This window comes from Bidens hawaiensis, unplaced genomic scaffold, assembly GCF_021521415.1.
Source record: "Bidens hawaiensis isolate Kalapana, Puna unplaced genomic scaffold, B.hawaiensis_p1.1 tig00011236_1, whole genome shotgun sequence".
Classification (NCBI taxonomy): Eukaryota; Viridiplantae; Streptophyta; class Magnoliopsida; order Asterales; family Asteraceae; genus Bidens; species Bidens hawaiensis.
In genome coordinates, this window is record NW_027491876.1 from 105,673 (window position 1) to 177,761 (window position 72,089).

A 72,089-nucleotide genomic window follows, 5' to 3' on the forward strand; every position below is an offset into this window, starting at 1 on the left:
CAAAAACCCAAACCCGACAAGAACCGAACCCGCTCTCGCGCGATCCTAATCCTAACAAGTAAAAGCGATGAGACGACCTTACTTCATATCACCTCTCGGTCTCTAAGAAGGTGCCTACCTGCTGAATCTAATCAATTAATACACCCACTTAAACCCTACGGTTGATCACCCCGCAAACAATCTCTAAAAAAAAAGTAATGAGTTCAAACAAGCTAAAATCAATCAAAATCGATTCAATCAATCAAAGCAAGAGGTATATGAGTATAATTAATAAAAAACACAGCCAATAAACACAACCTAATTCAATGTTAAACCAAACTTTTCATTAACAAATCAAGTCATGATGATCAACAATCCATATTACTCACTAAAACCTAACAATAAACATCTAATCTAGATAGAACTAACAAGTTTAGCCTAACATAATTTTTGGACAGCAGCAAATACTTAATTTAAACATCATAAACCTCAACATTAACATAATTAACCTCATTCAAGAATCAATATCAATCAAGCACATGTAAATCTTCAATTCAACTGCAAAACAATTCAAGTTTAAAGATCAAAACAAACAAGTATGAATCTTGAACAAGAACACAAAGTTTATGGATGTAATACTTAATGTTATGGCTGAGTTTCTTGATGTTGATGACCCATAGGTGCTGTACCAAGTCTTCCTTAACGATCTCCTTCCTCTCCTAGCCACCACAAAGCTTCTACAATAATTTTTTCTTTCTTTCCTTGATGTCCAAAGCTGCCGATCGGAAGGTATAAGGATATGAGAGAACCGAGCACCGGTTGTGGAAGCGTGAATAATCGGTATTAACGGTGGAGCTCGGATCTAAGGTTAGGATCGAATCTAACTCGTATTCACTCTTGAAAGATGATTGGACGGATGAGATGTATTGGGAGAGAGCCTGATTCGATTAACAATAATCAATAAAATAGGATGAACACATATATGTAATCGAAACACAAACAAGATAGAACTGGCAGTATGATTTCATTTGTCGAATGATTCTCATAAAGATGAACCTCTCATACATACATTCATACATACATACACACACAAGAAATATCAGCCGCCTCCAGGAGAGCTCATCCTGGAGGAGGAGACTCTCTCATAGGGGATAAAACCCTTGATCTCACTCAATACACAATACACTCACTCATGCTAGTCAAATGAATAAAAGCATCTATTTATACTAGTCTAGCATGACTTGGTCTTCAAGCTATCCACCCTTGGTTGAGACCAAACAATATATTTTTCACCCACAAATTAATTCGATGCGTCGGTCTAAAACATAAGTCCCAACAATTTCCCCCTTAGACCGATGCCATCGAATTTCTTCCATGATCACCTCAAAAACTCGTTGTCTTTCGTTGAAATTCTCCCCCTCATGTTAAGTTTCTCCCATTGTTCATTTTGAATCATCACTCTTATATCTCCTTTGGATATTGTTGTATGGGCATATGAACGAGGCTTTGAACTTCAAAGATCAACTTCAAGTAACAAGGTCATCACAAAAAGAAATAAACTCAATGTGATCATCAAATAATCTTCCATTCCAAATCTGTTTCTTCCCTTGTAAATCATCTTCAAACCATTCCCTGAATTAAGATAGCATTCAAGTCAACCATAACCCGTTCTTTACTGTTCAAGTGACTATTTCATAGGAGGTTAAACTCTACTGATCATCCTTTCAACATTGTTGCTCGAGATGACTCTATCTTCTCATCCGTACTAGGAAATCTGAAAACTTACAAACAATGAAACATCTTTGAAAAACTTTGGATTATTGATCTTAATCAACTTTTCCTTAACTTGAGTCTTTTAATTGATTTGAAGCTTGCCATTTGCAATGAAATTCAAAGATTTTTACTCCCCCAATTTCGTTGCAATTGTCTTTAATAAAGGTGTCTTCAAGTCAATGTTGCAAAACTCGCTAGGCGGTCCCTAGGCGGCCGACCCCCTTGGAGGGAGTACTCGGAGTACTCGGGGAGTAATCGGAGAGTACTCGGACATGGTAAATATAAAGAAAATTAATATTTGGTTATTTTATATATGTCAAATATCATAAGTTTACTAATATTTATAACAAAATAGGTGAATATCAATATAAATATAAGAAATACATTTTTTAAGTATAAAATTTTCTAAAAATTACTAATCATTAATTAAAAAAATGATATTTGTTCTTTAATATTATTGAAATAACAATTATGTTTAACTTTTTTTTGAGTTAAAATCGGTCCAAGTTCACCGATAAGATGTAATTCTGGCTAAGGTTGACCACATTTGACCGATTCTTAGTAACTAGACGGATTAACAGAAACTCACCTCGGTGACATACTTTGTAGCGAGTACTCGGAGAGTACTCGGCCTTGTAATCCTACTTTTACAACATTGCTTCAAATCAAGTGTGGGTGAAGCAATCTTGAGCATCCTTATCAAGATTGTAGAAATCTGAAAATAAACATATTCATATGTTGGTTGACACTAAAAGTGATTAAATTCTTAAGCTTGGTCAACACTTGTTCTTATAAAGCTTTTGATGAAGTCGTGAAATTTGATTAGGTTTGATTTCCATAAGCTTGTTGATGATTGGAGAAAAATTACCAAAATACCCCTGAGTATATATCTTCCGTAGAGAACAGCTTGGTCAAAAGGTCACCGGCACCAAAAATCTCAAAAGTTTTTTCAAAACCTTGAAATATTTCACAAACACAAACTTTCTGTTCCCTAGCACACAGTGTGCTTGAGAGTAAAAAGATGCAGTTTCATGAAGCTTTTCATTACTAGCACAAAGCATGCTTGGTAGCACTAGCACTAGTGATTTTTCATTTTTTCACAAGCACAGAGCATGCTTGGGAGCAAAAGTGTGCTCGGTAGCACTACAGAGCATGCTCGGGAGCAAAAGTGTGCTCGGTAGCACTAGCACTTGTGATTTTTCATTTTTTTCACTAGCACCAAGCATGCTCGATTTTCTTCACTAGCATGCTCAGGAGCACTTACTAGCACTAAGTGTGCTCGGGAGCCTTCACTAGCACTAAGTGTGCTCGGAAGCCTTCACTAGCACTAAGTGTGCTCGGGAGCCTTAAAAAGATAGTGCTCGATAAGACAAAGGATATGCTCTGAGTTTCACAAAGTGTGCTAGAATTTGATGTGCTCGATATAAGACGTGCTCGAGATAAACTGTGATTGAACCAATCAAAGATGTGCTTGGGCAACACACATCATGTTCTTGAAGCAACACTTAATCACTTATATTGCTCGAGATCAATCTTATATGTTCATGGTGTGCTTGAGACATCAAACTTCATTTCTGCATCATCAGTCATTGATTTGCCCTTGCAGAACCTGCTTGAATATTCACTTTGCATCTGCTGCACCAAACAATGATGAAATTGCCTTTAGTATCTGTGCTTTCTTCACTTGTACATTCTCCTTATCAGTTTGTACCATCAGCAATATTTTTTAACAAAACATCTACTGTTTGTGCAGCACATTCATGTGAAACAACAACGAGCAAACAAAACCCTAATTCTTTAGATCTAGAAACTAGTTTCATAATCTGAAATTGATCATTGTAGCAATATCCATGTCATCTCGAAATCAAAGAAACCTATCTTCATATCATCAATCAACCTTTTCAGATCTGGAAATCATCAAATGAACAGTGTTGCCCCAAAACGAGCCAATAACACTATTACATCAGATCTGGACCGTTCTGACCAAATAAACATGAATCAGTTCAGCGGTTAGTATGAATGATTCGGTAACCCAGCTCTGATACATAATGAGAGAACCGAGCCCCGGTTTCGGAAGAGTGAATAATCGGTATTAACGGTGGAGCTCGGATCTAGGGTTAGGATCGAATCTAACTCGTATTCACTCTTGAAAGATGTTTGGACGGATGAGATGTATTGGGAGAGAGCCTGATTCGATTAACAATAATCAATAAAATAGGATGAACACATATATGTAATCGAAACACAAACAAGATAGAACTGGCAGTATGTTTTCATCAGTCGAATGATTCTCATAAATAAGAACCACTCATACCTGCATTCATACATACATACACACGCAAGAAATATCAGCCGCCTCCAGGAGAGCTCATCCTGGAGGAGGAGACTCTCTCATAGGGGATAAAACCCTAGATCTCACTCAATACACAATACACTCACTCATGCTAGAAAAATGAAAAAAACATCTATTTATACTAGTCTAGCATGACTTTGTCTTCAAGCCATCCACCCTTGGTTGAGACCAAACAATATATTTTTCACCCACAAATTAATTCGATGCGTCGGTCTAAAACATAAGTCCCAACAGATTATAATGGGGTATTTAGTTTTTAAGTATTTGTTTTCTTTGTTTTAGCTTCCGTGGTATGAAATCACAGCCACAAAACTTATAATATGTTGTCTCCTTAAACCCAACACCCTATTAAACAAATGCTAGCCAACAACCTTTGACCAAACAAACAACAATCTCTATTTTCTTTGTTTCTCAAAACTGCCGATCGGGACCTAGAGGGCTGGTTAGGGTTTTTTTTTAAGTTATATTATATATTAAGATATGTAAGGATTAATATAAATGGGTTGGGCTGGGCTTTAACTTGGTTCTTCAAACTTGATCATACGAACCTCTTATGTCTTCCAAAACCCGATCCATTTCTCTTTTAAAACTCGTAGCCTACACAAAATATTAAACTTTGTAAGATCGAGTTAAAACGAGTTAAAAGCATTCTTTATTATATAAACTACTAATAAAAAGATGATAAAAAGGTATGAAAAATAAGTGTGTTTTACAACACATCAAACATCCCCACACTTAAGACCTTTTTCGTCCCTGACAAAGTTTGATGCAGTTGGATCAAAATCGGAAAATTACAGTCTTACAAACATATAGGTTAATTTTTAAAGCTCAGAAAAACGCAAAAACCGCGATCGTCGATCTAGTTGTCCACTTAAACCCATGCCTTAATCTTTACCGGGACTAATAAGACCCGACAATAATATTACTTAGTGGTTTACACAATTAAGACCCGCTTATTTTCAGCTTTTACCGGACTAGACCACCCCAACTTGACTTAAACCTTAAAATTAGCAGATTTAAAACTTTTGTTGCTCTATTTTATATGAATAGTTAAGACGATCAAGGGTATTATTTATCTGAGACAGAAGGGACCAGACCCTAATAATATCTGATATAGAAGGGACCAGACCCTACTAGTATCTAAGATAGAATAGACCAGACCCTACTAATATCTGAGATGGTAAAGATAGTTATGCATGTTGTTTGAAAGTATGAAAGAATGTATGTATGTAAGAAGGAATGTATGAATGTATGTAAGTATGTATGTATGAAAGGAATGTAAACAGGTTAAATATATAATATGTATCTTCGGATGCATATATGTAAGTACGTGTATGAAATGTATGTTATCTTATTAAATAGAACTCACTCAGCATAGCTGACTTTTAGTATGCACGCAGGCAAATAAGATGATGGAGCTGGCTTGACGGAGACACATGGAATGGACTGAGCTGACTGGTAGCTAGTGAAGAAAAGTTATGATGTTTAATGTTAAGATAATCTGAAAGTTTAAATACAAGATAATAATATTTTGAAATGAATGTTTGATGTTTTTGTATTCCGCGAAATATTTAATAAACTTTGATCTTTAGAACTGTGTTTATGAGTAAATCCAACGTCCAATGTAGGGCACCGGGGTTGGGGCATTACAAGTTGCTATCAAAGCATAAGTTGGATAGAAATAAGCATCCTATATGCTTAAACTCGAACCGGGAATGGGACTTAAAGAAGAAAAGAAAGAAGATGTCAGTTCAAGAAAGTGATGTGTCACTCAAGCAAGCTCGGTAATGGTAAGTTGCATGATTAAGTTCATGTTAAGATTTAGAAATATATGTATATGCATGTTAAATGAAAGTGGAAGAATATATGATGTTAGCTTAATTTCTAGAGAAAGAATTTATGTATGCTAGCTTAATTCCTAGGGAAAGAATATGTTTATGTTAGCTTAATTACTAGGGATAGGAATGTAGGTTATATATATATTTACATGATTGTGTGAGAAGTAGGAACTGGCACAAGTGAAATCATAAAGAGAAGTATGTAGAACCTGAAGTAATGTAAAGAGTTAATTACACTTGGCCACTGTCATTAACTACTTACCTTACGAATCATTTGCTAAATAATTTCTAGAATGATAACGTTTATGTTTCCTTATAGATAAGATAGATGAATGATACAAAGGGACGAGCACGAGGAGGTAGTATGGATGCTGTGGTAAGACACATGCCAACCAGACACGCATTTTGAAGAAGGTGTGGCAAGAGATATACGAAAGAAGTAGGACTTTGACTTTAAGAAGTAGTGAAGAAGGATCACACTTAGATCTTGTAGTCATATACACTAAAGAAGTTTCTCCATTGTTTCGCACTAAAATGCCAACAATGGTCTTTGAACCATCAAAGGCAGCCCAGATTGGGAAATCCAAGTGGAAGCCACATGAAAGAAATGGAGATAAGTCAACTAGAATGAGTCAAGACATGTAGTATGCCTTCAATAGTTAACTCCATAAGGGAACTTGCTGGGATCGTGAGTAACGAAGCGAATGATGAGAAAGCAGAGATGATTGAGAAGGACGGGTGATTGTCAAGGCATCCTAATTGAAAGGTTAAGAAAGGATGAGGCTACATAGTGCAGCGAATATGAAAGGAAGACACTAAGAAGAATGTAGTTATGTACCTAAGACTTTAGGGAAGAGACCGCTAGCGATACTTTCGTCAAAATATAAGAATGATTAAGAATTGTAAGGTAGAACTAGAGGGACTTGAGTTCCTTGTTACTCTTATTGTTTGACCTTAAGAGAGTTAGATGTCGTTTGGGAATGGATTTGTAGTTTGAGTTTGAGGCTCATATAGCAAGTAAGAGTAAGTTGATAAGGTTGAAGCTTTGAATGGCGGTACAATGACGGTTTATGGTATTAAGGAAAGTTAAGGGCTTAACGTCATTTCGATGATAAAAGCCAAAGTTTTGTTAAGGCGATGGTGCAGTGCCTACCTGGTGTAAGTTGTCAAAGCTACGGCCGAGAGGAAAGAAGTGAAAGATGTTCCTATAGTGTGTGACTATCTAGAAGTGTTCCCATATGACCTTCCAGGGTTACCACCGGGACGAGGAGTAGAATTCTAGATAGAAGTAATACCAGAAGCACAACCCATCGTGAAGGCACCTTACTGTTTGGTCGTCATCCGATATGTAAGAGTAAATGTCCCAAATGCAAGAAATCCTCAACAAAGGTGTTTTAATGACGGGCGTTTCTATGTGGGGTGTATCGGTGATATTCTTGAAGAAGAAAGTCGGAAGTATAAGAATGTGTATAGATTACCGCGAGTTGAACAAGCTTACGGTGAAGAATAGATATATGTTGCTATGGATTGATGAATTGTACAATTAATTACAAGGTGCTAGTTGGTTCTCGCGAATAGACCTCAGAGCAGGCTATCATCAGTTGAAAGTAAAAGAGTCAGACATCCCTAAGACTACGATATGGACACCAAGAGTTTCTCATGATATCGTTTGGATTAAAGAATGCTCCAGCTGCATATATGATTATGATGAATAAGGTATGTCGTCCGATTCAGGACAAATCAATAATTTCCTTATTGGCGATAATTTGATTTATTCAAGGAATAAATCCGGCCATGCCGAACACTTGAGAGAAGTGTTGGAGACGTTGAAGAAAGAGAAACTATATGCAAAGTTTTCAAGTGTACCATTTATACAAATCATAAGAGTTTGAGGTATTTCTTCAAACAAAAAAGATTGAATATGAGGCAGATAAAATGGATGGAGCTAATAAAGGATTATGATTGTGAAAGCAAGTATTTCCCTGTGAGGTTAATGTGATCGCTGATACACTAAGTCGTAAAGGTGAAGAGGTTATCACGAGTCACGACAATTAAGTTGTATAAATCAGTTAGCACTTTGGATTTCATGACCGAGATCTGCGAGGCGCAATAGAAGTTATAAAGGATGAGAGCAAGATGAAAAAAATGACCTTTCTGGTTACACCGAGATTTGGAAGATAACACTTATGATGTGAAAATCATATTTGGTCGCCTGAGGATTCCACTTCATGGACATCTTAAAGGTCAAATCCTAAATGAAGTTGGTAAGTCTAGATACTCGATTTCCATCAAGGCTTCGAAAAGAAAGATGTTGGTTACAATTAAGGAAAATACTGATGAAAGTTAAAACCTTAAACATACGTCAAGTGAAGATGAGTTCATGGTATGTTACAACTGTGGGAGGACATGATACTTTTCCTACGTGGATAAGAACAACCATAAGAGCTACAAATATGGAACTGACAATCACACCGCAAAAGATGCCAGAAACCAAGGACATAAGACATGAAAGGAAGGCATGGAGACGGTTTAGACTTATGTTTAATTGAATTGAATCTTAATATGAGTGATTAGTGTTTTCACTGATAAACATGTGATCATGAGAGGAAAGTTCTCTAGAACAGAGGGGATATAATGGTTTTGTAAATGTCCATATGAAGGTCAAGACATGCCCGGAAAGGAAGTCGGTTAAGATAATTAGTTATGATGTATCAAGTAGCCTGATATGCAACAACAGACAACACTGGATTCATAGGACAATGTGAGACTTGATTAGTCAAGAAAAGGAAGATGTGTCATCATGTACTTCATGATCAAGCTACCTAAGATAGCTATAACTCATGAACCTTACTTGTTGATGCAGCGCTGAGAATGAAAGAAGGTGTAAATGGTGACTTAAGGAGTTCTCCGACAAGTTATGCAATGGATGCGCTCAAGAATGTGAAGAAGTGTTCTATCTTAAAAGAAAAGACAAAGGGATTTCAAGAAGTAATCCTTAAGGAGAAAACTTGAAAGGTTTCCTTTTATGGAATTAATATGTTTTGAATGTATTGCAAAGCAGTATATTTACTAAAGGTTGTAAATGAGACAGAAGGGTCATTCAGTGTTAAACGTTATGATAGTAAGTGCAATGTTTCTATTTATAGGACAAGAAGAAGAGTATACTTGAGGAAATGATGGGGACTTGCAAAGTCTGGATAAGGAAGCGTATCATCGAGGACTTCATGGACAAGCTACTGTGGACAGCTAAAACTAGAGAACATCACTCGATGATTGTGAGACAAAGGATAAACCGATAAGATATAAAGCTAAGTCGGTTCAAGAAAGGATGTGAATACAGGAAGTATTCTTTTTACAAGGACTAAGTAGGTTTCGAGGACGAAACCTCTTATAAGGTGGATAGACTTGTAACATCCCAAATTTCGTTTGATATTTTAAATGATTTGAGTTTAATTAAATTATAGAAGATAAATGTAATTATCTAAAGTATCAGGGTATTAAGTTTCATTATATGAAAAGTTAAACATGAAACCCTACCCTCTTCTTATAAATTAGCCACCATCTCATCCATACGCATCCTAGCCTCCAAACTCATTCTTTACCAAATTCCCGTTTTGAGAAAATAGCCCACAAATGCACGACGATTTCTGAAGATCTAACCGTCAGAGCGGTCTCAAATTTTAATTGAGTGTTCATGGCATATAAATGAAGATTACCACCTATCAGATCTTCGATCAGAGGTCGTGAAGTCCAGTTTTTATCTGCAAAACCGTAACTGCTAAAAATGGAGTTTTCCGAAAACTGTTTGGGTTTTCCGGCGACTGTAGGCGCGGTTTCCGGTGACGGAAATAAGATAGGTTTGTAGATCGGGGAGAGACGGTTCTGTCACCACTTGAATCACTCAATTCCGAGTTCGTTTGATATGGTATTGGTCTATTCGAGTGATTTCGAACATAAACGTCAGAGGTCCATTTTTGTTATAAAGGTTTACTTTTCGTGTACGGATTTGCATGAAAATTGGTAGGATGATAAAACGGACCACGATTACTGATAAAGTAATAAACTTGCTAGTAAACGGGTTAGTTGGTTCGTTTCGCGTAAAACAAGTAGTGTTCGGTTCGTGAAAAGGACGTGTGAACGAAGTTGGTTGTGCATGAAACTTGGTAGAATATTAAATCGGACCTTATTATGTAAGAAAAATGTGAACTTGAACAAAAACAAGTTGTTTGGAATGAAATGGGCAATACGAGTGACGTTCGGATGTATATGATATTAGCATATAAGTGTATGTATCCATATATGTATGTATGCACGTATATGTACCTGAACGCATATGTATGTATGTAAAAGGATCGAGGCGCATATGTATGGGGACACATAAGTTAATTGGCGCATAAGTATAACTTATGTGGCACATGACATATACGGGACGTATAATTTATACAACGTATAACTTATACGCAATGTATAAGTTATATGGCTTATAACTTATACGGACGTATAAGTTATATGGGTATACATTATACGGGTAGGGTGAGCTTGAAAGATAACTTATACGTGAATGACTTATGTGCGAGTGACTTATACGCTAGTGGAGACTTATACGCCTAAAAACCTATACGGGCGTAAGTGAATTTCTAAATAATGGAAAGATATACGGCGAATAAGTACGTGTATGACCTGTATGACTCATACGGTGTATATGAAAAAATAAGTTATAAATTAATACAATAAGGTAATTTTTAAAAATGATAAAGACCTAAAAAGATATACCGAGGCCAGAATAGATACGTAAGAGCACGAGAGTAGTAGTTGAACTTATGTGCCTTGTTATACAGTTAGCTGTGCTCAGTGAAAGAGAGGAGTTACCATCAATTCCGAAAGAAGCAGGACACATGTGAGTTTCTAGCCCCTTTTTCTCTATTGTGTTTTTCAAGGCTATGTGCATACTCTTATGTGTTAGTTAATACACTTACCATAAGTGGGTAAGTGTATTCTATATGAATGTATTATGAAAGATATATGAATGATATTGAAATGATGAAAGAATCTAGAAAAGGTTAGGGGTATATATGTAGATGTTTATGAATATATGTGTATGTTTATCAAATAAAAAAAATGTTTTGTGAGAAGTGTGAGAAGCCTTTAAAATAAAGCACACCACCTAAATAGGAAACTATGCCATGTAAATAGGAAACTATACGGCTTTTAAAAACTATCAATCTCAACCATTAGATTCTAGATCCAAGGGCTTAGATTTATTCTTAAGTTTCTCACAAAACTATTGTTTTTTACGTTAACCCTACCCTATGTATATATATATAGGGTTATGTTAAAATAAAACCCACTCCAGTTGAGAAAACCCTGGAAACCCTCTCTAATCCATTGATTTCTTATAATGGATGGCTGAGATTAAATGTCCATTATTAATACATTATTTATGTTAAAAAAAACATATTATAATTGCAAAAGGGTAATAAAGACATTTAACATACCATTACTTTATGTCCAATCAAGCAACCTGCACACCAACAATCTAAAAACAACTCGTTCAAATTTTGAAACACATATTCCAACACAAAGTAATCTTCACCGCTTCATCTCCTTCCTCTTCTAAAGGTGAACAGTACGAAATCGATTGAAGACAGAGAGATATCCAGCTATTCCATAGACGTCGACTAAATAATCTGTACGTTTAGTTTCTTTATATATTTAACTGAAGTTACAAAAAGTATCACTTGGTTAACCAGATGTTAATAACAACTTAAGGTTTATGTTTTTAACATTTTTCGTTCATCTGTTGAGTCATCTGGTTTTTAACATTTTCCGGTCATCTGGTTTTTAACATTTTTCCGGTCATCTTTATATAGCGATCTAAGTTTTAGGGTTTTAACATTTTTAAGAATATTAAAGTTAAAGAAAACGTAGATGGGTTTTATTAAGGTTTAAAAGTATGAGGTTTATGTTTGAACATTTTTAATAAGTTACATTTTTAACTTGAAAACACATTAAGTAACTTACATAATGTGACTGTGAATGTTTTTAACTTGAAAACACATTTTTAATAGTATGAGGTTTATGTTTAAAAGTATGAGGATTTTGAACATTTTAAATAAGTTACATAATGTGAATGTGTAACCAGTTTAAAAAATGATTAAACAGAAAAATAAAACAACATAACATGTGTAAAGAATTATTAGGGTTTTTTTGGTCGAGTATAAACTGGCCTCACAGAGTTAATGTAAGAAATAGCTTTTGATTTTATTGTATGTATTGAATATTTTTTTGGATTAGTTGTAGAAAATAAAAGAAAGCACATCAAAGAAGAAGTACTTTGTTATTGACAGAAGGAGTAGAAGCATCTCCAAAAAACAAAAAAAGAACTTGAAAACACATTAAGTAGCCCAATATATGTGAAAAGCTCAAAGAAGAGGGGATGTGGCATGGCTGAGATGGAACAAAAAGGTAAATGAAAAATTTAAGGTTACAATAAGTTACATTTATTTTTGGTTATTTACAGTTTAGGTAAATCATAGTTTAACTTTGTTTTGTTGTATTAAATCAGAAACTGAAAAAAAAACGGTTTAGGAACACAATTAGAAATCCGATCTTTATAGAGTCAACTGACAAGAAGAAGACTCAGAAGAAAATAAAATATGAACAAAAAGAAACAGGTACTTTTAAGTAAAAAGTAGCATGTATAAGATTAAAAATGATATTCATGCTAAAAAGCTATTGGGTTGATTGTTATTAAATACAGAGTCAGAAGAAAGTGAAGACAATTTGCGCGATGCTAAGTTGAGAAGCAAGGGAGCTTTAAAAAACAAAGGAAAACGAGAAGAGGAAAACAAGAACGCATAAATATTCAGGTATTCAAAAATTGTTCATCATTATAGACATTTAAAATTTATAGAATACAAATGTATTATTGCATGAACAAATTCTGATGGAAGTGAGTACGAAGAGGATACTACACCAAAAAATTGGAAGGGGCAGAAACAAAAACAACGGGAACAAGATTTGGAATCAGGTATAAGTTATATGTTATAAGTAAGGACTTCATTATGAGTAAACCTTTATTTTATGTGATATGTGAAGTAAATAAAATATGGAGTATTCGTTTGGAGCAGATTTACCAGGAAGTGAAGAACAGGGATCTGAAGAAATGAATCATCCAAGAAGCAATACTGAGCGTGGTGGGAAACGGAAGTTGAAGAAAAATAGGCTTTCAGGTAAAAATAAAAGATCTTCTCTAGTATAAATGTTTTTGATAATAACATTGTAAATTGATGAGGGTGAAAATTAAGTTGTTTTGATAGAATAAAGTTAGAACATATGTTATTTATGAAGTAAAACATACGTTAGAACATATGTTTTTGATAATTACAATGTAAATTGATGATATTTTTTGTTTAACAAAGAATAGCAGTAAGAAAAAAAAAGGTTTTGGGATCAGAAAAGACATATAAAGATCTGTTGTAGTTGATTTAAAGCTCATTAAATTTTGTTTGAATACATTTGATACTAATTTGTTGCTAATTTAAACAACAGATTCAGACAGCCAGGGGATTGACATAAAGAGGGAACGCAAGGTGGTAAAGAAAAAAAAAACAGGTAACTTGTAGCAAGTGTAGTTGAACATAGAGTTTGTAAGCATTTGTCAGAATTTGAAAATAAATTAATGAACTTGTTAATACTAACAGGTATGAGGAAACAACTTCACAGGGGGGATACTCAGACGGGGAGGAAACGGGTATATGTTGTTGGATATCATACAAAAAAAAGTTTGTGAAGTGTAGACCATGTTTGTTAAGGTTAACTAAACTTAATTAAAAAATAGGTGACAAGATTCAGTGGTCAAGGCAAAAGTTTTTGGGGAAACTAAAAAGAGAGGGTAAAAAAGATAGGGCAGAAACGACGGATGATGAGAAAAAGGAAAAGTGGCACGGAATAAGAACAAGGTCATCACCGTCTCAATTATGCATGTGCATAAAAGAGTAAGAAATAATCAAATGAAAGGAGTAAAGAAAATGGGTTTTGGGATAATGCTTCACTTTAATGTTGACGGGATACCGGCCAAGTTAGCACATTTCGTTGTGAACAGGTTCGATCCAGAAAAAATGACAATTGAGGTTGAGTCAGGTAGTATTAAGGTAACCAAAAAGGCAATAAGGAGATTGTTTGGAATACCATGTGAGGGTGAGAAAATTGAGAATCTCAAATATCATGAAGAATATACTAACAGTGTGGCAGAATGGAGAGAGAGATATCGTGGACCACATGTTTTGCCAACAGAAATTGTGGCAAAAATAAGGGAAGCTGAGGACAAAGATACATTCATGTTCCATCTTGACATTTTAATGTTGTTCTTGTGCATCATGGGGGACTGCAAAACCCAAGGAAGATGTAGAGAGGAAGTGTTGAACTACATAAGTAGCAAAACAAATTTCAAGAAAATTGATTGGGGTTCTTACATTTTGGAATGCTTGAAAACATGTAAGCTTGGATAGGAAAGATGTAATGTAAGCAAATACTTCTGCGGGCCACTGACACTTTAACGGTAATTTGTTAGTTAATTTAATAATGTTTGAAAGTATAAACACATTAACTGGTAGAAGCTAGTAACTTGTTAGTTTTGTTTTTACAGATTTTATATGTTGAAAGCATGGACTTCAAAGAAGTTTGTTCAGATGAGAATATGAACCCAATAAAGTTTTGGAGTAAGGAGTTGCTTATATCAAGAGATAGAAAAGAAAGCTTAGTAGGAGGATTCGGAGTTTGGGAGAAAAAGAAAATAAGGAAATGGGTCAAGGAGGAGAAAGGTGACGAAGAAGAAGTTTTGCAGGTGAGAAGATACAAATTTATAACATATGTTATTTGTAAAATAAAAAGTATGTTAACTTGTATTCTGATATCCTTGTAACAAAGAGTAAGTTGAATGAAGCAGAGGAATATCTTGAAGAGTTTGAGAGTTCAAAGAAACAAATGGATAAAGTGTTAAGAAAGCTAGAAAAAAAGAACATAGAGTCGGAGGAATTTGAAAAACTATGCAGCCGTTACAGAAGTGCGTTAACATTAAAGGTAGTGCATGGAACAAATGGTGACGAAGATGATACTAGTAAGTTAATTAATAATGTTTTGGATGACCTAAATTGTGAAGGTAAGATATAAAAAATTAATTTATTCTCTTACAAATCAATATTAATATTGTTTTTTAAAACATTTGAATTAAAAAGAGTATTATGAGGAGGAATTAGATGTCTAAGAAGAGGGAAATCCATGAGACGCAACAGAAGTAAGCTTAGACAACGACCAAGAAGAAGATAATGTCAGCGGCGGAGGTTTGTGAAAACAAAAAAACACATTGAAAAAAAAGGTTAGCATATAACATAAGTGATCTGATATATATAGTCTTTGTCAAATCAATTTATTACAGAAGAAAAAAAGGGAGAGGATAAGGAAAGCAAAGAGGATGAGATGGGAGAGGATGAGATGGGAGGGAAGATTGATGATGTGGTAGAATTGAAATACACAAAGAGCAAAGATGATGTAGAGGTTGATGAAGAAGACAAAGAAATTGGTTTGAATGAAGATGAAAACAGAGACGACATGAATAGCTTTCAGAAATCGGAAGATGAAAGTAAGTTGTCATTTATGTTAAAAGCAAAAAAAAATGTAACTTCACAATACATATATGTAGGAGTAATTGACGTTGTGTATGTATGAAAAAATTGTGACATGTGGAAAAAATGATGTGGACAACGTGGAAGTCGAAGATTTGGATGTCAATCAGGATGAAAAAACAACAAGAGATGAGAGTACTAGGGATGATGATGTTAGGTTGCCAGAAGTTGAAACCGAAGACCGACAACCGGGTAACGAAGGAAGAACAAAAAGGGAAGCCGCCAGTAAACCAAAGACATTAGGTAAGCCCAAAAAATACATAGCTGTTGATTACATTTACAGTTTCAAGTTTTATGTATTTGAATGTTGCAGAAAATGAAGATTTTGGAACCGATGCACCGTCTTTCAGTCTAGGGGTTTCACAGATTGGTAATAAATTAGAATTGTTTGTTAGTTAGTGATTTTGTAAAAAGTAGGGGTGAGCAATAACCGAATCGTTAACCGAAACCGAACCAAAAACCGACAAAACTGAACCGATATAACCGAAAACCGAATTAACCGAACTGAACCGAACTCTTTATTTTTTAATATTTTCAAGCCTTTTCCTCCTCTATTTCATGTATTATATGTATTAATAGTTTAATATTATCATTTTCATGTATTTATATCTCTATTTCATGTACTAATATCTCAATTTCATATATTTATACATTCATTTAATGTGGTTATGCATTCATTTCATGTATTTAAACACTCATTTCATCTATTTTTAAGCAAAATTTTAGCCCAATTTTGAAACTGGTTATTAACCGAAATTAACAAACCGAACCGATAACCGATCGGTTAGATTGGGTTAATGCTAATAATCGAACCGAACCGAACCGTGCACACCCCTAGTAAAAAGTGTAAATTAAAACGATATTACAAACATATTTGACTTCTTCTTTATGTCTTGAAGCAACACCAAAAAAGAGTGACAAAACTGATAATCCGGAAAATTATTCGGCTCAAAGAGAAAAAGAGGATGACAAGACAGGTATTGAAAAATATATTGTAGTAATGAATAATTGTAAACTGTGATAGTAACTTTTTTTTTCAAATGTCGTAGACACACCAAAAAAACAAAGAAAATTGTGGATGTCCAAACACCGTCGCCGAATAAAGTATCACAGGAAGAAACAAAAGGTATTAAAGACAAAGTCCATATGTTTCAAATTTCGTTTTACTGTCAACTGGAAAATGAAAAGTATTAAACATCGGAATTTTAGTGTTGTATATATGTGTTGTAGCCACAACAACAAAGACAAATGTTGACATAGGAAGCTCATCGCATCAACCGGTGAAAGATGAAAAAAGGAGAGGTATTAAAAAAGCAGTTATAAAAAAACGTTACAAAAGTCATTTTCATATGTTATTTTTTTAGGAAAACATACGTTATATATTGTTGACAGAGTGTGCTATATGTAGTTGAGCCAATGAAAAGGGGAATAGATCCAAGCGGAGTTGTTTCTGAAATGGAGAAGAAAGAAGACGAAATTGAACGCAGGGGTAGTTAGAGGGAAAGCTGAAAAAATGACAACAATGAATGGGCCATTGGATATTGAAAGAAAGACAACGAATTTGAAAAATAGAATATGGGAGTACGTGATGGTTGAAGACGGAAACAGTGAAGAAACAAATCGGTAAGTTACTACAAAATAATGATTGGGTTATTGTGGTGTCGGTTTTAATAACTCTAATGTTAATGAATTACAGAAAATGGGTTTTTTAATTGTGTTCTTTATAAGTTGTAAAAACATAAATACTGAAAAAACGTATTAACATGTAGGAAAATAATATTCTCAACGACTCAAGGACTAAAAGCGGATGTGGAGGTGATTAGGAGTTTGAACTACGAGGAAAGGATAGACAAGAATGTGGTGAACTTGTGGTCGGCTGTATTGAATGAGAACATAACTTTGGAAACACAAAAAACACCGAGAAAATACTTCCTAAACACAGAGGTGATGGTAAGTGAGTAATTGTTTAAAGGTATTTATTACATGTTGGTTAATAAATTATAAATCTAAACAATACATAATGATATGAAAACAGGGTGAGGGTTTGATAGGGGCAGAGAAATGGGACAAGATTGTGAGAGACGCAAAGTTTGCCCAGAATGTGTACATTTCAATGAGGTCAGACCTGAGTATATGTAGTTTCAAAGACATAGACTTGGTCTTTTTCCCAGCAATGGAAAACGACGAGTATTTTCTGGTGGTGTTTAATCTTAAGAAGCCGTCAATTTTCACAATTGACCACTTTCCTAACATGTTTCCGTTGGCAACAATACGGGACAATGACGCGTTCGAATTTAAAGACACCGCGTACAAACTGGTAAGAATCTGCTTAATTAGAAAGTAAATATGATAATTAATTTAGTAAAATGAAACAAAAAATGGCAAATATGTTTATTAGTTTGTTAACGGATTTACAGAATGACATGTTTGTGAGATATTTAGAGTCATGGAAGTCAGGAGATAAAGGAGAGTAAGGTTGAAAGAATTCAGGTGAAGTGGGCAATCACAAACCACACGATAGAAGGTGGAGTGGTGTTGATGAGGCATATGGAGACTTTCATGGGGTGGGGGAAACTTCGAAGCCGGGTTTGCTAGACTAGGCATGGAGAAAAAAAGTCAGCTTAAAAGTTTAAGGAAAAAAATATTATCAAAAATTCTTTTGTCTAACTTAAACACTCTAAAGAAAGAAGTTTTGATGGAGGCAGGAGGTAAGTGAAAAGATCCCATGAATTCAGTATGCTTTTGATTAAACTTGTAGTTTTTGTTTTGTAAAACTTTAATTAAGTATGGGGTAGGGTACTGTGATGTCTGAACATGATTTAAGTGGGGGTAGTGGTTGGGGCAAAAAAGTTACGGATGTGACTTCTGTTTTGTGGTGTGGACAAAAAGTATGTTGTGGGCCCTTATACTTTTGTTTTAGAATATGATGGTGGCATGTACTAATTGTGGGACCTTAAATTTTTATGTTAATTTGTGGACAAAAAGTGATTTTGGAAATAGATATTAGGTGGCTCCCAATAGGGAATTCCAAGAAAGATAATATTTAAAGTAGCCTACAGTACAAAGTACAAAAGTATAAAGATACAAAAGATAATATCTTAAGTAGCCCACTATAGTGGGTTTAACACGGGGAAAATGAAACAAAAGCAGTCCAACGTGGGAAAAAGATTTGCGTTAGTTGAACACGTGAGGATTAACCAAAAGGTATAGTAGGTTGACTAAACGATTTAGATTACACAAAAAATGGTGTTGTTAAAATTCTAGTATGTTTATTTATCAAGAAGAAATGGACTCGTAGGTTATGCCAAAAAGAGATGTCATCATTACCGAAAGCCTTAATTGGATTGTGAAAAAAGCATTAAAATATTTGAAACCTAGTTGTTGTTAAAATTCTAGTATGTTTATTTATCAAGAAGAAATGGACTCGTAGGTTATGCTAAAAAGAGGTGTCATCATTACCGAAAGTCTTTATTTGATTGTGAAAAAAGCAATAAAATATGTTAAGCCTTTTCATATAATTATGGGTAACCCATTGTATTGTGTGTTATCCATGATATCATATGTGTTAAGATATAATAAAACCTATGTTATGAAACGTAGCATATGTTTTACAGTGTTTCATAACATATATTATCAAATGAAACATATGTTTTACAGTGTTTCCTAACATATGTTATCTTTCTATCGAACGTGTGATGCTTGAGTTGAGAAACAAAACAAAATTCATCTAAAAGTGATTGGAAATTCAACCAAAGTTGTAGAAAGATAAAATTCATATAAAGGTTTTTTCTTATGGGATGCCTTTTTACAATACATAAAATTAAAGTGTATTTTAATTAATGTTTAAATAAAGATTAATGTATACTAAAAGCGGACAGCTTGCATTTAAAAAATGAATATCTAAAAAATATAATTCAAGAATAAACTACAAATAAAAAAGGAAAAGACGTTTTAGTATTGATGGCATCTCGAGCATCAATAATATATAACCCATTGTATTGTGTGTTATCCATGATAACATATGTGTTAAGATATAATAAAACCTATGTTATCCAACGTAACATATGTTTTACAGTGTTTCATAACATATGTTTTACAGTGCTTCCTAAAATATGTTATCTTTCTATCGAACGTGCGATGCTCGAGTTGAGAAACAAAACAAAATTCATCTAAAAGTGATTGGAAATTCAACCAAAGTTGTAGAAAGATAAAATTCATATAAAGGTTTTTTTCTTATGGGATACCTTTTTACAATACGTAAAATTAAAGTATATTTTAATTAAAGTTTAAATAAAGATTAATGTATACTAAAAGCGGACAGCTTGCATTTAAAAAATAAATATCTAAAAAATATAATTCAAGAATAAACTACAAATAAAAAAAGGAAAAGACGTTTTAGTATTACTTATATTGTACTATCTTGTACTTTTGGAAGTTAGATACTATTATTTTCAATTTGGTATTCCTTGTAGGGTCACATTTAACTCGCTAATATACAAAAGTATCTAGTAAAGAAAAGACATATCAAGTAAAGATAACCTACTAGGGTCCCTAGCCTACTAAAGTACGATGCACGTTAGCCAGGAAACTTTACTGTAACATAACATCAATTAACGATGGGACAGAATAGTCATTCTAGTAAAATGACTCTTTTCATAAACTAAACTATATAATTGCTCTAACAAAGGGAAGTAAAACTAAACTAAAAATAAGAGAAACAAAAACAACAAAAATAAAGTTAATACAACAATAAGAATGTCCATTTTCCGTATTTGACGTCGCAACACTTTGACATCATCTTCAAGCTTGTTTTTTAATTTCAACAACCCAGGGATGATTTGCTTTGAGCGGTCACACATAGGCTGATTTAGCCAGAAAAAAATAACCACACTTGTTCTCCTGCAGTTTAAAAAAACAAAAAATAAAAAAATAGAAAATAGAGTGTTTTTACATAATTATGAAGACAAAAAACATAATATACCAAATGAGGACATAAATAAAAACGGTGACCAGGATTCAAATCGGTTCAAGACGTACGTAAGGTGGCAACCTAATGGCAGTAGCAAACATACATATTGGTGAGTCAGAATTTTGGAATGTGCTTTTTGATGGGAGACGAGTGGAATGTTTTTTTTGTAATGTGCTTTTCGAATGGGTATTTAACAACAACTCAAACTCAGTGGGGGGGAGAATAAAAATGTTAAATTAATACAAGAAAATAAATGCAAGATAATATGGTAGGAGGGAAAAGTAGATAGGTCAATTAATTGATTTACATGATGGGACCTTGACACATTTCCCAATATAGTAAACTAAAGCAAGAACCGTAAGTTCATTCACGTGTAGTACTACCCTTAAAACACAATATATAATCTTAACATAGGGGATTGAACAAAAGTACAACAACATAGTACATATACATTGGGAAAACCATTAAGGACAGCCTAAACAGATTTTAAAAAAATTAAAATTACCAAACACATAGTACATAAAGATAGATAATTTTGACCATCTAAAACTAAGGTTGTCACAAACTAACGAACAAAATAGAAACGTTTGCAACATTGACAGAAGTCAAAAGACGAAGTCGGGTATGGAAACAGAGTGGTGATGTTAGGGAGGGGATTGTCAAAATCATAGTAAAACATCCACTCATCATCTTGATGTTGACCGCAACGACTTGAATTTCTTATGCAACTTGGCTCAACTTTGGGCTTCTCAACCTTCGGAGTTTTGTACTTAAATTCTTCAACTTTAGGTGCAACAAAAGTTGAGTAAATTATAGAAGAAGGTAGGTTCTCTCTTTTGACCATAGGTTTAAAATACATTCTGGAAGACGACTCTATTTTAATCTTAGAAAGAGGAACTAATGTACGTCGAGGTGTGGACATGATAAAAATTGGGAAAAGGGATGTTGTATAAAACAAGAGTTCTAATATCTCCATCTCCTTTATATATTGAAAATATGAAGAAGGTTAGATCGCTTAGATGAAGATGTGATGGGATTAATAAATATGGTGGTAGGGAGTAAATGTAAGTCCTAAGGTCAAATGGTTGTTTATTACCAAAGGGTAGAGAAATAAATTTAATAACAAAGAAAAAGTAACAGAAAAGTAAGTTGAGAACAACAAAAACAATAAAATAAGTAACCATTAAACAAACTTGCAATGTCATACATGATAATAGATAGTAATTAAGAAACGGCATGCTAAAAAGTAAGAACAAAAAAACAATCAAAACCTAACATGCCTTCCGATGAAATATAAGTATTAATCCCACCATGAACTACCTAAACATTGCCACTGCCTTCTGGCTCTGCCAAAGACATTTTCTTCTTGTTCTTGGGATTTAAAGGGCAATTACGAGAATCATGATGAACATACTCACCACAACTACGACATAGCCTTGCGACTTTACCTGCCTTCTCGACAATTTTCTCCGACTGACCGACACTCGACGAACCTTGCCACATCCTTTTGTCCGAACAACATCTGGATTCTCAATAAAAACATCACCTTCGTTAACCTTACCAACCATTTCTTCAAAAACAGATTCGTTGTCATCTACGACATCCGCATTGTTAAAACTTTTTTCAAAGAACACAGATTTTAATTCTTTTATCTTCATAGCAAAAGAGTTGAGACCTTCAGAGTCAACCCTCAACATGTCAACACACTGACTTACCATCTCCAAAACCTCAAAACGTAAAACACTTTGAGGGTTTGAATCAACACTAAAACGGTTTGAAAGTGAGAAAACACTCCTAGGTAGAACATCCCGTGTCCACCGATCACTTATATACTTAAGGGGGATCTTGTCAACTTTTTTAATTCTATAAACACAAAACACATGGCGGCACAAAAAACCAATACGAGTGAATCCCATACAAGAACAAGAGGCGGAGTTGTCAGCAGGATCAAAATTAACCTGTAGGAAAAGAATTATATGAAGGATTATAACATATGTTAAAGTAGACTTCACTTATAACATACGTTATCAGGTTAACGTCTAACATATGTTAACAACAAAAACTATGTAAAAGTGACCAAACTTGATCTGTAACGTACCAGAAAGACGTTGGTAATGTCCTTCCTTTTGTCCAAGTGTGTCACGGAATATAAAACATGAGCATCAACGGTTTCAGTATTTGTTACATAACAACAATACTTCCCTTTCATTGTCTCCTTTTTAACTTCATTAAAGATGGTTTGAGTGTACAACTCAAATGCATGTTTCTCTATCTCTTCACTAGTACTACTTTTAAATGAAGCAGATGAAGTCTTGTACTCACAATTTCGTTGTGAATAACGTTGACTGTCTAGTCTAGACTCCATACACAGCATGAATTGGACAAGAGTGTTAGCGCTAGTTGACTTTAAATGTTGCATTCGAGCTTTCACAACGAGATGTAGTCTTCATCAAACAACAAAAAGGGATATCTCGAAAATAAACAGGAGCCCAACGATCACGGATCTCAAACATATCATTCAACCACTCGTTGTCTTGCAAACCAAACTTCTGAATAAGATAATACCATCTGGACTAAAACGTGTCAGGGGTGATAAACATGTTCCAAACCAAACGATGTAGTCTCGAACGCACATTAGTATTCTCAATAACATCACCAGATACCTAATGTAACAACAAGAAAAACATATCAAAAAGACAAAACACAGATATCAACGAAAAAATCAACTCTCAAATTTAAGATAATAACCTTGGCCGACAATTTCTTCATTATGTGCCACATGTAAAGCCTATGACGTGACTCAGAAACTACCTAAACTATTGCTTGCCGCATAGAAGGATCCTGATCACTTAAAACTAGCTTGGGTTGTTGACCATGACAATTAAGAAAGGATTGAAGCAACCATTTGTAAGAGTCGATAGTCTCACCACATATCAAGGCAGCTCCAAAAGTAACACATTTTTTGTGGTGATCTATACCAGTAAAGGGAACAAATATCATTCTGTACCTAGAAAAGTTAAATTTTTGGAAAACTTAAAACATATGTTTTAAAGATAAAGATACATAAGATAAGTGACAAAAAAAACGTGAAATCAAAGGACTGACCTGTTAGTCTGATATGTGGCATCAAAAGCCAAAACGTGACGAAAAGCTTTATAATTCAACTTGGATATCTCATTAGCCCAAAAGATAGATCTTAACTTTCCATTTTCAACAGTAAAATCAAAAAAGAATTCGAGGCAACACTCATAACGATCTTTCAAACGGTCAATAACTAACTGTGAATCCCTATCACCTATGAAAATCCTCATTCCATTATAAAAGTTCTTGAAATCAATAGGTGTACCTCTAACGTGATGATGACCACCCTTTATTGAGACAAGTAAACGATGAGCAACAGTAGGACCAATTCTATTTAGACTCAACTGGTGGATAAATTTTTTGGTTGAGAATGAAAGCTTTCTAGATATTTTAGTCAAGTCACGGTTAAAAGTTTCAACAAGACAATGATTGTGATCTTCAACAAACTAAGACAAAATAAAGTTAAATGTTTCACGAAAAAATGTAACACCTACGTGAGCCTTGCAATCAGTTATGGTAAATGTCTTTTGCCTGACATACATTGAGGGTTCAGACATGAATCAAAGGTATGTTTGCTTTGAGGGGTACCGTACTTATTACACCTCAGATACTTGTGTGTAACGACACCTTTCCATTTCTTAGTCTGTCCTATGCGGACCGAAAAACCAGATTCTTCAGCGTACTTATAATATATACTAACAACATCTTCCCAAGATTTAAAAAAAGTGCCTTCAACAGGTTTTAAATTGTTATCAACCTTTGGACGCCAAAACTTTGAACCATTAGGAGAATAATAAACATAAAAAGGATCCTCTTCTCGAAGAATTGTTGGTTCTATAGAAAAAGGAGATACCACATCTGTTTGGCCTAAGGATGTTTGGTTGTTAAAGACATTCTCTAAAAAAACATTTAAATACAGTAGATATATAATGCTTCAAAAATAAAGGATTTTAAGTTATGAAAAGCATTAAAACAAATTGCACCATTAAAAAAACCATTTATAAAAAAAATGGATTATAGTAATAAAAACAGACTTATAAGATTAATATGAGTTAATGAATTCTACCTTGACTGGTGGGACTAATTAAGTGGTTCAGGAAAGTATTTGGAGTAGACTTATCAAAAGGTATGCTAAAAACTTGTCAGCTTGGAGTAGTTAATGTGATATCGTCACTGTGGCCGGCTGGAAAATCCATCACAATAAAAGATAAGATGGTGAAGGAAGGTGGATAGCGTTAATGGTGAGTTGTTGAGTCTTCAAATTATGTTTACAAAAGAAAGAAGTAAATACAATATAGAGGGGAGTATGAAATGACATTCTAGTGAACTATGAAAAGACAACAAAGGACAATCAAATATAAAAAAAGATCTTCCAAAAGCAATAAAATATATTATAATAAATGAGATACAAAGGAGGACTTCACTCAAAGCGTTTGTACAAAATAACTAAGGGGTGTCATCTACCAAACTAACATCAACATCCCATTCACATTTCAAGTAATACATTTTACTCTACCACAAACAAAAAAATATATACAAAAATGTATCCCAGCCCAAGTACACCTCCAGAGGATGTTATTGAAAACAAAAGGTGTTTTGCACTTAATCCTCCAAACAATGTGGTTGAACCAGCTAACCAGCCAATAGAAACTGAAATTGTCCAAGTCGAACCGAATGGTGGGATTAACAATCAGCCACAACTACATGGGAACCAACATGAAGACGACTAACCTCCAACTCCACCTCCACCTCCTGCTCCTACTCTTCGACCCACACAACAAGTACCTGATTGGGCAGAAGGGTACGAAACAGACCCCGGGGCGGAATACGAACCACCAATACACACTCCTCCACCTACAAAAACAGAAATAGATGATTACGACTCTGAACCCGACCCCTTTTACTATGTTAGTGATTCTGACGAGTCATGGGACTACTACAATTGGGGGAGAAAATAAGATGTTTAATGTTTAATTATATTGTAAGCTTAGTGTAGGTTGAATGTTTAATTTACGTTTGTTTAATTATGTAGTTTAATGTTTAATGTTTAATGTTGAATTAAGAAAATAATTTACGTGGTTAAGTACATATGCTACTGTAACATATGTTATCATATAATGAACATATGTTAACTTTCAACAAAAACATACGTTAACATACAATGAACATATACTGCTGTAAAAAAATAATATTTTAACAAACAATGAATATACAATTAACATACAATTTCAAGTCCATTTCTTTCAATTAACACACAGATGCAACTGTAATGAACGTATGACAAACATAAAGGGGAATATAGTATCATAAAATAAAAACAACAAAACATCTAGATTACATTACTAAAAAAAGAGTTCAACATTACAACCAAAAATACCAAATAGAAAACTAAAGTAAAAGAAACAACATAAGAAAGTAAAAAAATTAGGGTGATACATCAGGACTGTAATCACCCCATTGGTTATAACGAACTGGACTTAGTCGAGCCCATTGCCACAACAAGCATTCCTCGCCCATCAAACTTGGATTGGTCACCGTCACACAACACGCAAAGACCAAAATCTTTAACAATAGGAGGAATATCATTTTCTATTGTTAAGTCTTCAGTGCCCGAGGGACGGTTGAGATGAGACACATGAGAAGCAGCCGAATAAGGGGACGGCTGAGATGTATGACTAACAGGTTGAACAACAGTAACAACATCAACAGACAAAGAAAGATCAAGTATAGAATTAACAGGTTTAACAACTGGAACAACATCAGCAGAAACGGGAAGATCAAGCATAGAATTAACAGGTTCAACAACTGGAAAAACATCAACGCTTTGAGATTGACTATCAAAATCAACAGACTATCAAAATCAACAGGTTCAACAACTTGATATTGTTTCTTTGAAGGAGAAAACCCGGAAAAATCTAAAAATCGCTTAACTTTGGAAGACATAATCGCTTAACCTGGGAAGAGAAAACAAGAGAAGGAGAGAAGATCGGAAGATTGAAGTTAAGGAGAGAAGACTCGGAAGATTTGAAGAAATAAAGTGATGATTTGACATGATAGAAATTATATTTAAAGAAAAACTGGCAATAGGGATTGAAGAATATGAAAAGACTAAAATACCATTCGGGTTAAACAACTATTAAATATATAAGATGAACACGTGGCAACACCACAACCACATACTTGAGTTCTCAGGGTTTTCTCAACTGGACAGGGTTTCTGGCATATACTTTCCCTATATCTATATAACTAATGCATGAATGGCAATGAATGTATGGTTGTATGGAACGAGAAGAAGGGACCGGACCCTAATAATATCTGAGATAGAAGGGATCAAACCCTAATAATATCTGAGATAGAAAGGACCAGCCCCTACTAATATCTGAAACAGAAAGGACCAGACCCTAATAATATCTGAGATAGAAAAGGAAGTGATTAGACCCTAATAATATCTTAGATAGAACGGGCCAGACCCTAATAACATCATTCATATATCATTCATTTTGAAGGAATAAGAAGATGAAGGATAATATAAATAAACATGAAAAATAAGGAAATTTAATTCCTCAAAATATTTATATTACATGTCGGTGTGGGCGGATTAAACTTAAACCTTGTCGGTATGGACGGGTAAAAATAAATATTGTCGGTGTGGACGAGATTTCAACTTATAAGAAAAAACCATAATATCATCTCTTTGGTACAAATTCATCTCAAATGCATCTTGGAAGACGGAATTTAAATGAACATTTTTCAAGGTTTTTAGAATTTGGACGGATAAGTTAGGAAACATAAAAAAACCGTCAGCGAAGACTGATTTTAAGATAAATATTTAGTGAGAAAATACGAACGAGTCCCTCAAGATTTTCAAAATTTTGGCCGGATTTTTAGGAATTCTTACACTCGTGAAATTACAATTCATTTAGAAATCTTGTCGGATCTTATCCCGATGTGTCGTCTCAGTTCATATTATGTAAGCTATTTTTGGAATATTGGAGAATTTGAGGCCAAAACATATGTTCTCTCTAGAAAATGACTACTTTGAGAATTTTTCCCAAAATTATACCTCTAAACTTATAATTGCCTAATTATAAAATAAAACAAAAATTCAAATTTATGTTATAAATTATAAGTTTGGTTAACATGAGAGTGATCATATTGTAAGTTTGAGGGGGTTATTAAGCAAATTGAAAAACATGCAGTAAATGGTTGTACATGAAGCATAAAAAGTTGTATATTTGGGCAGTAAAATTTCATTCGAAACTTGCAAATCAATCTATACTATATATAATGAGGGAAAGATGGGCAAATTAAGACGGTATATTTTAAGGAATTTACAATTGTTTAAACATAAGGTACAACATAAAATGAGGGTAAAGTGGTAATTGAAGCATTAAATCTCACGTGTTTTCCAATTCTTTTCAAAATAGTTACAACCTTTCCCCTTCAACTTTAATAAACTTTTGTAAATATAAAGAATAGTTATAGATTTGGTCATTCATCTTTTAACCATTTATTCTTTATATTTTCACTTTTAACCCAAATATCCCCACGATTTTTAAACGGTCATAACTTTTTCGTACTTTAATATTTTTTTAAAAACATTGCACCATAAAAACGAGCATTTAATTCTATTTAATTTGAATATGATATTGTCATAGTTTATTTTCAGTTAAAAATATAAAATTTTACGTATAGGCATTTGCCGTCCGATTTTGATCTATGAGTCAAGCCAACGGTTTTTTGTCACCGAAAATCGAAAATAGACCGTTGAAAATTGCAACCTGTTAACCAAACCATTAACAATGATTAGGTTCCGTTTTCGTTTGTACTTCAACATTGAGTTTAAAATAAGAACTATGAATCTACTTATAACAATAAATGGTTTTACGATTACAAACGAAACAACAAGCACTTATAAATCTACGTGATTATCAATGTTAGTGTTTTCCGCTGCATCGCGCGGGCACCCGTCTAGTATATAAGTAAAGCGACATTGAACGAAGTCTTTATCATTATTCTTTTTTTTATATAAATATATTAAAATAGATGATACGTATATTATTATTTCTTTGTAAATTCATATATGTACTAAACTAGCAAGATTACTCGCGCGTTGCAGTTATTTGTATTTTGGTTGCTAATTTTTTTGGTTACTAAATATTTTTATTTGGTGATACTTACGTATTTATTTTATTAAAATAAACTAGCGTATTGTAAGTAAGAATATTATTTATTATTTTATTATAACTATGACAAATTCAAGAAAGTAATTGGGCCATTAATAGTTATATAGTTTCGAAAGAAAAAAAAAACAAACATCAGAGTTCTATATCTATAATATATATAAACGAAAACCCAAAAATTATATGTGTCACGATGTAGTCGCTCCCCATTTTTTTTTGGAGTCACCAGATTTGCTTGATTTTTAAATGGAGTCTTCTCATGCATTTGACCCGAATTCATGGGTATGGGTCTTACCATTTCCAGATATTCCTTAAACGGGTTATAACATCTCATTAAATTAAAAAGTATTCTCACCAAATTATTAATGTAAAAATCCTATAAAATAGGATGTACTAAAAATTATTATATGATTTTTTTAAATATTATTTATAACTAAAAAACAATCTTATAATAAAAAAAAATAAGCGGGTCTTGGGTCTTACAAACCCAGATAACTTTTAAACCGGGTTATACCATCTTAGTTATTTGTGAAACATTTTTATCATCCAACTCTAAGTATATTATAAATTTCATTACAATAAATAAAATAAACCCAAAAAGGTATATAAATATTAAAAACGAGTAATGTAAAACAGCCTCCGTAATACGGGGGATAAAAACTAGTTAGATAATACATATATAACCATACACAACAATATAACTATCCATATTCAATGCTATGATGCCGCTATGGCAAACAGAAAATACATTTTAAGGCAGGTAATAAAAGAGAAAAAATATTTTAAAAAGATTATTAATATTTTTGTAACTTTTTATGTTTATCATCTATATGCTACTTCTAATTGTTAAACATGAATAGGATAAAACTTAGGTTTGATTGGTAATATTATCCTATCACTATATTTCAAATAAATATATATCCTTTGGAACAAAATCAAACCAATATGCTTTCATGTTTAAATCATTATATTTCATCATTTTTAGTTCTGTTTCATCGTTATATTTCATCTTAATGGGCGGTTGGTGAATTAAATGAGTACTAAAAAAAACATGTTCACGATAATTTTCACGACAAAGTTTGGGCGTTGGATCATCACCGATGACGGCCAGCGCTCCAGCAAACCCATACATTACATGGAGACCATCCGGTGACCGGTCGAGTACCACTGCATCAGCGGTCGAGCCGAAGATCTTACGCAGTGAGTACGGTAAGATCAACACCGTTCACCATGGGAATCGAATCGGAAGTTACAGTGGGGAAATGAAGGATATGGTGATGCATTTATAGGTTTGAGAGGGGTGGCGGTTATTGGTTTTGACGGTTAAAAGTGGTTATTGGTGAAACGACACAACTTTAAATGGTGTCTTTAAACTTGAAAGGCGTCGGAAACTTTTTCAGTTCCTATTTAATTTGATCATAATCCCATATGTATATGTGCGCATATCTAGGGCCGACTCAACCATTTTAGAGGCCTAAAGCGAAACAAAATTCTCAGGCCTCATTTTATATTTTCCCTATTTTTTAACCACCTAATTTGTACATTCGATTTCAATTTAACACGAGTATATGTTGGTTCGGGTTATGTTAAATTCAGATTACTTTATACCCTAATGCATGATGTTTGATTAAAAAAACAATGATTCTACGCTTTTATTAACTCAATTATATTTTATATTGTCAGGTTCTTCAAAATGAACTTGTATAAGAACTATATTTCAGTAGAATCTACAACAAAATGCTGGCATTAAAATGAAAATTTATAGCTCTCTGTGGCCTCATGCCCTCACCAATTCTTGGTTATTAGAAATTGTATACAACTAGTATTATGACCCGACGCGTTGCGGCGGAGTGTGAAACCATAACCAAAACTCAGATCTGGGCACGCTGATCAATTGGAAAAAATAAAGACTATTGAACATGTATCAAATTAAAGATACCAAGCATAAACCATATTCCTAAGACGAAAATCAAATGAAACAAAAAAAGAAATTAAACACTACTTATCGAAAACAGGAAAGTAAATCCACCGCTTTATGTTTCTCTCTCTGTTTCTCTCCCGCCATAGGTCATCAACCACCATAGATGACTGGATCCGATGGAACCACACACGTTAGCCGGAGAACAGAGACCACCATCACCTAGGTATTTCAAATGGAAGCTGGTGAGTCACATCCCCACCAGACCCACACGTTGCAGTTGGTAAAGCCTACCTGAAATACATAGATACAATTATAGAACAAAAAGCAGTATACTAATTCATTTAATTTTTAGAAATATATTGGTATCATAATATATACAACCGAATTGACTCATTACTAAACGATTTAGATACAAAGTTGATGCAAATAAACTGAAAAATGATTGAAGTTAATCAAAATCTTTACATATGGTAGAACCCTCCACCATGTTTGTGATTTGGAGCACGCCACCACATAGTGTTTTTGCCATACTTCTTCAAGAAACAAAGCATAACAATTTAGTTAAATAACAACTTGGTTAAAAGAAGAGATTAAATCATTAATCGAGTTTGTTTTTAATACTTATAATAAGAATTTTTGTTATGCTATCAAAGTTGACCAAAAATTCAATTTTGACTAAAAAAAGTCAAACATAAGTTTGATTTTAGTATTCCCTAGCTAATCTGATTGTAAGACTTTAAAAAGTATCATAATACTTGCAACGAAAGTTTCATGTAGCTACGTAACTATTGTGACTTCAACTAACTTATCTCGGGGGCCTTTTAATTTTTTTTCTCTTTATTTTGTTTATAAAGATTTTGTTTTGTTTCACTTCAGGTAGCAGATTCTAAAATGAAAATATTATGCGAAATGGTAAGTACATGGGTTGTTTAAAAACACAATCTCCGATGATAAAGTTATACCATCTAATTTAAAATTTAAAGTGCAAGTGTTGTAAGAGCTAATTAACTTTTGGCAACATATTCATATAAAGTAGAGATATAGAGATCCTCAAGTTTCAAACTTGAAAGAGATTGCATCTAACCTCATTCAACAGCCAAGAATCAGTTTACTCATCATCAACACACTCCATGTCGATCGCATGTGTTTGGGAGAAGTTTCCAGTGGCAGATACTTCTCCATGCACACTTTTAACTTCATTAACAGCATTTGCAATTTCCATCAGCGGAGAATCTACATCAAATCCCCCAAAAAAAATCAAGTCACAATTCAATTATTTTTCAAGCGTTTTTATACAAAAAATGTTAAATCAAGGTGAATGCGTATATGTTCCCCTCCCAATTGCTAATCAAAAACACATATATAGCTCAAGTATCATGAATTTCTTTACCAAGACATGAATTAGAAAGTTGGTTTTTCATATCTGAGCCAAACTGTTAAGCATTGCATGTGCATACATTACAACAAACATGATATTAATGATAAAGTTCATCAACTAAAAATGGCAATTTTGAATTCCAAAACTGTTTTAGCGCTAACACGTTTTGGCCGAAGCCCATATCGATCCGAAAAAATATTACACTTTTTTGAATGGACATGTTATGACACGAACTTGTAATGACCGGTAGCTAAATTCGGCTGAAACCCAAATTCAGAAAGTAATAACTTGAATACCATTTTATTAATCTAACTCACCTCTAACTTGTTATGCAAGGATTAAATATAATTTGCTATCCCATCCAACATTACTGCCATGCCAATTGACTGGAAATATAAAATGAAGCAATTCAATAAATTTATAAAGATTACTTTTATGAATTAATCACATGATACATTGAACACGACCTGTTGGAAATAAACAGCAAATTACCTGTTTCAGTGTAGTTTGCATCAAATTCCAAATTGTAAGTAATAATCAATGAAGATATACTTAAAAGCCAACAAAAATAAAGCACTAAATTAAAAAATTACCATGGAATCCACTGTCAATGTTTTGTTTCTCCAATCAGTCCTTTCTCTCCCCTCTGCCACGGTTGTTGTTCCACCAATTTTACACTGAATTAATAAGAGCATCGATTAATTGAATGATAAAAATCATTGATTTTTGGGAAGCATCGATTAATTGAATGATAAAAATCATTGATTTTTGGGAGTATTATCTCAATTTCAACTTCCAGCAATCATTGAGAAAATCGGGTGTTTTGCAATTAAAGTGAGGTTGGTTACCTGGTTGGAGAAGTGCGCCAGGCAACTAAACGGAAGAAATCCAATAATTAAAAAGCAGCTCATTGAATTGCTTTAAACATAAATGAAGAAGCAACCTGCGTAAGGAGCAATCAGTACTAACAAAAAGCTTAATCGATTACCTTACAACAATGCAATCAAAATCTAAAAACTTACCTTATGGTTTGGATGGATGCATGGACGTTCGGTGGCTCGCCTAACCTAAAAGAGAAAACCCTAAATTGCAGATGAGGATACCCGGAATCAAAACTTTGATGAAGGAGATGGAGAAATTATACCTGCCGCTCACTATGTATTTTGTATTTGTATTTCTCTTTCTCTTTTTCATTATTGGGTGGGATTACATGACGTGTTAGCGGTGATGGGAGACGTGTAGAACACAGGGAGAAAGTGAGAAACACACCTAGCAACAAAATACAAAGCAAATTGGAATATTGGACAAACATGATGTCATCAACGTACATGCATTAGAAGCACAATGTACAACTCACATTGCAGAAAATCTCCCGAAAATGTAAATATACTAGTACATAAACCCCCCGCGTTGCGGGGGCGTATTCCAAAACTCTTAAAAAGAATTACGAAGACAACCAAACAGCCATAAATATCTACAACACGTGGCCATATATTAGTAAAATACCCTGAGCGTTGCAGCCGGAATTCAGATTACATTATGATATCGATACACCCGTTAACCAATCGACCCACCCAATTTACCACCTCTAGAGAATGTTTAACATATGTGCAAACTTCAATTTGTGACCCTTTCTAGTTTCTAATTTAGCTAGCACATCAGAAACATGAGCACATATTTTGAATTTTTGGGTAACTCTGCTATCCTAGAGGTAAAAAGCTTCTCTTCACGTTTATTTCCAGCTTTCTTCTAACCCTGTGTTCTTCTGAATTCTGCAACCGCAAAACTCAATTTATAAAAAAAACATGGTACAAAACAAATGTAATTAATATCAGCCATGAGCCATTGCAGCTAAATATGGTAATTTATGACAATTGTGGTGTTGGGGTATAGAATGGCAATAGAGTTCGAATCCATTGTAACTAAATAATGGTGGGGATTATCTATTTTTATAAGGATGTAGATTGCTCAATTTAGGATCAATGGCTTGATGATGTTGAGAATTGCAATACAGTTTTGGATTCATTTACTCTGCTACATACAGTTAAATGGTTGCTCATGGATGGTATTAGGGCTGTCAAGTTCCGACACGACACAAAAAACCCAACACAAACGTAACACGAAATTAACAGGTTTGGGTTTAGTATAAACGGTTTCGGGTTATGTCATTATTTAAAACTAAAAAGAAAAGTGACATAATATTTTATAACTAAAATGAAAATGTTTAATATAAATTTGTATTTTGTGTTGTAAAGTATAAAATAGGTCATGTTCAGGTTCACGTGTATTTCATGATTTTCGGGTTTGAGTCGAGTTGAGGTTCGTTTAAATTTCAGGCTTGTGTCAGGTTGGACCTGCAAACCCGCGAACACAGCCCGTTTAGCCACCCTAGATGGTATAAAGTTGTTAAAAACGACTGTTGATGGTGTGTGGGAATACATGTTAGCCATTGGTTGTATAATGACTGTTGTTTTTAGGATAAAACGGGTCAAGAGACTCAAGACCACGTTGGAATTTATACGACCACCACTAAGCAAGAACCAGCTAATAATTAGATCATTTAGAAACTACATATTGGTGAAATCAATGACTCATTTTGAAGTGGACTCCAAGTAGAAAGATTTTATTATAAAGCAAAAAAATGGAAAATGCACCTTCACATGTGTTATTTTAAAATTTTTGTATGTTGCTCGACCTGTTGTTTTATTTGCTTCTTTGCTATCTCCGATCACCACCTGAATGTCAAAAATAATATATTATCGATGGTGTTATACCATATCAAATGAATGAAAAATACATGAAAATTACTATCTCCATCTACCTGACTTCCTGGTTGTAGTGGTAGTGTAGTATGTTCCATTTGACCGTTCATATAACTGAATGCAACTTTCTTATAGCTAGAAAATGTGTGGTGTTTGGTCCTTCAGTCTGGTTATGATCCCAATCAAACTGCAACTTCTTCTTCACTTTCTCTACTAAATAACCATGATCATATAAGATTACAATCAAGATAGAGGAGATAGTTATGCTGATATACTCATTCTCATTCCACCCTACTGTCAAACACATATCCTTAAACAGTAGCCTCAAACCCAATCAACGTGTTAATGAGTAAATGGGTAAAATTTTAAAAATATGAAATGAGAATTTACCTGCTAAAGACGTCACAGATGTTTTTGTTAACTTGGCGAAGGAGAAGGCTTTTTTCATGTACCTGGATCAAATATAGAAAAAGTTAAAAATAAACAAAGTTCAAGTTCTTATTTCACGCAGAGAAGCGCATGCATATAGGTCTGTTTCATTACATTCATGTTCTTATTTCACGCATAAAGAAAACATCAGATGGGGCAAAAACAAAGTAAATTCAAAGGGGGCACAAAAGTTATTGAAACCCAATACAGGGGTATACCCCTCTCCCTGTTTCTCTATTATTCGGTGGCCCAACGACAGTTCCATGTCCCAACACGGATAATCCGACAACGGCGATGGTTCATACCCCCCACCAGACCACTGCAACACCACACCCATCGCCACCTAGGGTTCTGAAATCGAACCCGGCAACAGTAGGTAATGACCGACGAGGGGTGAACCGATCGCTACAGGCTCTGGTGGATTTGGACGAAGGCGGTGGCGATAACTTGGAGATCGTTGAGAGAGAGAAGATGAAGATGAGATGATGGTATGACGGTGGTAGTAAACATGGTGGATGAGATATAGAGAGAGAGAGGGTGGAGAAGGTTGGTCCAATCATATTGTACAATAACCATTGCAGACGTTACAACTATTGATGCACAATTCTCCCGATATTTTTATAAATCGAAAATGTAAATCTAACCATCTACATAATTGTCTACCATAAAATCCTACGTGTCGCTCGTTAATTTCTGAATGTCGCTCTCACGTTGCTTCCCACCCTCTCTAAAGCCACCAAATTGCTTGATTTCTGAACGAAGGTCTCTCGTTAATTTAGCCTGGTTCGACCCGTTTAACCCTCACGGGTTATATCACCTCCATTTTTCAGATCGTCTTTACACATTCCATCCTCTTTTCCAATTCATCCTCATAAAACCTTAATTAATAGCCATCGTCATCTCCTCTCACCATAAATCTTTAAGCAACCTTCATCATCCCACCCCCTTTGACCCAGACGATATATTCTACTACCATCGCATCAATAAACCCTAGGTCGCACTCTATCTTCTCTCCTCACAACCTCTTCATCTCTCAAACTATCGTTGAACACGTCAAAACCCTAAACTAATTTTTGACTGATTCCTCTTCCATCCTCTGAGGTTCGCTTTGAAGATCATATTACAGGTAATAATAGTTAATCAATAGTAAGTTTTCTGTGCGATTCACGATTACAAATCAGTCACGATTTGGCTAAGCGATAAATGTTATGTGCTTATTTTAGATCCATATTTTATTTATTTATTTTTTCGTTTTGTAAGCCTGCTATTATTATTGTTATTATTATTATTATTATTAATTATTTTATGGATTATGTATAATGTGTGATTTGGTTTAAATTACCCAAGGTGTGAATCTTTCTGAAACAATCCATTGTTTCAAATAGTTTTCGATTCAATAATTTGATTAGAGGTTGGTATGATTTTTTCAAAATGGTGGAATAATTCTTTGTAACCATATTCCAAGCCGAACAAGGATTCCAACATTAATCGAAAGGTGTACCCTACCTACCGGTAAGGATTCCGGCAGTACCTGTGCCTTCAGCTGTGTAAGTTTCATTCAAATTTAATATAATATAATTTTCTTCATAAATTTCGTTAATACATCTATAAATTATATGTGTTGTAATCATTTTATTAGTTATGGCAATAAGGTTTCTCCATATACTTGGTATATCAGTGGTTTTTACTCTTTATAGTTTTGTTTTTTTATGTATTTAACATTTTAACTTGACATTTGATATTTTATTTTTTGCAGGTTCGATCTCATAAGCATGAAGAGCGAGCTTAGTGAGGATATTCCAAAAGGTAGTTATTAAAGAATTAAAGCTACTCACAATTAAACCTTTTATGATCATTCTAGCTATAGCACACTTCATTCATGATGCAGCCATGAATCTCAGTAAACCAGAAGAAATAGTTCTAGATAATAACCTTGCACATGAATCCCGTGAACACATAAATTTGGTAAGTAAAATTGTGTGCCTTATGATCTTTTAAGCTTTTCATTTATTATTTATTAAGGCTAATAATTCTAAATTATCTTTCTCTATTTTTTTTCATTGGTTAGCGGTGAGAACGATTCAAGGTATCAAGGACCATGATGGTGGAAATATTCACTACATAAACTTTTTAGTAACTTGAGTACATGTCATAACAGCCAGGTATTTCTTAGTGAAGTAGAATAATCAAATTTCTTGGAATGCTTTTCTCATATAAATGTACAAACAGGTAGCATTTCACAAGTTTAAAGGGGTTAGTTTGGTACGGGTCAGGTCGTTGTCACGTGGAACACATTTTTTTATATAATCAAGTATGTCAAAAGGATCACCACTAAAACTGGTAGGTTATTTATATACGAACAGGTGGTATTTTCCGTATTGAAACAAATTACTTTGGTACGGGTCCGGTTGTTATGACTTGGAACATTTTTAGCATAAATAAGTATCATGTCAAATGTGATGACGAAAAGCAATATGAGAAAAAGATGTGGGGAGAAAGAGAGAGATTTCATTAATTAAGATGTGTATTACAATGATATACAATAAGCACATATTTCATTAATCATGTCATAAGGAGTGAAGAAAGAAGATTGAGATTGGTACTTCTCATTGTTTCATATTTTACTCTTAGGTTTCATCTTTTTTTTTGTATTTCTTAATAATGGTGGTTTAGTATATGATTCCATGATTTGTTTCCAATCTATGGATTACTTATGTTTTATGGTTGTTTAGATGGTACAATCGATCTTTTTAGATGTCCCAATGGTAGCCAAAGGAGACCACTTTATTGGGCCATGTCGGAAGAGTGTGAAAACCTATGTATATGAGTTACCAATGTGCTAGAGAAATTGAATGTGATATATATCAACGCCCCTAAAACTTGAAACATGCCAGAGGAATTGAATGTGATATATATCAACGCCCCTAAAACTTGCAACAATGAGTGTGATATATATTATTTGTTGTTTGATGAGGGGCAGCTAGGGAATTTATGTAATCTTTTTATAGGTTAGAGTTTTGAGTTTTTGGAGCTTTACAACTAGGGGTAGTTTGAAAATTTTGACTGCTTGGTTTGATTTTAAAGTGCACATTCACAGTTTGACTTACACTTGGTGAAAACCTATGTATATGAGTTACCAATGTGCCAGAGAAATTGAATGTGATATATATCAACGCCCCTAAAACTTGCAACAATGAGTGTGATATATACTATTTGTTGTTCGATGAGGGGCAGCTAGGGAATTTATGTATCGTTTTAATATATTTCTCTGGTTATCATTATTGGTTAAATTCTATTTAATATGTTTTCATATTTTTAATTTAAATTTAATATCATAGGCAATTAAATCACCAATGTCAACGAAATTTAACAAAGTTTTATATTTTCCAATATTATCGAACTTTATATTTTAAAATAATACACATTTATGTGCTTATGTTTTTATTTAATACCCATTATTTTTTATTTATATTGATAACCTATTTAATAATCATTTTATAAACAGATTTTCACTATTGTTTTTGGAAAGTTTTAATGTATTGATACTATTCATATCATTAACGTTTTCAATTTTAATATTTGACTATTTTCTAATTAATCTAAAATTATTTGATGGAGAGTGGGTTGATTATGTTTGTTTTGGTCATTACGAATGTATTTTAGTTATTAGTATTCTATCATTTTTTATTTTATATAGATTACACAATTTATGTAAATTAATACATTTTTATATGAATAACAATCTTTATTTTTTACTTGTTAAAATTTTTGAATCGTATCTTGAAAGTCTTAATAATTAGTTATTGAACTTCCAAAAAATGGAACGTTTTTTTATAATAATATTTACAATTATTTATTTATGTTTTTAAAATTCAACATTTACCTCTATTGCAACAATCTTTTTAGTTTTTAGTAATATTCAATTTAAACAAATTTTAATTAACATAAATGAAAATTTTAATTTATACTGTAAATTTTAAATAATTTACTTTTGATTATAGTCGAAAGTTAATAAGTTTTGTATTAAAAACGTATCAATATTATTTGACCAAATTAATATGTGATGTATTACGTATTTCAAATTTATATTTAAAAAATCTTAGATATTTACTATAATTTTCTATTTATTTTAAAATATTCATCATCTTTAATTCTAATGATACATTCCAATTATTTATACATTAATTTATTCTGTTTTTAAGAACCGAATCTGACAACTTTTTTTTTAGTTTTAATATTCTTCAATCTCAATAAACTTTACATCTTTTATATTTGACCAATTTTTAATTAGGCATAAAAGTCAAGAATTACCAATTCGTTTAAATTATTCCGGCCAAATTAAAAACTAAACTAATAAACTAAATAGAAAATAAAAAGTTTTCATTTTTATATTAGACCAATTTTTAATTAGGCATAAATGTTAAGATTAATGTATAAATTACACAAAGAATTATATAATGAAATTTATTGTTAAATAAAGTAAGGAGGCTAAATTCTTGACAATAATTTTGTGATAATTAATAAAATTAATATTATATTGTTTAGTTAATAAACTTATGAAAAAATGGAAAGTTTTTTATGATAATATTTACATTTTTTTATTTCTGTTTTTTAAAAACCGAAATTGACCGCTCTTGCAACAATCTTGTGTAGGTTTTAATAGTCTTCAATATCAACAAATTTTCCTTCTTTTATATTTGACCAGTTTTTTATTAGCATAAATGACAAATTTAATGCATACTGAAAATTTAATTAATTTACTTTTGATTATACTCAAAAGTTAATAAGTTTTGTATTAAATACACATTAATTTATTTGACCAAATTACTATGCAGTTTATTACTTATTTCAAATTTGTATTTAAAAAATTTTAGATATTCACTATAATTAATATTTATGCTAAATATTCATCATCTTTAATTTTAATGATACATTCCAATCATTTATACATTTATTTATTTCTGTTTTTTAGAACCGAATATTAACCACTCTTTTGTAGTTTTAATAGTCTCCAATCTCAATAAATTTTCCATCTTTTATATTTGAACAATTTTTAATTAGGCATAAATGTCAAGAATTTCCGATTTTTCTAAATTATTCCGGTTAATTAAAAAAATAAACTAATAAACTAAATAAATAATAAAACTTTCCATCTTTTATAGTTGACCAATTTTTAATTAGTCATAAATATCAAGATTAATGTATAAATTGAAAAAATAATTAGCTAATGAAATTTATTGTTAAATAAGGTAATAATGCTAAAGTGTTAACAATAATTTCGTGATAATTAAAAAAATTAAATGTATATTATTTAGTTACTGGATTTCCAAGAAAAATGGAAAAACTTTTTATAATAATATTTAGATTTATTTATTTCTATTTTTACAAAACCGAAGTTGACTTTTTTGCAACAATCTTTTGTAGTTTTTAATAATATTCAATGTCATCAAACTTTCCATCATTTATATTTGACAAAATTTTAATTATTATAAATGACAAATTTAATGTATACTGGAAGTTTAAATAATTTACTTTTGATTCTACTATAAAGTTAATATGTTTTGTATTAAATACACATTAATTTATTTGACCAATTTAATATGTTGTTTATTACTTACTAGGTTAGGTACCCGTGTGATACACGGGTTGGATAAATTATATTATAAAGAAATCAATGAATCTAAAGATGCACTTAAAACATCTAATGAATTACATTGAAGACAGATATAATTACATGACAAAACTCTTTAAAAATCTCTCTATATACAACGTTCGTAGTCTTTTTTTAAACTTGACCATCTTCATAAAAAATGAGTACTTTGAGTCCTCTTGTTCTAACTCTAGACAACGCAACATATAACTGGCCATGGGCGAAAACCCGTTGTCTAAGAATAAGAAATAAACCAACCCTAGAAAGTGATTGGCTTTGGCTTTTATTGATTGTCATTGCAAAATAAACAGCAACCGGAAACTGCCTCCTTTGAAATCTGAACGAAATTTTTTTATCTGTTGGTATAAGATTTGTTCTTGAAATATAAGTGCGGTCACAATATTGGTTCCAGATATGTCAACTTCAATAACACGATTATAAAGTCTTTTTACCTGTAGTCTTGTTCAATTACATAATTACATAGACCATTGTTTTGGTAAACATTCCTTAGTAGCATGATCGGTACTGCAACTTTTAGTACTAACTTGTGAATTGACATTCCTGAAATTTTTAATCCATTTAAAACCTCAGGAGAGTACATATTTTCTTGAAGCGTGTCACGAACATTTTCATCTGGACATATACTATAAGAGCTAAGGTATTCTTTCTCTTCTCCTGGATACATGGCCAACAAACGTTCGTTAACTTCCTCAACGACCTCATTTGTTGGTGAGTAAGGCTCCTTCACTAAAGAAATCTTGATTTTCATAGTTTCTGAGGATACAAGGATATACAAAGTTAATTAATTGTGAAATAGGATCACTGGTATCCTTAATAAGAAGATCGTCAAAATATTAAAAGTCGCGTCACCATCATTTTGACCACCAAGTTTTCCCTCTCCTAGATCCAAAAGCCTATTAGCGAACTCTTTTGTTTCTTGTATTTTAGATTTGTCACTTCCAACGGTTAACCTCATGTTTTTTGTTAGTTTAAGTAGTTTGCAAATACCCCAAAGGTAGGATGAACACAAAGATGCATTAACAATGTCTTGCCTCGTGCTGCCTTGAACAATAGGAAGAGTTTGTCTAAATCACCACCAAAAACAACTTTTCCACCAAATGGCCTTTCACAATTCATGTTACCATTTTGACCCAACATGTCTCTCAAGGTTCTATCCAAAGCTTCAAACGCATGTTTATGAGTCATAGGTGCCTCTTCCCATATAAATAACTTTGTTTTCTTTAATAAATAGGCAACATCAGTGTTTTTTTAATGCCACAAGATGAAACCTCGGGAAGATTTATAGAAATTCCAAACCTTGAATGTGTTGTTCTTCCTCCCGACAATAATAAAGATGCAATGCCACTTGAAGCAACATTTAAAACTATTTCTCCTTTGGATCTTATTGAAGCAGAAAGTGTCTTCCACAAAAAGGTTTTACCAGTTCCACCATAACCGTAAACAACGAATACAACATTAGTTTTGTACATATCGTAAACGGTTATATGGTTACTATACACTAAAATTAACAATATCTAAAATTGTAATATTTAAATAATTTATGCAGGAAGTATAATGTGTAAATTTAATATTGACGTGATGATTGATAAGGCAGATAAGGAATGTTTTAAAACTTAATTAAAATTGTATTTTAAATAATAAATTTAATTAGAAATTACATGAATGTGCCATTTGTCAAAATATTAGGCCAACTAAGGTTCTGTTCAAAAGCTTCAAATGCCCGTTTATGAGTCACGTGTGCCTCATCCCATATAAATAACTTTGTTTTCTTTAATAAATGGCAGCATCAGTGTTTTTTTAATGCCACAAGATTAAACCTCAGTAAGATTTATAGAAACTCCAAACCTTGAATGTGTTATTCTTCCCCCTGACAATAATAAAAATGCAATGCTGCTTGAAGCAACATTCAATAAGCAAAAAGTGTCTTCCACAAAAAGGTTTTACCAGTTCCACCAAAACCGTAAACAAAATATACAACATTAGTTTTGTACATATTGTAAACGGTTATATGGTTACTATACACTAAAATTAACAATATCTAAAATTGTAATATTTAAATAATTTATTTAGGTAAGTATAATGTGTAAATTTAATATTGATGTGATGATTGATAAGGCTAATAAGGAATGTTTTAAATCTTAATTAAAATTGTATTTTAAAAATAAATTTAATTAGAAATTACATGAGTGTGCCACTTGTCAAAATATTAGGCCAACTAAGGGGTTTGTTGTAACAACCCAGCTACTACCGCACCATAATATTGTCCGCTTTGGCCGAGACGTACCACCATCGCCTCACGGATTTGCTTTTGGCTGCCCAGGTGGTCACCCATTCTCTTACTTCTCCCACCTGAGCACGCTTAACTGTGGAGTTCTCCTCTCATATACTACCATTAAGCGCCCAAAACGTGTTATGATGGGGAAGGTATCCACCTCCTTATAAAGAAGGCGTAGTTCTCCTTTCCAACCAATGTAGGATGTTACAATCCACCCCCTTATGAAGATAGATTTGGGACATATAAAAACATACAGGTGAAAAAAGAAAGATTTAGTGGAAGCATACAAAAATCGGTGATTATAGTGAAAGGTGGACACATTGGAAAATTTAGTAAAACATAAGAAAATAATTTGTATACACACAAAAATAAGAGGATACGCTTTGAAAGTGGTAGAATCAGTCTAATAAGAAAATAAACGTGTTTTCAAGTTAAAACGTATTTACAATTTTAGATATACAAAAAGAAAAATGTTTTTTTATGTTAAATCAGAAAGATTATATATTATATATTTTTATGTTAAATATACAATTATGTTATGATATAAGGCTTAAATATGATTCAAAATAAAGACCTAATAAAAGTTGTCGATTAAAACAACAAACAATACATTTCATATTTACCAATCGAAAAACGAATAAGTGGGAAAATAATAAGTATTTCGAATAGACGATTGAATCGGTAAACAATGTCAGTTTGAAATCATATAAAGAAATATAATAATACTATATTTTATCTTTCGTAACTTAAATGTATCTACTATAAATATGTATATTTAATACATGACCGAGCGAAACTGTTAGACAAAGCGACAACTAAATTAAAAGCTGACAAGGATAAACGTGAAACGAATATAGTAAATTATATTCTTAACAATTTATATAGTTATATAAATATTTATTTATCTTCTAAAAGAATGTAAAAACTTATCACCACAGGTCATTCAAAATTAAATAAAACGCTTGATTGGGGAAAGTAACCGGCACATATACAATGAACGAAACGCTCGGTTTAGGAAAATATCTGACACATATATAATGAACGAAACATTCGGTTAGGGAAAGCAACCGAAAATTTATAATAAACGAAACGGCTAGTTGGGTGAAAGCAACTAGCATAAACTGACTTGCGAGTCGATAACTGAAACTAATTGACCTTATGCGATTAGGACGCGAAAAGACTATGAGAATCAGGCTTAAACGAATTAACCAGCCAGCCGAATCTGAGCTCACGAGGTGAGTTTCACGACCCCTTTTTACTGTTTTTATTGTTTTCTGATTAGGGGGAGAAACATACTGCTTTTATATACGATAATTAGAAACAAAACAGCCAATCCTTATACGAACTTGAGTTGAACTATGTAGTGCTATAAGTCCCTTGCTTGCATAATATAACCATTAGCTAACGGAGTTAGCCACAGGAATATACGAATAGTACTATTGGCGTGACATTCCCCCTATTTTAGGTTAGTTGCTCTAACCTCCGATATTGAATCGAAACAGGGTGCGTATATTCCATCTGTGAGATTTAAACATGGCAAAAGGATATAAGTCATGGTTTGGTTATAGGCTCATGGGTCGTATATTAATTCATATTTCTTGCAAACTTACGGAGGATTAACGTATTTGTTTCAACTGTTATCGTATATGTTTATATATTTATACATTTCTACAAACAAGGTTTATAACGAAGTGATTTATTTATTAAGTCTTAAACCTGTGAACTCACCAACCTAGTGTTGACTTTTAAAATGTATGTTTCTTTTAGGGAATTAACTGAAGATTTAGGTATCATCAACTTGGGGACCACATGCATCATTAGGATATCGCTTTTGAAAATGATTTTCGTTGTATTAATTGAAGTGTTGTGTAGGATTTGTTTTGGGAAAAACCATATCCTTGTGTCTAATGTCTTTTGTAACAAACCTAGTTTGTAAAACTACTTTAAAAATTTATGGTATCCTAATATAATTATGTTCGCGATAATCATATGCTTACGGTATACATGACGTCACGCACCCGCGCTTTCGTTTTGGCGGGGTGTAACAGTCTTCAACCTCAACCTCATCATCTTCATAAATAAAATCCTTATTCATCTGAATGGTCGAATCATTTAAGATCTCTTCGTCGTTCTCAACCTCAACATCGGGCTCAACTTCTAACATGGTCAATTGATCATCATTTAAGCCAAGCTGATGTGTTGTAAAACACATTTACTTTCCGTATCATTTTTATCATGTTGTAATTGCTTTTTAGTTTAATTATTAAGTTTTATGGTTTGTTTATGCTTAATTTTACAAAGTTGATTGTTTACTTGTAGGCTATGAGGTTTGGTGGAAAAAAGAGTTAAAATTGAAGAGTTTAGGGGCTTAATTGGTCAACTTTCAAACTTATAAGTCAAGGCCCGACCCAAGCCCACATCTTAGAAGCCTTTTATAATATTATATGAAGTTAATTATTGGAGTTTTCAGCCAATATTGCAGCCAAGAACCCGAAATCAAAAATAAAAAACCTTAAACCCTAAGGTTGCGATCGGAACAGCAGGGAAGAAAGAAAAAAAAGAGAAAAGGCGGCGGCTTGGCGGCTGTGGAGGCTAGAGGAAGAAGAAGGAGGCTCGGGGTGATCTTGTGCAGCTGCTAGGGACCTTATACATCATAAATCTCAGCCATAAACCCTAAGTAATTGATCTTAATCTTTGGTTTTTGTTCAAGAACCCTAACTTTGTTGAATTGGTCTATTGCTTTGAATTGTTTTGCAATTGATTGATAGTTTGACTTGTGATTGATTGTGTTTGAATCTTGAATGAGTTTGATTATGTTTATGATGATGTTTATGATGTTTTTCTTAAGTATGCATGGCTGTCCAAAAGTTATGTTAAGCTAAACTTGCTTGTTCTACCTAGGATAGATGATTGTTGAGTAGTTTAGACTTGTATAATGGATTGTTAATGTTCAAGACTTGAATTATTGATGTAAAGTTTAACTAAACCATAAATTAGATTGTGTGGGATGGCTGTGTTTTATGTGATATTACTTATAATCCTCTTGCATTAGTTAATTGAATAAGTTTTGATTAATTGATTGCTTGTTAGACTCTTGACTTGGTGTTTAGGGTTTGTTTGCAGGGTACACAACCGTAGGGATAAGTGGGTAATATAAATCATCTAAAATCAGTTAAAATACACCTTCTTTGAGACCGAGAGGTGATAAGAAGTAATATTGTCTCGTTGCTTTTACTTGTTAGAATTAAGACCGCGCGAGAGCGGGTTTTTGTCTTGTCAAGTTTGAGTGTTTATGTGCAATTAGTTGGTTTAATTTGGGTTAAGTTAAATTGTTTCCTCTATCCTTGGTGACATAGTATTTGTCTCCATTAGGATAGTCTGTCGATGAGACCGAGAGGAGAGTCGACATTTGAACACGTTAATAATTGTTTTTCCGGTTTATTCTTTAAAATCAACTAAGATAAGTTAAAGATTGTTAGAGAGACTGAGAGGTAATTTGACTTTCTTAAACAAGTTTTAGTTGTGTCATCTTTTATAACCGGCGTCGTGAGTATTTTCAATCCGTTGTCTTGTTATTTCTGTCAACATGATTCATTCCTAGGTAGACATCTTTATATATTGAATTTAAACCAAAGTTTTCAAAGTTTTGTCAAAAGTTTTCATTCAGTTAAATTAAGTAGTTAAATTAAATTCTAAAATAAATCAATTAAATATTTTGGTGAGTCTTGGTTAGAGTTTAGTGATTGTAAACGTTTTCACGTGTCTTCGAGTTCGATATCCGGACTTTCCTCATCTGTGCTATACGCGATCGGTACACTTGCCGTTTGTGTGAACTAGGATAGATTGTTTGGTTTTTAAAGCTTAGTTGCGACTTGTGTTTTATTTATATATATATTTTCGCACATCAAGTTTTTGGCGTCGTTGCCAGGGACACGGTTTGAGGCGTATTAAGAACGACTCGAGTTAGGACTTGCCTTGTTTACTACTTGTCTTTCTTATTTGTTTTGTTTGTTAGTTTAAAATAGTTTAGCTAATTATAGTTTCTTTTATTTATTTTAATAGTTGTATGCGACGTACTCGATCTCTAGGACCACCAGAAGTTGAAGGATTTCCCGAACCAGAGAGAGAGCTTCTTGAGAGACGTCGTACAAAACCGTCTTCCAGTTCATCTACATCCGTCGGTAATACGTTCTCTTCTTCTACTTTTTCTGAACCCGTCATTAGGGATAGGATTACGGGCGACGCGAATCCACCACCGAGGAGGACAGTTGCAGACCGGGCCCGTCCGGTCGATGCTGGCGCGAGATCCAGCATTGCTCCACCAGCTATAGGAGTTCAAACGACTTGGCAGATTCCATCTAACGTTCTGAACACGATTGCTCATTCTGCTCAGTTTCACGGGTTGCTCCATGAGAACCCGCATTCTCATCTCACTCGTATTACACGTATCTGCGACACGTTTCATCTTGCCGGCGTATCCGAAGACGCCATAAAACTCCGAATCTTTCCGTTCTCACTCGTTGATCATGCGAGTCTGTGGCTTGAGTCCCTCCCACAGGGATCCACTACTACTTGGGCTGCCATGCAGACCCAATTTCTTGAAAAATACGATCCTCCGGCTAAGGCCGCTCGTTTGCGTAATCAAATTCATTCTTTCCAGATGGAGGACACCGAGAGCTTCTACGAGGCGTGGGAAAGGTTCAAAAATCTACTCGCGTTATGTCCAAACCACGGCCTACAAGACTGGGCGGTTGTTGAGAAGTTCTACAACGGAGTGACGTATGCAACTCAGAGTATGCTCGACACAGCTGCAGGAGGTAACCTACTGACAACGAAAGATACGGATGAGTGCATTGCCTTGTTTAACGGTTTAGCCATGAGTGGATACCAGCAACCACCAGTTAAGAGCACCAAAACCGTCGATTCCCTATCACGCGGCATGCATTCGGTCGACACGAGCACCGCACTTGCGGCACAAGTTGAAGCGTTAGCAAAGATCGTGAAGGACCTGCAGGTGAAAAGTAAGTTATGCGAGATCTGTAGAGGGGGACACGATAATGTTCAATGCCCCGTAGGTTTCCAGGAGGAGGCAGTCGACTTCGTTAATAATTCAAACCGAAATCAACATCCTTTCAATTCTTATAATTCGGGGTGGAGAGGTAACCAAAATTCCAACTGGAGGAACGGAAATCAGTCCGGCTTCCAGCAACGTCAGAGCCTATTCCAGGATTCCGGTGAGGGATCGAGTAGTGGGGAGAAGAAGCCCACGTTAGAGGAGATGATGGCACAGCAGACACAGATGCTGTCGCAACTCATGACTCGAGAGGACTCCCGTCACAAAGAAACTCAAGAGAAATTCCGGGAGCACGAGTCATTCATGAGAAATCAAGGAGCTTCAATTCAAAATCTTGAGCGTCAGATGGGAGATATAGCAAGTCGTCTAAATGAGAGGTCGCCAGGTACACTTCCAAGTAACACTGAACAAAATCCGAAGGCGTTCGCGAAGGCTGTGACGACAAGGAGCGGTGCAGGGGCACGTAGCGAGCCCGTGATTCAAGAGGCGACGAGAGGAGGCGTTAACGAGCCTGCGGTAGATGTAGAGGAGCAGGTAGACGAGGAGATTTAGTTGGAGTCTCCACCGGCCAAGGTGCATCAGAGGCACATTCCCGGAAGTTCAGCACAGGCCGAGAACCAACCATTACCCAGCACACCGCCGAGAGTCTACAAACCTAGACTCCCATTTCCCGGGAGAGTCCGCAGGGATAGAGACGAGGAGCAAAACTCCAAATTTCTTGATCTTTTGAAGCAACTTCATCTTAATATTCCTTTCCTTGAGGCACTTACGCAAATGCCCAAATACGCAAAGTTTCTTAAGGATATTCTTTCGAACAAAGAGAAGTTAGCCGAAGTCTCTTCCATTCCTCTGAGTGCTGGTTGCTCTGCAGTCTTGCAGAGAAAGTTACCAGAAAAAATGTCCTATCCAGGGAGTTTCACAATTCCCTGCATCTTGAGTGATAATACGGTCGTCCATGCGCTGGCAGATCTTGGTGCCAGTATTAATCTCATGTCGTATTCCGTGTATCGCAAGTTGGGCCTAGGCGAACCGAGGCCTACCCGTATGAGTATCCAGCTTGCTGATCGTTCTATGAAATACCCCCGAGGGGTGGTCGAGAACATGCTTGTTCGTGTCGACAAGTTCATCTTCCCGGTGGACTTTGTCATCCTGGACATGAACGACGACGATAGTGTCCCACTCATTTTGGGCCGGCCATTCCTTGCCACTGCACAGGCATTGATCGATGTCTGCGAGGGTAAATTAATCTTAAGAGTTGGGGATGAGAACGTCACCTTCAACGTTCGACAGTCACTGAAACACCCCAAGTCTGCTGATGATTCCTTATACTTCATTGATACTATCATGGAGCATGTCGGGGAGTTTTTCAGCGAAATTTGTGGAGGATCTGCCTCCGACACCCAGATTCTCGATAGGGAGATTCCGGAGATTGAAATGGTTGCCGTAACCAATCAGTCCTTAAATGACGACACCGAGTCGCATACCCCTGAATCTGGCGTATCTGATGAGATCGTACGAGACGATCCGATGGACCGACCATCAGTCGAGAGTCCTCCTCTTTCCTTAGAGCTTAAGGATTTACCTTCCCACCTTGAGTATGCTTTTTTAGATGAAGAGAGGAAGCTTCCGGTTATCATTGCATCTGCGTTGACCGAGGTCGAGAAGGAGAAGTTGTTGAGGGTGCTACGAGAGCACAAGGAGGCTATTGCTTGGAAGATTATCGACATCAAGGGTATCAACCCTTCGTTCTGCACTCATAAAATCCTCATGGAGGAAAATTTCAAAACTGTCGTCCAGCCGCAATGGCGGCTTAATCCGAAAATGCAAGAGGTTGTAAAGAAGGAGATCATTAAACTCCTTGATGCGGGGATCATTTTCCCCATTTCTGATAGTGCTTGGGTGAGTCCAGTCCAAGTGGTTCATAAAAAGGGTGGCATGACTGTCGTCACCAACGAGAGGAACGAGCTTATTCCCACGAGGACTGTAACAGGATGGCGAGTCTGAATCGACTATCGCCGACTGAATGATGCCACCAGGAAAGACCACTTTCTTCTCCCGTTCATTGATCAGATGTTAGAGCGTTTAGCAGGTCAGCAGTACTACTGCTTCCTAGATGGTTTCTCCAGGTACTTCCAGGTTCCGATAGCTCCCGACGACCAGGAGAAAACCACTTTCACCTGCCCTTATGGAACGTTTGCTTACAAACGTATGCCGTTCGGACTTTGTAACACTCCGGCCACATTCCAGAGGTGTATGGTGGCCATTTTCCATGATATGATCGAGGACTCCATGGAGGTGTTCATGGACGATTTTTCCGTATTTGGGAGTTCCTTCGATCATTGTTTATCAAATCTCGAGAGGATGATGTCCCGCTGCGTTGACACCAACCTAGTCCTTAACTGGGAAAAATGTCATTTCATGGTTCGCGAGGGCATTGTTCTAGGTCATCGAATCTCAAGTGCGGGGATAGAGGTTGACCGGGAAAAGGTCGAGACCATTTCTAATCTTCCTCCGCCTACTTCTGTGAGGTTAATTCGTAGTTTTCTAGGTCATGCCGGGTTCTACCGCCGGTTCATCAAAGATTTTTCTAAAATCGCGAGACCCATGACCAAACTTTTGGAGAAGGACGCTCCATTTATTTTTTCTGAGCAGTGTATCGAGGCGTTTGATCTTCTAAAAGACAAACTAGTTAACGCCCCGATCATGGTTGCTCCTGACTGGTCGTTACCATTCGAGTTGATGTGTGATGCGAGCGACTTCGCAGTCGGAGCGGTTCTTGGACAACGGAAGGATAAACATTTCCATCCGATCTATTATGCGAGCCGGACCTTAAATGGCGCACAGGAAAGCTATACCACCACCGAAAAAGAGCTTTTAGCTGTGGTGTTCGCTTTCGACAAATTTAGGTCCTATCTGGTTTTGTCCAAAACGATTGTTTATACGGATCATGCCGCTATTAGATATCTTTTCAGCAAACAGGATGCTAAGCCTCGTCTTCTCCGATGGATCCTGTTGCTTCAAGAGTTCGATTTAGAGATCTGTGATAAAAAGGGGGCCGAGAATGTGGCGGCTGATCATCTTTCACGACTAGAGGGAGTTGATTCAGGAGATTCGGGAGTTAGGATCGACGATCGTTTTCCGACAGAGAGTTTGATGTTCGTTACTGCACAAGAGGAAGCTTTTCCATGGTTTGCTGATTTCGCGAACTATCTCGCTGACGGATACCTCCCAAAGATGCCTTACCAGCAAAAGAAGAAATTCTTTGCTGACATCAAATTTTATCTTTGGGACGATCCATATCTTTTCCGCATTGGTGCTGATCAGCTTATTAGAAGGTGTGTGGATATCAAGGAAGGATGGCAAATTTTGAGCCATTGTCATGTGGGACCGACTGGAGGTCACCACGGTGTGAATTTTACGGCAAAGAAAGTCTTTGATTTTGGTTTTTACTGGCCGTCTATCTTTAAGGATGCTCACCTGTTCGTTAAGAGTTGCGATCGCTGCCAGCGTGTCGGCAACATTTCTTCGCGAAACGAAATGCCCCAGAATGCCATTCAAGTTTGTGAGGTTTTTGATATTTGGGGTATTGATTTCATGGGACCGTTTCCATCTTCGCGTGGAAACAAATACATACTCGTGGCCGTCGATTGCGTGTCTAAGTGGGTTGAGGCCAAAGCTCTACCCACCAATGATGCCCGAGTGGTAGTTCGTTTTCTGAAAAGTCTATTTACTTGTTTTGGAGTTCTGAAAGCCTTGATCAGTGATCGAGGTACTCACTTTTGCAACTCGCAAATGGATAAGGCGTTGAAGCGTTACGGGGTCACCCATCGGCTTGCGACCGCCTACCACCCACAGACTAGTGGGCAAGTGGAAGTGAGTAATCGGGGAATCAAACGTATTCTCGAGAAAACGGTTGGTTCAAATCGTCGGGATTGGTCCGACAAATTAGATGACGCTCTGTGGGCCTTCCGTACAGCCTACAAGACTCCGACTGGTTCCACACCGTTTCGGATGATTTATGGGAAGGCCTGTCATCTTCCTGTTGAATTGGAACACCGCGCTTCATGGGCCCTTCAAAGGGTTAATCTTGATTTACCCGCCGCAGAGGGTAATCGTTTCCATCAATTACATGAATTAGAGGAGCTCCGGGATCACGCATATGCATAATCATTTCGGTATAAGGACCATACGAAGGAACTTCATGACAGGAAATTGAAGGGTAATAAGCAGTTTAAGTGTGGGGATAAGGTTTTACTGTATAACTCACGGTTGAGGTTATTCCCGGGAAAGTTGAAATCCCGATGGTCGGGACCGTTCACGGTCACTGAGGTTTTCCCGTATGGCACGATTGAGATACAAGATCGAAGCGGGAAATTCAAGGTGAACGGCCATAGATTGAAGCACTACATAGGAGAGCCGATAACTGATCAGACAGTCGAGGTGTTCTACCTTGACTCATTCACCGAGAAATAGGCGTGATGGATGCATCACTCGGGAGACAGCCCGAGTTGTAGAGTTTGTATTATTATTCCCTTTACTTTCTGTTTTTATTTGTTTTATTTTTATTTATATTTATAAAAACATAAAAATACAAAAAAAAATTAAATATTTAAAAAAAAATCAAAAAAATTAAAAAATTCAAAAACACAAAAATATGTTTATTTCTTATGTTTCTGTTTTCTGTTTCGTACGCCGCTACATGTGAGCGAGTTTGAGTTGTTACAGGTATTATTATGCGCATGGTAGCTCTGATGGCGTTTTGGAACTGGTTCACCCGAGGTTGCGGCCGCGAATGAAATGCTATACGGTCGTTCGTTCGAATCATACACAGCTGATGAAGAATCTGCATCTAAACCAGGGGAGTAACCCGTTCTCTATTTTAATTTCTGTTCTTTCAAGTTTTAGTTTTATGCTTTACGTTTTATTTTTATTTTATTTCTTTTCCTTGTTCTCATCGAGGACGATTTCGTTCTAAGTGTGGGGATGAGAATTTATTTTACTTAATTGTAGAAAAATATAATTATAATAATAAAAAAAAATTAAAAAATTTTAAAAATAAAAATTTTTCACTTGTTTTTTCGTTTTTGTACGTTGTTCAAGTTTGAAAAAAAAATAAAAAAAAAAGTTATTATGTCCCTTGTTTTTAGCTTCTGTTGCATTAAAGTGGGAGATGATGATATTTATCGGAAATCGGTTTTTCAAACTACTAATAATATGAGATAAATAAAAGAAAACGCACTTAACTTGGGATGTGTCGGTAGGCTCAGCCTTGAAAATGAAAGGGAAAATTTGATAAAACGGTTAAACGGAAATCTTTTGTGGGTAAAGCGTTTTGTCCGTGGAAAATAAGCAATGAAAGGTCGGGCCATACTCAAGCCTCAAATTTTGGTATGAAAAAGTGGAAGTATCATGAGTTTTAAAAATTTGAATACGTTATCATATGATGCTTGGGTAGGTTTAACGTTAGAGTATGCCGTGTAGCCTGTGATATAAATCTTAAAATGCTAGTTTAGTGTTTTACACCTCATTGGAGTATGGTTTTATAACCTTAAATCCTGTATTGATGGGATGCTTCGGGTCCGGAGACCATGGGTCTGTATGCAATCTATTTAGCTGGGTATTCACAATTCCTAAGTGGGGTTGTGGATATTTAAAATAAAGCCAAAGAGCAAACCTTTATAAGTCTATAAACATGATCACAAAAAGTACAAAAGTACAAATACACTACAGACTTGATCATCCACGCTATTAGCCATGTGGGGTCCCCTTGCTCGCGTCTCATTACCATTAAGAAACGGACCACAAGGGACACGCTACATGTAAGCCCTACAGATAAAATTTTGCATACTCACCTATGGTTATGGATTTGGGGTATTGCTTGATAACGGGGGTATGTCATGTTGTGGGGAGCACTGGCTATAAATAATTGAACCTTAATCGTATCTAATGGCTGCTTGGTAGACTTTGATGCTTAAGCTTAGGTGGATAAACAATACCCTTGATCGTCTTAACTATTCATAAATATTGAGCAACAAAGTTTTAATTCTGCTAATTTTGAGGTTTAAGTCAAGTTGGGGTGGTCTGGTCCGGTAAAAGCAGAAAATAAGCGGGTCTTAATTGTGTAAACCACTAAGTAATATTATTGTCGGATCTTATTTGTCCCGGTAAAGATTAAGGCATGGGTTTAGGTGGACAACAATATCGATGATCGCGGTTTTTGCGTTTTTCTGAGCTTTAAAATCTAACCTATATGTTTGATTTAACTTTGATTTTCCGATTCTGATCCAACTGCATTAGACTTTTTCAGGGACGAAAAAGACTTAAGTGTGGGGATGTTTGATGTGTTGTAAAACACATTTACTTTCCGTATCATTTTTATCATGTTTTAATTGCTTTTTAGTTTAATTATTAAGTTTTATGGTTTGTTTATGCTTAATTTTACAAAGTTGATTGTTTACTTGTAGGCTATGAGGTTTGGTGGAAAAAAGAGTTAAAATTGAAGAGTTTAGGGGCTTAATTGGTCAACTTTCAAACTTATAAGTCAAGGCCCTACCCAAGCCCACATCTTAGAAGCCTTTTATAATATTATATGAAGTTAATTATTGGAGTTTTCAGCCAATATTGCAGCCAAGAACCCGAAATCAAAAATAAAAAACCCTAAACCCTAAGGTTGCGATCAGAACAGCAGGGAAGAAAAAAAAAAGAAAAGGAGGCGGCTTGGCGGCTGTGGAGGCTAGAGGAAGAAGAAGGAGGCTCGGGGTGATCTTGTGCAGCTGCTAGGGACCTTATACATCATAAATCTCAGCCATAAACCCTAAGTAATTGATCTTAATCTTTGGTTTTTGTTCAAGAACCCTAACTTTGTTGAATTGGTCTTTTGCTTTGAATTGTTTTGCATTTGATTGATAGTTTGACTTGTGATTGATTGTGTTTGAATCTTGAATGAGTTTGATTATGTTTATGATGATGTTTATGATGTTTTTCTTAAGTATGCATGGCTGTCCAAAAGTTATGTTAAGCTAAACTTGCTTGTTCTACCTAGGATAGATGATTGTTGAGTAGTTTAGACTTGCATAATGGATTGTTAATGTTCAAGACTTGAATTATTGATGTAAAGTTTAACTAAACCATAAATTAGATTGTGTGTGATGGCTGTGTTTTATGTGATATTACTTATAATCCTCTTGCATTAGTTAATTGAATTAGTTTTGATTAATTGATTGCTTGTTAGACTCTTGACTTGGTGTTTAGGGTTTGTTTGCGGGGTGTACAAACGTAGGGATAAGTGGGTAATATAAATCATCTAAAATCAGTTAAAATACACCTTCTTTGAGACCGAGAGGTGATAAGAAGTTATATTGTCTCGTTGCTTTTACTTGTTAGAATTAAGACCGCGCGAGAGCGGGTTTTTGTCTTGTCAAGTTTGAGTGTTTATGTGCAATTAGTTGGTTTAATTTGGGTTAAGTTAAATTGTTCCTCTATCCTTGGTGACATAGTATTTGTCTCCATTATGATAGTGTGTCGATGAGACCGAGAGGAGAGTCGACATTTGAACACGTTAATAATTGTTTTTCCGGTTTATTCTTTAAAATCAACTAAGATAAGTTAGAGATTGTTAGAGAGACTGAGAGGTAATTTGACTTTCTTAAACAAGTTTTAGTTGTGTCATCTTTTATAACCGGCGTCGTGAATATTTTCAATCCGTTGTCTTGTTATTTCTGTTAACATGATTCATTCCTAGGTAGACGTCTTTATATATTGAATTTAAACCAAAGTTTTCTAAGTTTTGTCAAAAGTTTTCATTCAGTTAAGTTAAGTAGTTAAATTAAATTCTAAAATAAATCAATTAAATATTTTGGTGAGTCTTGGTTAGAGTTTAGTGATTGTAAACGTTTTCACGTGTCTTCGAGTTCGATATCCGGACTTTCCTCATCTGTGCTATACGCGATCGGTACACTTGCCGTTTGTGTGAACTAGGATAGATTGTTTGGTTTTTAAAGCTTAGTTGCGACTTGTGTTTTATTTATATATATATATTTTCGCACATCACAAGCAGTAGTGAAATCTGCTCTCGTGTTAGGGACTTTTCCACAAACTGCCCCACCTCAATCTCGTTTCTATTCACCACACTCATAACCACCCCTGATCCATCAATAAGGATTACAGTGTCAGCTTCGATCATCTCAATAGATTTGGCAACTGTATAGTCGTGATACACAATAATCTGCTTGCCAGAGTCATCAGTAGAACTTGTAATTTTGCACCAGAGGATGAACCATGAGATTGTTTAGGCTCACCACCTTCACCAGACTCATCCGGATCTTCTTCATCATTCTTGATCTTTTTAAGTGCATCATCCTTGCATGTTAACTGCAAGATGAGATCCTCCTGTTCTTTGATCTTCACCCCTGAGACTGAACAATCTCACGAAGATCCTTTGTTTCCTTCTGACAATAAGATATATAACCCATCAGCCTTCGTTGATTATCCATCATTCATTCTTGAGTCATACGGTCAACAGACATTTGATTTTCATGTAAATGAAGTAGACTCAGAACCATATTCATTTGTTGATCAAGTGTCATGGCAAGAAACGAAGCTGGAATAGGTTGAACAGGTCCTTGAGGTCTGTTAAGCCTCAAGATAGTCGGTGTAGGAGAAACCACCAAAGTAGCAGTTGTAGGTCTTGGTATAGGAGATAAAACAGTTTGAGGAATCATACCAAGCCTATGATCAGACGTAAGCGTGGTTGTTTGTTAATGTAAGATCCGGAGTGCTAGTAGTAAGCGACACCGTCGGGCGTTGAGACGTTGACGACCGTGGAGGTTGAACTCCAAACGAAATGCCAGCACCAGCTGACACTCGTCGCTTAGCCGATCCCTCAGTAGCCAACTCTTTACCTTTTCTCTTTCGTTGAGCGGCAATTGTAGCAGCTAAAGCCGCTTCAACCGCAGCTTGTTGTTCAAGGATAGTCGCATCTTCATCATCACCATTACCACCATCACCACCATCATCACCATCATCACCACCAGCATTCCCACCTGGTCCTTCCTCACGCTCGGAATCCGAATCGTCATGGATCCAGGATCATTATCGGGACATACATATTCTGGATCACCAAATGAGCAATCAAACGTTGGTCCTAGGTCTCTTCTTTCGATAGATCTTCATTCTCCGTACAGTATCTGCCGTCATGTGATCTAGTTCCAACACATCGTTTACCAATGTTTTATCGATGACCAAATTTGGAATCAAGTCATGAATAAGTAACTGGAGGAAACGTGGATACATTAAGAACTTCTTCTTTTGAACCGTTTGAAAACACTGTTCTTTAAGATGATAAAAAATCATCTCTGAAAAGTTGAACGGCTTGTTAAGGACTAGTGCCACAAAAGCCGACTGTAACATGATTCGGCATTCATCAAAACCACCCTTACGACCTCCCAAGCAATGGATCAAAACATGTAGTAAATACTTGTAGGTCGGGCATAAACCATTCTTGTTGTACATAGAGTCTTCAATGTTGCCACCATAGAATACACGACGAAATAGACCCTTTATCAACTCCTTGTCGAACTCACACAGATTGTCAATGTTGTCCCCACAACGAAGAACACGTCTAATCCCATCGGTATCTATAGTGATAGGAGTTTGATTGATTGTGGCTCTGATGTGGTTCTCAACTTCAACGTACTCGGCCGTGTTCCAGAATTGACGTATAATACTTAGATAAACCTTAGGCCGAGCAGTTACCGCAAAATGTATCACTGAACGTCTTTGAAATCTAGTAAATCCCCAAATAAAGCTTCATCTGCAAAGTTCGTACCAACAAAGGCACAAACATTATGCCTTTTGTCGTACGGCAGTAACGACATATCTTGTTGTTGTTCCTGTTGTTGTTGATCAGCAGCTGGGGGATCTTGTTCCATATTATCTGCCATATTTCTAAATAAATAACGTCGAGAATCAATAATATTCAAAAGTATATAAATAAAATATAAATTTGTATATTTTGAAAATTATCAATTAAAAATAACAAAGGAATTAATTTAACAAGTCATTCGTTAAAAACAGACTGATTCGTTACATTATTATAACGATTCACCTGTTTCGCTATCAAGTAAATAAATAACGAATGAGAAATAGCGAATTACTATGAACAGGTAACGAACTAACCATCTAGTTCGTTATAATTAACAAATACCAATCTGATTCGTTAAGATAACTGATTTGCTATTCTAATTCGTTTGAATTTCTTAACGAATTGGACACTAATCAGTTCCAATTCGCTAAACATAATGAATGGCCAATAAGCTTAATCTTTGACTCAAAATAGTCAAGGTCAAAATTAACCAAGAACTCTCAAAAGTCAAATATGCAATCGGACACCTGATACACCCATAATCATCAACATGAAGCAAGATCAAAGACCACCATGGATCTCGGAAACTCATTCCGATTACAATGGTATCAAAATATGGTACTTAACATGGTATAAATCACACAGATTAAGGTTTATATAAACCTCAAAAACACGATAACAAACTTGCATAATTAACCTATCAAATCATCATCATTTTTTACGAAATGTATTGCGATTTAATCATCTATAACTTAGAAACACAGAGGTATAATCAAAACAACGAAATTCGAAGGTTGAAAATTTGGTGAAAATTTTGGCAGAGTAACAGTACACAAGTAATGAGTAAGATGGTGAATAGTGAGGCGGATCGTATGCACGTCGTCCTATATACTTTGACACATGTAAGGCCCCGTTCCCGGTAGCCCTACTTTAGCGTCGGATTTACTCATAAACACAGTTCTTACAAATCAGAGTTAATTAAAACTTTTCGCAGAATATAAAACATCAATCATTTGTTACAAAACATTAAATCTTTTCTTTGATACCATAACACAAAACATTATATTTAAAACATCTTTACTTCTATCTTCAGATGTCAGCCGTTCAATCCATGCCATGTGCCGTCCTCATGCTAACTCTATAATCAACTCACCTGCGTGCATACTAAAAGTCAGCTACGCTGAGTGAGTTCTAGTTAATTAAGCAACTTATCATACAATCACTACATGCATTATATACGTATCCGAAGACACGTAGTCCACTATCTGACATGCTCACCTTACCACTTAACCTCTTATTTATCCCTACCACTTAGCCACTCTAATAACGAATGACGTTATGCCACTTTAATAACGTATAACATTATGCCACTTTGCCACTTTAATAACGAAGTCACGTATAGGCTTACCCTACCACGTACTACCGTCATGCCACTAACACTCTTACTAGACTCTTGCCACTTCTAACACACTCTACCTCTACTTGTCTACAACACACTTCATATCATTACATCATTTACATAATAAACAAGTCACATCATAGCATTCATACACACTAACAACCTCTTGGAAATCACTATCCTTGGCGATACGTGCAATATCCGAAGATCGTTCACGCACCGACAAGCATTATATAATAACTACCTCGTATGACTTCTATAGCATACACTTACCACTTAAGGTAAGTGTATTCACACTTCACATCGAGTATGCACACAGCCCTGAAAACATAACAAGGACATGGGGCTAGAAACTCACATGTACTCGGTTACTTCTTCCGTTAATGATTACTCCTTTCTTTGGCTGTGCACGGCTAACTGTATAACAATTATGTGCATTGATTACTTTCATTTTCTATATCGCGTGTCTAGTTTAATTATTACCCTCAACGAACGGGGGTCCGGGGGCAGTGCCCCTGGCAGCGGGGTCTAGGGGCGGCAGCCCCTAGCAGGGTCCAAGGGGCAGAGTCCCTGGCTGGGGTCGAGCTGCCAAGTCAGCTTGGAAAAATTTTATTTCTATTAACTGTCTTATCACATTTTCCACTACGATTTTAAATTATTATTTAATTCGCCCACTTGTTTGCTATAACGAATTAAGCCTAATTCGTTATTACAACACTGTCTAATTCGCTATCAAAACACCGCCTAGTTCGTTATCTTGACTTAGCGAACTTAGTGGGCTAATTCTTTATCTTGTCATGACGAATGGACGAGTAACGAATCAGCTAACATGGTCTGATTCGTTATCCTCATTCGTCATTTCTTCTTAACGAATCACTTAGCGAGCTGCTTCTAGTTCGTCCTCCCATCTTAACGAATTGCCATAACGAACTGGCTACCCTTCCGTTAACGAATCACCGCTAATTCGTTAGAATTCCGTAACGAATTAGGGTTAGGGTTTTGTCAGGCGTCAGACGTCACATTTGATGTGACACAACCTCCGACGCCGCCGTTGCCGGAAAAACGTAAATCTCGTCGGAAAAGCGAGATCTCACTCGTTTGGCAACCGTTTTCACCGTTTTTCGTCCCGTTCGATCCATATATGAGCTAGGGTGATCCCTAAGCTCATCTTAGGTTCGGTTTATACCCGATTCCACCCGGATCTCGTGACTTCAACGGTTTAACGGTGTCGGCTCGTTGTTTCGTGACTAAATCTAACGGGTTTGTATCTCTACAATATCATACTATCATTACCTCGGGTTGATGCTCGGTTTCTTCTTCTATTTCGGCTAGAGAGAAAGTAGGATGAGAGAGAGAGCTAAGTGTGTGTGTTTTGTGTGGTGTATGGAATATGTGAAATGAAAAGGATTAAAGGGTGATTTAAGGCTTAAATATTATGGATCATGGGCTTGAGCCCATGGTCCGTCTTTCTTCCTTATTAACCCAAGTCCATAACCCATGTCAATTACCCAACACTAGCCCGACCCATGCTAACTCCTACTCTATTTATTATTTCTCCGCTAACCCGAGTAAACTTTCTCACCAAAAAATAAATAGTATAATTAATATTAATTTAGAAATTTCGGGATGTTACATTTGTGGTTCAACCAACATTTTTGTTTACTAGTAAGAGAGCCCGCACGTTACGGCGGGTAAACCTGGTTCTAAGTATAATTCATTGTTATGGACGAAGCACGGATTTAACAAAGCCGCATTAACCTACGGTAAAATGAAGTCGAATATGCGAGTTAACGACTATTAATGTATAAACTAATATAAATCATCGAATCTTTAAGAGATTATGTAAACATGAATCCAGTCCAAGGAACAGACTAGTAGATGTAACTCGCATAATTCTTGAAAGCACAGTTATTATCAAACCAATTGACGATTAAATATAAATATGCAGTATAATAGAATCCTTAAATCTAAACCGTAAAGCACTAACGTAGATTTTGACACCAAAAAACCAAGGCTAGTCCCATACTCTCATTCTCTTCATCCCGACTCGATTATTTAACCTAAGAATTTTTATTTTATTTTATTTTTACTATTTTACATATATAACAAAAAAAACATATATAAATGGGCTAAACAGGTCAACCTGCAAACTCGTTTAAACAAGTTAAGGCAATAAAAGTAAACAAACCAAGCCAGTTTTGGCCGGTTCAGTCACGACCACATAATAGGCCAATTTGGCTTAAACAAGAAAAAAGCGAAAATAAATAACCCTATTCAACTTAGAAAAACACTTGAAAAAAAACCCGACTCTGATTTCAAATGTAATCAAAATCTTCTTGTTGGTGTTCAAGAACAATTGTGGCGAGTGCAAGTCTATAAGCCGTTGATCTTCAATTTTTCGTTAGAACGTATATTTCCTTCTTCCTTTGCTTCAAAGGCACCGAACTCCACTGCTCGTGTCTAAGACGACCAAGCAACACCGCATCACAGAGAGACCTCCTGCTGATGGCTTGTTGCTGCAAGTCAACAGAAGTCAACTTGAGTCATAATTATAGCCAATGAAATCAATAAAACAGCAACCATCCTTCATATTTAGTGTTTTAAGATGCATAATCAGTTATGTTAAAAAAATATGTAATCAGCGATGTATGGTACAAAGAGTTGACATAATTATACTAACCTTCCATGAAAAAATCCGGAAGTGACAAAACCAATTGGCCACCTATTAGAATCCACGGTTGCGGGATCATCAGGAACTTGATATTCCCATTTACCAGAATCTTGTTTCACAAAGTAAGTTGATACTGATGACTGCGGTACTTGAAGTTCACACTTGTCGTTTGAACTGCATTAACTCACCGAATATCATCTCGTTAGGGGCAAAAGAGACATTACACTCAAATATGAAATGACAAATAGCATAGTAGCCTAACAAAGTTTTATTAACATATATCTGTAAAACATCATAAATCATTTTATTAATATAAAATGGTTTTTATAATGACAGTGGTGATAAAACAAACATTAACATAAAGAAGTTAAAAACTTACCCTGAAATCCAAAGCTTAATATCATCCAAAACTTAAAAAAAAAAAAAAACTTACCCTGCAATACATGTAGCAATCTTCATAAAATAAAATAAAAAAACTTTATAAGTATATTTGTACTTATTAGATCATAAAACCTGGTAAATCATTAATTATAAAAGGTTAAATTATTACTAAAATAACATGTTCCCACCCCTAAGTAAGAAAGTCACTGAAATTCTATTGTTAGCATAAAACATCATAATTTGTTTTATTTCATCTAAAAGTTGATACTACTGTAGAAATGGTAAATCTTTTATTGTAGAATAAACTCACCAGTTACGCTATAAAAAAGCTAGTGAGGAGCAGAAGACCGGGGCTTTCAAGGAAAGACCAGCTTCTTGATATTGTAACAAAAATGAGTGCTTGACTGATGATGCTGACTTGGAGGTAAGGAGCTGACATCAGCTCAAATTCATTATCATTGATTGGGTGCATGCCAAATTTCACCTAAAAGATTAATCATTAACAGTATAGTCAATTTGGGCTATGTTATACTTTAAAGGGTAAACTTGTCAAACAAGTGAACCTGGGCCATTGTGACCCGTTAGTTAACCCACTCGACCCATCATTTATTAATGGGTCGATTTGGGTTTTTTTTTTTTACCTTAAATGTATTAACATTTTAATCAAGTAGAAAATGAGTCAAGTTGGGTCAAACAAGAACCTGTTTTGTTCCATTTTAACTCAAACTATTATCTTATAAATCTGTAAATTCAGATTGTGTATCGAATAATTTTATCTTTTGTTGCTAACATGGGCAAGCTGGTCAACCCGAACCATTTCAACCTGACCAGTTTGACTTATTTCAAACAGGACAGTTTAGTTATATCTATAAGATCAACAGGTCAGGTCAAACTATTTGACCCACCAATACACGATAGTGCTGAAGCTATTAGACGGGCCCTACACCTTGGAGTTAATGTGAAGATGATCACGGGTGATCAGTTAGCCATTGGGAAGGAAACGGGCGCACAAATAACAGCTCCATCCTCAATAGCGCCTTCTTTAAATGTGCGAAGAATAACTCTAACAAAACACACCTTTCTACATCGGTTTCCCAGGAAACTATCTATATTCAGGTCATGATCGAGTATTTTTCATCCTTCATGATTTTTGCTAAGCGTGTGTTCTTATCAGTAAAATGTAGGAAAAGAAGCAAACGATCACCGTTTATAGTATTCAAAAAACCATACAACATTCTTTATGACCTTGCTACGACAGTGTCGTTGTCTGGTAATGCTAGCCCAGCCACCGCATCTGATTCGTTTGAACATATTTGACTCGTTTTGAAAGCAAGATGAACACACTTCCATGTAGGTGGAATGGGATTGCTAAACGGTTTTACAGAAGCAGGACGAAGAGCTGCTTCTTTATCCATGGCTGCCACCTCAGCTTCCATTAAAGAAGAGTAGGGATCTTATTCAGAAAACTCAAATGGAAAGTTTGGTATCCCCACCTGCAAATGTACAAGTTTTAAAAGGTGTAAACTCTTTTTAAATTAGAAGTGCCGATTAGAGGTCGCAACTTTAACATGTTTGTTTGTTAACAGTTCAACTCGGGTTATTATACTTTTGTCTTTAATGGGTCAACTCAACTTATACTTTCGTATCTAACGAGTCAACTTGCTTGTACTTTGTATTTAAGGGGTCAAACAAGATAAATATGCATTATTAGCTAAAAGAAAATGTGCGAGGTTCAGTCACGACCACATAATAGGCCAATTTGGCTTAAACAAGAAAAAAAGCGAAAATAAATAACCCTGTTATTTGTTATAAATAATAGGCTTACCGTTTATTTGTGTTCCTTTTTATTTTATGGTTACCGGTTAACCCATTAGAAAGAGACAAAAGACATCACGTTCTCTACCTACAATCTCTAAACTAAAAAACACTAAACCGAAATGAAAGTATCTAGTCCTTTGTTTACACTCTCGGTACTAAACGACACTATATCATTACCAATAGACATAAATTAAATTCAACATATCCAGCCCTAATCCGACATAAAACAATCCAGATATTAAAAAAAAAAGACGACTTCTGAAAGTCAAACCAGCGGAGCATCTGCCGCAGGTTCCGCTACAAGAACAGGTTCAACACCATGTCTCACATACTACAACTTTTACCAACAAAATAGAAATACATCAACTTTTAAACACCTCTCATCACACAACTGAATGTTACCAATTTACCTTTGCTACTTTTAATCAAGATTATAAGATCCAGTTATTATAATTTTATTAAATCGCGACAATCATACATTAGATGTAGGGTGTATCCATCGAAATTCAGTATAAACAAAACTATCAGATTTGAAGAAAGTCAATTAAAAGTTTAAAAGAGTGATATCAATATGCTCCACACACGCCAAATGAAGAAAAAACATTAAACAACCATGTCAATATTATTATTATTAGTCTGTTAATAATAATAATAATAATAATAATAATACCTTTGAACTGGATTGAAAGCGGAAGGATTTGGAATCATTTTGGAAGTCGGCGGAATTGAGGTCGATGAATTTGGTATCGGCAACGATTTCAAGGCGGGTGTCGACAGTGGCTGAGAACTTGCAATGAATTTGGTGAGCTTGAGTTTGAGTTTGAGTTTGAGTTTGAGATCGTAGGATTTAGGGATGACGAATTTGGGGAGACGTGGTTGGCATCTGAACTGGTTATAGTTGTTGTGAATGGTTTTGTGTGAAGATGAAGATGATCAAGGGTCGGACGGTTGAATAGGCCGCTCATTCAATTGTAGTAATTGAATGGTTTCATATTAATTGCAATTAATTATGTTGCCGGAGAGTAGGGTTCAGGCTCCTGAGATGAACTGAAAGATCGGCCGTCGTTTATATCATTAATTTTTAGCGGTGTCTCCTCCGGCATATTACAATTACCATTTTGTCCCTCTAATATGTTTTATATGTAATATAGATTATAATAGTAGATTTCAAATTTATATTTAAAAATTTTTAGAAATTAATTATAATTGCTTATTTATGCTAAATAATCATCATCTTTAATTTTAATGATACATTCCAATCATTTATACATTTATTTATTTATGTTTTTAATAATCGAATTTGACAATTCTTTTATAGTTTTAATAGTCTCCAATCTCAAACAAAGTTTTCATCTTTTATATTTGAACAATTTTTAATTACGCATAAATGTCAAGATTAATGTATATAATTGAAAAACGAATTATATAATGAAATTGATTTTATATAAAGTAATGATGTTAAAGAGTTTGAAATAAACTTTACTGCAGATTGTAGTCACTTTAATAAAATTTTAATTAGGGAATGACTTCTATGTAATAAAATTAAAATTAATCGGTTTAATTTTAATTATCTCTATATTATTTTAATTATACTTAATTAGTGAAGTCAGTAGAATAAAACTTTATTGCTTCGATTTAACGTAATACATTTAACTAAAAGGTCTTTGAATCGAAATAAACAAAAGATTATTTACAAAATATTTATAATAAAATGTACCTTTATTTATTTATTAATGTTGAAATGAAACTCATAATAACTTAAGACTTTAGTTGTATATTTAACCAGGCTGCTATGGTTAATTTTTTTTTACATTGTGAAGTAAAATGGTTTTTTTTTTGTGAAATGTCGAAGAAGTTGATGGTGGGCTAATATGATTATAACATGTTCATGTCTTCGTTTGGTTTTTTAATTTAGGTGTATGGTAAGTTTGTGTAAGTATTGACTTTTTATATACACAATGTAAATGTTTAATGTTTTGGTTACAAACTTATGTTAAATATTTGTGTTGGTTTAATATGTTAGTTATGAAATTTTTTTGTTGTCTATATTTATATGGTTGTTTATATGTTTTCAACCCATGTGTAACACGGGCTAATATTCTAGAAATATTTGATGGGTTAAATACTTTTACATAAATGAATTTCTGATCATCTATGTCTTCCTATCTAGGAGTGTAAGTTGTGTTATTATTGTTTCCTTTGTAATATTTCTAATTTCCATGTCTTTAATATCTTTATGAACATTAAATATAAATAACCTACAATTGTCACTAAAGTTAATAGTATTTGGTTTCCTGGTTTTTAAGCTTTTCTGATTTGTGTATTAAAATTTTTCATTAAGTCAACAAAATTGAAACATCCTGCTCTATAAAATTCTGTTTTTATATTTATGTTATTATCTTTTTCATATGCTAAACATATTATATTCTATTATAGATGTCTTCAAAATTAAATAAAATGTAATTTAAAGTCAATTAACGTCTTCCAATAAGAGAAGTAATTCAAACGGTTAGTCATTTTAATATTTTTTAGTTACCCTTTAAATGTTTTTTAAGAATGCATTTTTTTGTAAACGTGCATCTTTAACGCCAAAAGAACTACTTACTAGCATTTTAAATGGTAACATTTTATTTTAAACTCGGTAATACACTATATTGTATTAAAATATAAATTTCATTAACTAAAATATAGTAAATAAGTGTTAATATGTTATTAACTAAAAATTAAGCACTTGCCATAGAAAATTATAAATGATTTTTAATATATCTATTATGAACTACATTATACCTTTTTGGTAAACAAATTTTTAATAACATTGAATGTATGTTTACACATTTTTTTTTCTATTTTCTTTTTTAGAAATGATATGAAACATAATTTTCAGCTATTTAATAGTATTATTTTCTTAAAACCAATTAAAATATGTGTATACGAATCAATTTATGTTAATTAGAGGCGCAAATATATTTCTCCGTTATTTTTTACTTATATTAGATTTACTCGATTTATATTGTTTCCATACTTAACAACAAAATTCACAAATATAGATGTGGTCCATATAAAAATCAGTTTTTGGTTAAGTAAGATCATACCAATTATTAATTTATATTTTAGTTTGAACTAAAATTTTCATAAACACATTATACTAAATAAAATCAAAAAGACCAAAATTATTTTGACTAATAGATTGGTTTTAAAATTCGGTGTGTCAATAATATTACTAAGGAATATGAATCAGAAGAACGGTTTATGTAATGGAACTAGATTGCAAGTAATTAATTTGGGTAGGCATTTTGTTGAAGTAAAAGTGATTTCAGATAATAATACTGGTTATCGCACTTATATAATTCGTTGTGGTCTAACACCTTCAGATAAGAAACTTTCGTTCAAATTGAAGAGAATGTAGTTTTTTTTCCAATTGTAGTATGTTTTGCAATGACTATTAACAAAAGTCAAGGTTAATCTCCAGCAAAAATAAGATGGAGAAGATGTTCATGGCCAAGTGCATGCTTTACAGGAGGAAAATAAATATATTGGTTGCATATGAACAAGATTTAGGGAAAGTCTATTAAACTCATTTCCAAAGAATACTGTAAAAAGAAAGCTATGTTTCTATAATATATTAAACTATTCTCTAGCCAAGGTCATTGTGCAATTTGATTTTGTATTATAAATATATCATATGTTGGAGACACTTGTCTTCGTGGATATAAAGATTATTAATATAGATCAATAACTAAAAATAATAATTTAAGATTTATACATATTGTTGGGCTCAATGAGAACTACTAAATATTTACGAACCACTAAAAATTATTTAGTTCACCTTTTGTATGTATTTAAAGATTAATACATTATTAGTATCTTACTAATGGAAAATAAAATGCGCCACTATATCAAATGGTTGCCACATCCGGACTGTTATTAGCAACCATATGGATATGTAGTTAGGCATGCCAAAATGTATTGTTGTGCAAGTTCTTGTCATGATTTAGAACATGTTTGAGCTAATATGAGTTATTAGCATCTTGAGTTCAAGTCATAACAAGTTCAAGTCAGATTAGAGTGTATACGATTTATGGCTCTATGAATCGTTAACAACTCATATAAGCCAATTGATGTTTCTAAGTGTTTAGTTATTAGCTATTAAAAAAAACAATTTATTCCATTTTATATTAATCTTTGTCAACACCGAAATACTACAAATTAAATTATAAACCTTGTATGCAAGGAAGTGTTTAGGGAGTTGTAAATAGTAAATTTATGATACTTTTGTTAAATAAATAGTTAAATTGTATAGACTTTTGTTCGTGTTTATTTTAAATTACACTTCAAGTAGTTCTTCCTACATCTTGTCAAAGTGAAACGTACTTAAACTATAAAAAAAACACGAGGCTCACAGTTGGATGTCAATCCTTACATGTTGAAGAGATAAAATAATTTGCGAATTAACTGTTGGATATAGGTGAAGGGAATGTTGGGGGGTCCAAATGACGACGAATGAATGTCAAATTCCCGATGATATTTTAATTAACAATTCATTATATCCAGTATATGATTTAATATACGTTGTATATCCTTCGATTTTAGACAAGTTCAATGAACTTACTTTAAAGAACGGATAATATTGTTGATTAAAATTATATATGTTTATTAGACGATTTCTATGTTTCCACCCGTGACGCCCACGTGTTAATAATCTAGTTACATATAAAACGGTTATAAAGATCTAAATATATTAATTTTATTTAGTAGACTACAAATAAAAGTCAAAACAATGATGTATGAGTTAAGCACGAATTCTAAATGTAGTTAATAGAATTACATGTATTTTATTAAAATACATGAGATATCATTGTGCAAAGGTGAATGTTGGTTTCCCGTATAACCGGATCTAACAAGTGTTTCTCGAGTCTTGATGGATCAGGTGAGCAGAAATCAACCCGAAGCATCAAAGTGCAAGACCGAAATTAATAAACAAGAGTAAATGGTAGAAACAATAAGAACACAAACGATGGAAAAAGTTAAAATACAAATGTAGACAAAAAAAAGTGTGAAAGGATTTTGTGCCTTGTAAAAACCCATAAAAAATATTCAACTAAAATAATAAAAAATAACTCAGAATATAAATAAAAAACGAAAAATTAAAAAAAAAACTAAAATCTCTCCCCCCCTTATTTTCTTGTTGAGAGAGAGAGGGAGGGGGACATAAAAGAGACAATTTCGAGAAAAAAGACACAGTGACTAAAATAAATAAAAATACACAAAGATAAATAAAAATAACATAATAGATTGCAAATATAACAAAATTTCAAGCAAAAGATAATACAATATAGAGTAATATAACATAATATAGAAAAAAAACACGATGTCATAAAAAGGATATAATTAATAACGAAAATAAACAGAAAAACATAATAATAAATAAAAAAGAACAATGATTTTTTTTACTCAATATTGTTTTTTTTAAATGAGGAAAACGAGGAAAACATTTTTGTTCTTTTCATTTCTTTCGTTTTTTTATAATTTTGAGTTATAATTTATTTTAATTATTTTTATATTATTTCTTTTAGGAGTTTTTCTTCAGCCCGTAAATTCTTGTCATCCTTCATTTTAAACCCCCCCCCCCCACCCCACCCCACCCCACCCATTTATAAAATAACATACCCCACAAATGATATCAACCAAATATTACTTAGATTTCAATTAAGGATTAAGCAGTGGCGGAACTATACATTAATTTTAGAGATAACGTTCACAATAATTTTTTTCACGTATTTTCACAATGTAAACAAAACAAAAATATAAACACAATAATCAATAAATTTAAACACATGGGATAAAGATTCCCCCAATTTGGTTCTTGAAAGTGAAAGAACGTGTACGTATATGATCGATACACCGAGTTTACAATCTACTCTTTAACATAATGAGCGGAAATCATTATAAGATAAGAAACACAAGAGAGATTCACTTTTAATATACTTTATATTCATTGGAAACGAAAACAGTACAAAGAGTATGACAACTTTAAGCTCAGTACACAACTTGGAAATCTAGATCCCTTTCTAGATGACGAATAAGTATATATTTATAGACAAACACAAATATGTCGTATATGACATATACGGCGTATATGTACAAATCCGCTGGATATGACTTATATGCCTATTTTACATATAAACCTATTTCCAAACATGTTTTCAATACAAAACACAATATCCTAGCATTAGTCATTATGTACTAACAAACTACCCCTTGCATCATGCTAGATCTTGATAGTCTTCACTCGTTCATCCCAAAAACTCTTGAAATACATAACTTGTCGATATACAAAAATTTGGTCATATAATCTTCAGACTTTGGATCTATCAAATTACCCATGGATATTTGACAGCACCCCAGCCATCCGAAGATTCACTCTATTGACCTTGGTTTAATTTTAATATATTGATGGCGAACAAAATTTTCAAAAGAACACCATCATAGATTCCGATTATATACCATATAATTAGATAGATTGTATTTGGGAACAATTTCACAATCATCCGGATATTAAAGACAAGACATAGTCTTGTGACCATATTTTTAGTTCTTTCCTTGTAAATCCTCATGAAAACATCATCTTCATCATCGTCTGCATCATCTTCTTCCTTTGAACCAAACACCATCATCTGCAATAATAAACACACACAATGAAAAAAACTGATATGGCAATGAAAGACTGATTTGACAAAGATTTTCCCACAAAATCTTCAAATTGGACATTTTCAAAAATGTTGACTAACCAATCTGACAATGGTTATTGACGATTGAGATAAAAAAAACCATCAATAATGTACAAAATACATCATTTTTGTCACTAAATCACTCAAAATTTCCACATAATCTGTTCACTTTTGACTTTTTTTAAAGAACTTTTCAAAAACCCGTTTTCATCTTTAATCAAGACAAATTGTATTTCTGAGAATCAACATTAATAGAGCATCAAATATCATGCAATATCATCAACATATATGGAATTGATGTACAACCGATTCTAATCTGATTTTCTGAATTTATCAAAAATTTCCGATGGGTATTTTTGAAAGTTTTAACCTATATTGCAGAGTAGATAATAACAATCATAGAGATTTAATATATCAACTACCCTTCTGTCGGCATCCCTCGGTAATCGCGTCTACAGTTACCCCACTAGGAAATATAATATTTACAACGTATTATAACAATATATGCCCGGATATCTCAAATATCACACATATATGCATGGATAAGTAAAACACTCATATTCACCGTATATGTTGTAAAACATATAAGACATGTATGTATAAAACATATACGCCGGATACGTTAAATGTACATATCGAGATATAAAATTCACACTTTCGAGTTTGATAAAGTCCAAATTAAAGACCTTGATTGAACAATTATGACTTAAATCTCATTTTGAAGAATTATTGATCAAACCAAGTCCAAATTAATGACCTTGATTTAACATTTTAGCCCTTCGTAAATGTATTCGGAATAACAAATCAGTCTGTCTTTCTCAAATTTCATCCCAGTAGATAGTAACCCATTCATCTAGAGTC

General features: G+C 34.2%; 2 long non-coding RNA genes and 1 pseudogene across 2 annotated transcripts; 1 reads left to right on the forward strand and 2 right to left on the reverse strand.

Moving 5' to 3' along the window:
- Positions 1–21,331: 21,331 nt before the first annotated feature.
- LOC143537618 (protein FAR1-RELATED SEQUENCE 5-like) lies at positions 21,332–26,461 on the reverse strand (annotated as a pseudogene).
- A 6,218-nt stretch (positions 26,462–32,679) lies between these two features.
- Positions 32,680–33,503, reverse strand: LOC143537615 (uncharacterized). Its single transcript, XR_013136089.1, has 3 exons — positions 33,181–33,503; positions 33,007–33,101; positions 32,680–32,835 (listed from the first exon to the last, which is right to left on the reverse strand). It is a non-coding gene; the product is annotated as an uncharacterized LOC143537615 (long non-coding RNA).
- Positions 33,504–36,199: 2,696 nt separating this feature from the next.
- LOC143537616 (uncharacterized) lies at positions 36,200–37,447 on the forward strand. Its single transcript, XR_013136090.1, has 3 exons — positions 36,200–36,475; positions 37,106–37,155; positions 37,418–37,447. It is a non-coding gene; the product is annotated as an uncharacterized LOC143537616 (long non-coding RNA).
- Positions 37,448–72,089: the final 34,642 nt, after the last annotated feature.